The sequence below is a fragment of the Coregonus lavaretus genome (assembly GCF_964263955.1).
Source record: "Coregonus lavaretus genome assembly, contig: HAP1_SCAFFOLD_656, whole genome shotgun sequence".
NCBI classification, from domain to species: Eukaryota; Metazoa; Chordata; class Actinopteri; order Salmoniformes; family Salmonidae; genus Coregonus; species Coregonus lavaretus.
This window is the reverse complement of record NW_028159049.1, coordinates 199842-271930: the sequence shown is the minus strand read 5'-3', so window position 1 is coordinate 271930 and position 72089 is coordinate 199842. Positions and strand designations below refer to the sequence as shown.

Below are 72089 nucleotides of genomic sequence, written 5' to 3'. Positions count from 1 at the left end.
GATGCTGTGTCCGATGTAGAGACAAATGTTGCTTTGCCAAGCACCTAGTAAGGCCGCCTAGTCTGCTGCTGAATGAAAGGGCGATTGTGAAGTCAGTCAGAAGTCAGAGTGTTCGGGTGGAACAGGATAGTCGACACTGGTAGTGGACCAAGTTCTGGGCCGTATTCACAAAGCATTTCAGAGTAGGAGTGCTGATTTAGAATCAGTTTTCTCTTTTAAATCATAATGAATATGATTATATAGCCAGGGGGGACCTGATCCTAGATCAGCACTTCTACTCTGAGATGCTTTGGGAATACGGGCCCTGCTTCTCAAGGTCGGTTTGGCCTACATGTAGGGAGACAGACTGAACCGCAACCTCGGATGGTGTCGCGAAGATCTTTTAAAAAAAGCGTAATTCCTTGCCTCAATCTTTGCGTATGACCGACAAAGTTACTATGGCACAGCAGTACTTATTGACTTTCAGTGCCTGAACAGGAGAAAGATGTGTGGGTGTGACTGGACTATGGAGTGACATTAGTGCCAGTAGAAGTTGAATTGAATTCATGAATGATTTAATCTAGATTCAGTTTTGATTGGCACTAATATCACTCTATACTGGACTGCCTGAAACTTGAAATGAAAGTATATCAGCTGTGCTTTCGCAAGAAAACAGAAATTCTCAAGCGTAACTTTTTATTTCCTTTTTTAAGAATTTCTGAATATTTGGTTTTAATAACAGTTTATGTTGCAAGTATGAAAAATAATATGTCTCAAAGTTATTGTCGTGTGAATGGAGTGAGTTGTCCACAAGTTGCTATTTATTTAAAAGTTTATATAAATACAGAATATTTTTAGTCAATGACTAAATGACTACAACGCTGCTTTGGCAGCTCGATAAATATTTTTTTGTAAAGAGAAACTGCCTTTATTTACAAAGGCCAACGCCCCAACGAACCTGTATACCTATTTTGGGCGAACAAACCTAATGCCCACATGTGTGTCCGTGTTGTCCGGTCTGAATAGCTTTTCCTGTCTTGGTTCCTTCATTGGCTGTTTGCCAAGTCTTCGTCACACGAGGAAGCACCCAGGACTGAAAGGTCACAGAAAGGTCAGCTTTCAGTCAACAAAAAAGTCAACAAAAAAGACAGAAACACTCCAAAAACTCTCCAAAATGTGTGTTGGAGTCATTTCGTGGTGATGTTACATTTCCTATTTGGTTCCGTGTCAGTACCAGGATGTTAGTGATTGATGATGCTGTTCATGCTGTGGCAAAAATGTAAACAAATATTTGTATCTTGATCAAGGAACTGTTGGATTGGGCCCAGGCAACTTTGGTTTTCACTGGATCTTCTACTACATACTAAGTACTTTTGCTGCCATCAAGACTATCTCTCAGTTTACCACAGTTCAAACTTAGCCTATAGAACATATCATGCCCCCAGTTCAAGCATAATAGCACAGGCCCCCCGTGCCCCCTTCTCCAACCACAATGAAGGGTAACTACGATCAGCCATTTTGTTTGTTTGGCTTCAACTCAATTCTTCTCACAACCTAATTTGGTCCCAATTTAGAATCCAATCTGTGATTGTCAACATGATTTGGCAGTCAAACGTGCTAAATGAATGTTTTCACCAGGGCTCATCAACGATCATTAGTGAGTTAATCTATGGCCCAAGTTCATCTTGAACCTTGTAGGATGTATCAATCCTAATAAGTGTCAGTCCTGTCACTCAAACCTGAACTGTTGTGTGTTGTTGCCAGTTTTACAAAGAAGGGCAATTTGGCCTATATAGGGCTCGCCAGCTTGTAGTCCTAAAACCCAGAAGTGAGTTACCTCTGGTTTGTTCAGTCATCCCTATGGGGAAATGAGTGGGGAAAGAATAGGGTTTTGGGATAAACACAGAAAATAAGGACTGAGGTTAACACAGGCTTAGGAGATCTTATACGTTTTGTTCTATGAGATAATATCAGTCCGTTATTATGTCCTTTATGAATTATGAAGACTTTATGGGCTTTATGTCCGTTTTTATTATCACATAAATGCTTCAAAATTAACAAAAAGTGACGTTAGCTGATGAAGATTATCTCATAGAACAAAACGTATAAGATCTTCTAAGCCTGTGTTTACCACAGACCTTATTTTCGGCAATTATCCAAAAACCCTACAAAAATGCCATTCATTTCCCCATAGGCGTTGTCCAACAAACCATGGCGGAGTTAGTGCCTACAAAAAGACGCCATTGCTATTTCTCTGTATTAGCTAGCTAGCTAACAACATATTAGCTGGCTAGATATAGATATGACCCTAACTTTCTTTTACTGGCAGTGCCATTGTCACATTGAAACTAATACTTAATTGACGAATAGTTTGCCCATTGTTCAAATGTACAATTATCATTCTCGAGATGTGAATTGAAATATGTTACTCAATGTAAAAGTCCTATTTTGTTACAAAAATGAAGAAAATGTACATAAATATTTTGTATTGAATTATGTTTAAAACGTATTCTATGTAAATACTGATGTGGTGTGGAAAGATTATGAAGTGGAATTACAGTAGAAGAAGAACAGATAGCTAGTGTTGCTTGTTGCTAGTTGGGCACAGAGTGATTTTAGGTACGTAACCTGTTTCAATGTTTTGGACAGATATAAGGAATGACTCAGAATTGGGTAAAGCTTTTAATATTATTCTTCGCCTTTCAGAGAATATCATGACAGATTGTTGTTCTCTCTGCTGGAATGTATTGTTGAGCAACTGTTGCACAAACTTCTCTGAACTCAACATTTCCCGAAGTTTCTGGGGGAAACTTAAAAGTTTCCTAAAGTTTCTGGGAAAACTTTAATGTTTCTCGAAGTTTCAGGACAAACTTTGTTTCCTAAAGTTTCAGGGGGAAACTCTGTGCCTTAGCTATCTATCTATACTCCTGCCTAGGGGACTCTTAAAACTTTCTGTCCATCTATGAACATAAAATTGTTATGGTCGTTTTTACTTTTCACAAAAAGTGAAAGAAGAGCACCAAGAGTTAGTCGATGTGATTTGATGAATCTGTAACACCAAAAAAGATGTCCGCTGTTGTAAATACCATGCCTTCTTGTCTTTTGCTTTTACATTTTTGTGGATTTTTTTTTTGTTGGTACATTTTTCTCTGACTGCTTTTTGAAATTAAAGAGCTCTCTCTAAATCTTGCCTCATTTTTGTGTGGATTTTTATGCTTAGACACGAAAGCCTTATCTAAGCCTTGTAACACATGTCCTTCTTATTTATGTATGTTTAAGTAGCCATAATTGCATTTTACTATGGAAACAAAGCATGGATTACACCATAATTAAAGTGATAGCACCGTCAAACAGTTAAGTCATTCCCACTGTTGTTTAATGATCACCCTAGCTTCACCCTCATACTGGCCCCGTGTAGCTCAGTTGGTAGAGCATGGCGTTTGCAAGGCCAGGGTTGTGGGTTCGATTCCCACGGGGGGCCAGTATGAAAATGTATGCACTCACTAACTGTAAGTCGCTCTGGATAAGAGCGTCTGCTAAAATTTAAATGTAAGTATTTGTTTAACTACTTGACGTTGCTTCCATGTTTTCCATGACTTAACTGAAGAATCAACCTGCCATCATCAGCTGTTGAGCACCAGATAAATGTACACTATGCACATGGCTATTCTCCTGTTTTCAGCCTATTGACAGAGAGCTGAGAGAGTTGAGGACTTAAAAAATACTGTACCGTATGTCTCAGAGGCAGACTACTGTGTGTAGACATAAAACAAACCACCTCAAACACAACATGCAGTAGCCAGAGATTTGGCTTCCCCTTCCAGAGATAATACATCTAGAAAACAGGGGACCTCACCAATAGTCAAACTATCCTCTGAATGTGCTGTGTTGAGCGATGAATGATGCCACCATCGTTTGTGAAGGTCTGACCAGAGAGAACCACTTGGGGATTCTGTGATCGTCTTCCCATCCTTCGTCTTCAGAACAGAATAGGGGTTCTGTGTGATCCTCCCGGGGCTCCATCATCACACACACAATCATCCCACACATCCTCCCGGGCCTCTATCATCACACACACACACACACTACACACACACACACACACAACACACACATACACACAAGATCACAGGGTGTACTGAGCCTCTGACAGGCCCAGATCAAAAGGACACTATAGACCATCAGATCTCACGACGATCCCACAAGGCTCCGAACACGCCAGCTAATTAGTCCAGGGTGACTGGAAGGAGAGAGTGTGTGTGTGTGTCTGTGTGTCCTTGGTGAGCGTGATATCACATCTGTGTGCATGCATGTGTGTATACGTGCGTCCACCCGTGTGTGTGCTTGCACATGTACGTGTCACATCTGTGAGGAGTGTGTGTTTTAGGGGGGTCCCATCTGTGTGAAGAGTTTCTAACAATGTAAATGAGCCACATCTTGCAGATGAGTTTTATTCACTATCTCTGACATAAAACAAACCCTTAGGTCTCATCCAACACATGCAAAACGTGACAGTGAGACAACAACATTGCTATTACTGTCACGACTTCCGCCGAGGCTGCCCCCCCTCCTGGTTCGGGCAGGCTTCGGCGTTCGTCGTCACCGGAGTACTAGCTACTGCCGATCCTATTCTCATCACTCCACTTGTCATGTCTTGTCAATCACACACACCTGGTGCTCATTCCCCTAATTAGTATGTGTATAAGTGTTCCCTCTGTTCCCCTTGTCTTTGTGAGTGATTGTTTGTTGTGAGAGCGTGTAGCTCGGTTGAGCTACTATTCTTAGTGTTTATGCCAAGGTGGACGCTTTCCCTTGTTAGTTTCGATTTGACGCTTGATTTATGTAAACGGAATAAACTCTGGACTTCGGTATTTTACCTCCTGCGCCTGACTCCTTCCTTCACACCTCATCACAGAATCACTCACCCGCTGAATGGAGTCAGCAGGAGAAGACCGCATGCCTGGAGTTGTGGCAAGGTTCCAGGAGCACTCCTCGATGCTGGCCAGCTTGGGGGAAGCGATGGATCGGGTTCTTCAGGTAATAGAATGCCTGGAGAGGAGAGGACCCGATCTATCGAGACCAGCTGGTCAGCCGGATCCAGCCACCTACACCCCAGCCCATGGAGGGATCCAGATATCCCGGCCACCGGCGTTCGATGGAACTGCAGCACGATGTAAGGGATTTATGCTCCAACTCGAGCTGTATTTCTCCAGCATCAGGCCGGCGCCCCGGGAGCGGGAGAAGGTATCCGTCCTCGTTTAATGCCTTTGTGGGAGAGCCCTGGAGTGGGCCAACGCGGTGTGGAACAAGGGTGGTACCGCTTGGAGGACTACGGGGAGTTTGCTCACCTCTTTCGGGCAGTTTTTGATCAGGCGGGTGAAAGACTGGTTCATCTGAGGCAGGGGACGAGGACCGCTCAGGACTACGCGCTGGAGTTCCGGACGCTGGCAGCGGGGTCCGGGTGGAACAAGCGGGCCCTGATCGACCATTTCCGGTGCCACCTAAGGGAGGATGTCCGACGGTAGCTAGCCTGCCGGGATACCATGCTATCGTTCTCCCAACTCCAACTGGTGGACATGGCCATCCGGCTGGACAATCTGCTAGCAGCCAGAGGATGTCCTGGTAGGGGTCTGCCCGTTCCCACTCCGGACGACTCTGACCCCGAGCAGATGGAGCTGGGGGGAGCCGCCGGTCGAGAGAGCGCAGGAGGACAGCGACAGTGACACACTAATGGCACGAAGGGACAATCCACCTCACGTCGCAGTAAACGTTATTTTGGGTCTGGAGGTGGTAGGCAGGGTACTCACGCATCACCCCAGGTACGAACACCCAAACGTGTTCAGAGCCCTTTGCGGCGCACTGTACTTTATCTATCTCCTTTCCAGATCACTTGGTAGGTTCCCAGTGTAAGGGGCTAGTCGATTCAGGTGCAGCTGGCAATTTTATGGACAGGGCATTTGCACACCGTCAAGGCATTTCATTGGTTCCCTTAACCATTCCACTCCCCATCAGAGCACTAGATAGTCGACCATTAGGGTTCGGGTTGGTGAAGGAAGTTACTGTACCAGTCACCCTGATTACGCAGGAGACACATGTTGAGCAGATCACCTTTAGGATTACTGAGTCTCCTGCTTACCCTGTAGTCTTGGGTATCCTGTGGTTAGCCCTTCACAACCCCAATTTCTCATGGCCGCAGAGGGTTCTTATGGGGTGGTCGCGTGAGTGTCCGGGTAGGTGTCTAGGTGTTTCCGTTGGTGCGACCACGGTGGAAAGTCCAGACGGTACCCCCACCGTCCAGACGGTACCCCCCCCCCCCCCGAATACCATGATCTGGCGCTCACGTTTTTCAAGATGCAAGCGACTAAATTACCACCTCATCGGGAGGGGGATTGCGCGATAAACCTTTGGGTAGACGCTGTACCTCCCAGGAGTCATGTGTATCCCCGGTCGTAGGCTGAAACAGAGGCTATGGAAATATACGTCACCGTGTCCCTGCGCCAGGGGTATATACATCCCTCCACTTCACCTGCCTCCTCGAGTTTCTTCTTTGTGAAGAAGAAAGATGGCGGTTTACGCCCGTGCATTGATTATCGACCACTGAATAATGTGACGGTACGATTTAGTTATCCTCTTCCCCTCATTCCTTCAGTGATTGAGTCAATGCATGGGGCCTGTTTTTTCACCAAATTAGACCTCAGGAGTGCCTACAACCTGGTGCATATTCGGGAAGGGGATGAGTGGAAAACAGCATTCAGCACAACCTCGGGGCATTATGAATACCTGGTGATGCCCTATGGTTTGATGAATGCTCCATCCGTTTTCCAGTCCTTTGTGAATTAGGTGTTTCGGGACATGCTTGGTCGTGGTGTGGTGGTCTACATCGATGACATCCTGGTGTATTCCGCTACGCGCGCCGAGCATGTGTCCCTGGTTCGCAAAGTACTGGTCCGACTGCTGGAAAACGATCTTTATGCCAAGGCAGAGAAGTGTGAGTCTTTCCAGCAGTCAATCTCCTTCCTCGGATATCGCATTACCACCACAGGTGTGGAGATGGAGGGAGACCGCATTGCAGCCGTGCGTAATTGGCCAACTCCAACCATGGTAAAGGAGGTGCAGCGATTCCTTGGCTTTGCCAACTACTATCGAAGGTTTATTCTGGGTTTTGGCAAGGTCGCAGCTCCCATTACCTCCTTGTTGAAGGGTGGGCCGTCCCGGCTCCGCTGGTCTGCTGAGGCTGATTTGGCATTCAATAGATTGCGGGGTCTGTTCACCTCAGCCCCGGTACTGGCTCACCCCGATCCATCACTACCGTTCGTAGTGGAGGTGGATGCGTCCGAGGTAGGGATAGGAGCTGTCTTATCCCAACGCTCGGGCATGCCACCCAAGCTCCACCCCTCTGCCTTCTTTTCTAAGAAGCTCAGCTTGGCAGAGCAGAACTACGGCGTTGGTGATCGGGAGCTGTTGGCTGTTGTCCGAGCTTTGACGGTGTGGAGACATTGGCTTGAAGGGGCGAAACACCCTTTCCTCGTCTGGACAGACCACTGTAACCTGGAGTACATTCGGGCAGCGAGGATGCTGAATCCTCGCCAGGCCAGGTGGGCCCTCTTCTTCACCCGGTTTGATTTCACACTCTCATACATTCCGGGTACGAAGAACGTGAAGGCAGACACATTGTCTCGGCTGTATGACACAGAGGAGAGGCCCAGAGAAAACACCCCCATACTCCCGGCCTCATGCATTGTGGCGCCGGTAGTATGGGCGATGGACGCAGATATAGCGCAGGCATTAAGCACAGATCCATCTCCACAGGCAGTTTCCAGCTGGGCTGCAGTACGTGCCTGCGCTTATCCGTGATCGTCTAATCTACTGGGCACACACGTCACCCTCCTCTGGTCATCCAGGTATCGGTCGTACAATGCGCTGACTGACCGAGATGTACTGGTGGCCTACCTTGGCTAAGGACGTGAGGGTGTATGTTTCCTCCTGCTCAGTGTGCGCCCAGAGTAAGGCACCTAGGCACCTCCCAGCGGGTAAGCTACAACCTTCATCAGTTCCACAACGACCATGGTCTCACCTGAGTATAGATTTTCTCACTGATCTTCCCCCCTCCCAAGGTAACACCTGGTCATTGTGGACCGCTTTTCAAAGGTCCTGCCACCTCCTTCCTCTGCCCGGTCTCCCCACGGCCCTACAAACTGCGGAGGCTCTGTTTACTCACGTCTTCCGGCACTACGGGGTACCAGAGGATATAGTGTCCGACCGAGGTCCCCAGTTCACGTCTAGAGTCTGGAAGGCGTTCATGGAACTTCTGGGCGTCTCGGTCAGCCTGACCTCTGGATTCCACCCCGAGAGTAATGGGCAGGTGGAGAGGGTGAATCAAGATGTGGGTAGGTTCCTGCGGACCTACTGTCAGGACCGGCCGGGGGAGTGGTCGGTGTTCCTGCCACGGGCAGAATATGCTCAGAACTCTCTCCGCCACTCCTCCACTAACCTAACACCCTTCCAATGTGTTTTAGGTTACCAACCAGTCCTGGCACCGTGGCACCAGAGCCAGACCGAGGCGGTGGATGACACGGTGCCTCCAGCGCACTGTGCGTCGTCAGAAGGCCAACGCTGACCGCCACCGCAGGGAGGCCCTGGTGTTTGTACCGGGGGATCGGATCTGGCTCTCGACCCGGAATCTGCCCCTCCGCCTGCCCTGCCGGAAGCTGAGCCCGCGGTTTGTGGGGCCGTTTAAAGTCCTGAGGAGAATAAACGAAGTGACATACAGGTTGTTACTCCCCACTGATTTCCGTATGAACCCCTCGTTTCATGTGTCTCTCCTCAGGCCGGTAGTAGCTGGTCCGCTCCAGGAGTCTGAGGTGCGGGAGGTTCCTCCACCTCCTATGGACATTGAGGGGGCCCCGGCGTACTCGGTCCGTTCCATCCTGGATTCGAGGCGTCGGGTGGGGGGCCTTCAGTATCTCTTGGAGTGGGAGGGGTACGGTCCGGAGGAACGGTGCTGGGTCCCAAGGCGGGACATCCTTGATCCCTCCCTGTTGAGGGATTTCCACCGTCGCCATCCGACTCGACCTGCTCCGCGTCCTCCTGGCCGTCCCCGAGGCCGGGGTTGGCGCACTGCTGGAGCCGCACGTCGGGGGGGGGGGGCTTCGGCGTTCATCGTCACTGGAGTACTAGCTACTGCCGATCCCATTCTCATCACTCCCCTTGTCATGTCTTGTCAATCACACACACCTGGTGCTCATTCCCCTAATTAGTATGTGTATAAGTGTTCCCTCTGTTCCCCTTGTCTTTTGTGAGTGATTGTTTGTTGTGAGAGTGTGTAGCTCGGTTGAGCTACTATTCTTAGTGTTTATGCCAAGGTGGATGTTTTCCTTTGTTAGTTTCGTTTTGACGCTTGGAGCGTTTGATTTATGTAAACAGAATAAACTCTGGACTTCGGTATTTTACCTCCTGCGCCTGACTCCTTCCTTCACACCTCGTCACAATTACTGTCTCTCCTGAGGCACATCACATTGTGACATCAAACGTTTTAAAGGTGTTCTAATAAAGTTCAGAGATCCAAACAGAATGTTAACCGTATCACACATGAAACAACTGAGGAGCTAATGACACAAGCAGCGTATCCCTCCAGGTATTGGGCCTAGCACATAAACATGCAATTTGTCCCGCTTTTGTGCTTAATGTTATTTTTTTCTGATTTTTACTGTTATTGTGGGTAAAAATCTAATATGTTTGAAGATGTTTTCATCTTTAACATGGCATTTGGCATAGGAGCAGGGGTGAAAGTAAGGCGGTATGGTCCGGTATGGCTGGGGGTACGCCGTAGGGGAGACCGGGGATGGTTGTAAAAATCTTGCATGTTTTGTCAATTTCTCAGATATTGTTTGAGCTACTACATTCAAAATGTGATAGGAACAACTTCCATCTGTCTGCTACAAATTGGTATAGGTATTATCTCTCTAAATCAAACAGACAAGGTGTGACTTTGTCTCAAATACAAGGAGTGAAATGTTAGAATTTACCCCACCTCCCGGGTCAGTTAGAAAAAATGCTTAAATCATGACATGCAGCTAGACATTGAAAACCTTTATTGAGAACATGAGAACAACATTGCCATGTTTAACATTTTGTGTTGCAGAAATAATAAAGTGGTAGTACAAATCATAAAATGTTTATTATTATTACCCTCTATTAACTGGCCCTTCTCAACTAACAACAACATCTGAACTAAACAACTGAATGTGTGTGTGTGTGTGTGTGTGTGTGTGTGTGTGTGTGTGTGTGTGTGTGTGTGTGTGTGTGTGTGTGTGTTAATTTGAGAGAGATAGAGCGGTGGTGTGTGTGTGTGAATGTTGGACATGTTCACTCAATCAAAGTCACAGTTGTGACAGTGGTATGGTAGTCCTGGGGTACAGACTTGGTGGGCCCCTAATTTGCATTCCCAGCATTGCACCCAGACCTCATTAGGCTTGTTACAACTAACCCTGACACTTGCAGCCATTAGCTAGCTTCAATTTTAGCTACATGTTTACATTTTAGAATTGCTAACTTACATCAAATATGTCTACACAAACTGGTTATCAACCTGAAATAAGTTTGGTGAATCTAACTACAAAGCAGGTGATGCCATCACAAAAACTTTCTTTCCTCAAAATCTGTTTTTTATCTATCAATAAAATCTGCAGAGTTTATCACAGGGTCTTGCTTCTTCAAATGATAATTGAGGACTAAACTGAGCAGGTGCGCAGTGAGTCACATGATTTGAGCTTGTTCCTGATTGGAGATATTGAGTGTTACAACTATCCGTGTTACAACCATCCACAGTCACCCCTACCTGTAAAACGTCAGCCTATCACAATTAATACAACATGACCAAAACATTATAGTCTATTATACCATTTTTTAACATTACTGCATGTCAGCCGCATGAAAAATGAGCGAATTGACTGGAAACCGGGTGGAATACGCTCCAAATTGTGTTGTGATTTGAGGAGAACACTTACACTTTGTCAAAGCGGAGTTGAGTGGCCGAGACGTTCGAAGACAAGTGAGAGATGAGTGGCTGAGGCCGAGGCGCTTGTGGACAACAGTGGATGCATCAATTCAGTGTAGGCCTAATGACAATCGCAGAATGTCATTACAATACATGCAGGTGTTTTGTAACAGATGTCTCTTTCCATTCATCAAATTGCGGGTGCACAGTGCACAGTTGGGGTTTAGATGCTGAAATTATTTTGTGAGAGGACGAATGTGCGCGGGTAGCCTACAGGAGCGCTTGTTGTTGATTGTTTGACAGTCAGATGAAAACATAATGACTGGTTATGTTTATGCCACATTAAAAGGCATAAGCGGCTTGTCCATAAGGATAGGGGAAGCTATGCTTTCCCTAAAGTAAATGGAATTAAATTGCTAAAATTATATAGCCTAATTAGCTTGCGCCTGTATATACACCAGAAAGCATGATTTGGCTCATCTCATTGATCAACAAGAGAAAAACATAGTTGAGGGTGCATTCAAAATAACACCCTATTCCCTATATAGTGCACTACTTTTGTTCCCTATAACCTGATGCCGTTGCTATGATCTGCTATGACAGATCATCTCATTGATCAAGCAGACAAAAATAAATGTGTACTTGTGTCTGAAATTGCACCCTATACCCTACATAGTGCACTACTTTTGACCAGAGCCATAATATGGGTTCTGGTCAAAAGTAGTGCACTACATAGGGAACAGGGCGGCATTTTTGGATGAAGTCGGCTCATCTCAGAGAAAAATATATTTGATAGGCTAACATCTTGTTCTCTTCTGCCTGGTATAGCTATGGGACTGAGGCGCTAAGCTAGCTAGCTTCTAGCTGTTAGCCTTGTGGGAATTAACGAAGGATGGTGAGGTGGTGTTACATTAAGAGGTGTCGGAAGAAGTCGCTGATGAACAGAACAGGACGCTATCTCAATAACAACGCAACACCATTAGGGATAGGGAGGTGGAAGGCCATTGGTGGGATTGATCTGCGAGCGTGAGGAGATGGGAGAGCATCAGTGCATCCGTCTCGTTACACCTGCTGGAACAAGGTGTGTGAGTGGTAGCTGGGAGCCAGAGGCAGAAAAGCCTTTTTACTTTCACAAAGCACATGTACATGAGACAGCTGGGGATGTAAGCTGTCAAGGTTGGGAGAATTCACCAGAGTAAAAAGATGTCCCTTAGATTTCTGCTATAAAGGGTTCTCACATTCATAAAGTATACATTAAAAGAAAATATATAGGCCTACAGAATGTACAGAAACGTAAACATTAAATGGGGGCTGCAAAAATCTCTTCTATCCACTCCCTAATTCATATTGTTTGTATATCATTGTTTCAATAAGCTTGACTGAAGGTATATCATGCAATAAGCTTGACTGAAAGCTACACTGTAAGCATCAACTTCTGAACTGTTCAGCTTTAGTTGTAAGAAATGTGTGTTTCCTGGCTTGACATCTAGTTAGGTCAGAAAAATTCCCCCAACCTGTCCTGCCCTACAGTAGGGAAAGTAAATACATGCTTCCCCTTCTACACTAAATACATGCTTCCCCTTCTAAACTTCAGTTATATGAAAGTTTGAGGCGTGACCCTCCAGTTGGTTCAGCAAAAGCAACCAGCCCATATCAGGCCTTTCCTGTAGGAGAAACTGAATGCTGTAACTAAGCCAGCAAGGCCAGACAGGTCAGTTAAGCCCTGTTCACACTGCAGGTCTTAATGCTAAAATCTGTTTTGTTTTTCAAATCCGTTTTGGACTACTGACTGTCCAAACAGCAAGTTACAAGTGACCAAATCGGATTTGTGTGTGTTCAGACAGCAGACATTTGCTGACATGGCTACGCTAGTTGTCATAGTAACAACGGGTGTGTGTGCAGTGGTGTAAGGCTGATTGTTGGTGGTGGTGCTTGTGCTTCCTATCACTCAGAAGTTATGTAGCAAGCTAAGGTGACAACAATGCCTGCCATGGACGTTTCCCAGTTGCTTCGAATGTTCAAAATCATAGTGTAAGAACACTTCTAAAGCCTCAAAGGATAATATGATCCAACTTTCAAAATGAGTCCTAGCTAGGTAGCTGTTTAGCTTTCTAGCACATTCACTAATTTGTTTGTAAACAATTAACAAGCTAGTTAGCTACCACATGTTCTTGTCAAACTGTCAACAGAGTAGCTAGCAAGCAATAAGATATGCCAAATAACAGTCTAAAAACCACTTGAGGCCAAATAAATCAGATTAGACCATTCAGACACAAGTCACATGGCCAGGAATCTGATGTATATCTGACACCTTCGTAGGTGGTTTGAAATGTGGCTTGAAATATCCGATTCCATGTGCTTTTTGGCTGTTCAGACTGCAGGAAAAAGAACAGATTCAAATCATATATGCAAATAAATAGGATTTGAGTCACTTCAAACTGCCAATGTGAACACAGCTCTAGTGTATTCAACACAAGTCAAAGCTCTCTGTGATGGACACTGATTCACACACACGCATGCCTGCATCATCACAACGGAACGGCGGCTTGAAGAGAGAGAGGGCAGCCGATGCTATCCAACACTTCGATATCAATACCCTCAGAAATGTCACAGTCCGTATACATTTTCTGTCGCAGGGTGCAGTCGAACCAGAGAGAGAGAGCGAGAGAGAGCTAGAGAGAGAGCAAGAGAGAGAGAGAGAGAGAGAGAGAGAGATACTTACTGTATATCTCTCCCCAGTCCCAGGATCATTAACTGGGTTAAAAGCAGGAGGTGTGTACAGTGCAGTAACAGTAGCTGCTATTGGCTTACGTTAGCACACACACACACACACACACACACACACCTGCAGGCACCAACAGATTTATCATTCTGACTGAACAGATTATATTCCATAAAATGGAGTCAAGCGCTATCTCCGCTCTGGTCTGAGCATGGAGGGTTTTACTTGGATGGAATATAAATGTTTATACAAATGGCACCCTATTCCCTATGTAGTGCATTACCTTTGACCAGGGCACAAGGCTGTGGTCAAAAGTAGTGCACTATGTAGAGAATAAGGACAGATGTGGGGCAGGACATTCCTGTTTTAGATTATGCTGTAGTCCTGTGATCTATATATAATGTAAGCTCTTAAATAGTGATGGTAAAGGGAGATATTAGTATAGGCCTATTCAAAGACAGTACAGTATGAAGCTAAAACTGCTTCTCCAAAATAAATCCCTGATCACCAAGATATCCAAGATGGCGTAGTAGTGCAGTTCTGTTTTTGTCGTGTGTCTGTAAATAGCCTGTAAATACCCTGTTTTTTTTGTATTTTTCGTACATATTTTCCTATCAGACTTTTCATCCTTCTACAAAATATACTTTCCTGCAACCCGCCTCACTCAATGTGGAACGGATTCTATTATTGACTTACCTTTATCTAGAATCTCCAGTTGAAACTAGCTAGCCAGCTAACTAGCTACTTGCTATTAGCCACAGTTGCTATTTCACCCAGAACATTGGATTTTCTGCCGGAATAATTTAATCACTGGACATTAATCACCGGATCGCAACTAGCTAGCCGCAACCGAATGGATGTTGCTGTTTGGCTAATCACCACTGCCCCCGATGCAAGCACCAGTTAGCCTCGAGCTAGCCTAGAGTCAGGCTCATATCCCGGCTATCTACCTCTAGGTCTACCGGACGGGAGTAGCCAGCTATCTACCTCTAGGTCTACCGGACGGGAGTAGCCAGCTAACTAGCTACTTGCTATCAGCTACCGTTAGCGGTTTTTCACCATTGTCCGTGGCCTGCACCACCTACCAGCCAGCTCTAGTCTGGACTATTATTCGGCCAGTCTGCACTGTCTGCACAGCGCGTTATCGACCCAGAACATATCAGTTTTTCTGCCGGAATCACTGAATCACTGGACCTTTAACTCCGGATTCATCGCTACCAGCTAGCTGCTACAAAATGGACGTTGAGGTCTGGCTAATCATCCTGAGCTAGGCCCATCTCCCATCTCCCGGCTATCTACCTCTCTGTCAACCGGACGGGACCACCTAGTGTTGACACGGAGCCCCGCCGATCCAACACGACTGGTCTGCCGACGAAATAGTCTGATGTGGTTTCAACAGGCTTCCCGTTGCGACGACCACGAAGATCCATCTGCCAGCCCCGGCCCGCTAGCACACGCAAACTACAACTGTGCTCCCTGCTAGCTGTGCGGAAGCACCAATTTGAACTGCTCTCGGACTCACATATTGCTGTTCACTGGACCTTATGATCACTCAGCTGCACAGCTGATGCCTGCTGGACTGTTCCTTTACACGGTACCCTGTCCTGTTTATTCTGTTTAGTCTTAGCCCAAACGTTATCGCTATTTCCAGTTGTGTCTTAGCTCTCTCTAATAACACCTGTGACTGCTTTATGCCTCTCTCCCATGTCAATTATGCCTTGCCTATTGCTGTCTGGGTTAGTTCTTATTATACAATTTCACTGTAGAACCCCAAGTCCCTCTCAAACTGCCTCATATAGTTCCTTTGTTCCACCCCCCATACACGCCGAGACCGGCTCAATCGATGCCTCCAATGACGCTATCTCTTTCATTGTTACCCAACGCTTAGGGTTACCTGAACTGTACTCATATCCTTCCATATCCTTTTCTGTACATAATGCCCTGAATCTTTTCTACAACGCCCGGAGAACTGCCCCCTTTATTCTATGTACCCAACGCACTAGAAGACCAGTTCTTAAAGCCTTTAGTCGTATCCTTATTCTAGTCCTCATCTGTTCCTCTGGTGATGTAGAGGCTAACCCAGGCCCTGCAGCCCCCAGTATCACTCCTACTCCCCAGGAGCTATCATTTGTTGACTTCTGTAACCGTAAAAGTCTTGGTTTTCTGCACATAAATATCAGAAGCCTCCTTCCTAAGTTTGAGTTATTCACTGCGTTAGCACACTCCGCCAACCCTGATGTTCTAGCAGTGTCTGAATCCTGGCTTAGGAAGGCCACCAAAAATTCTGAAATTTCCATCCCCAACTATAACATTTTCCGTCTAGATAGAACTGCCAAAGGGGGTGGAGTTGCAATCTACTGTAGAGATAGCCTGCAGAGCTCCATCATACTATCCAGGTCTGTGCCCAAACAGTTTGAGCTTCTACTTCTAAAAATCCACCTTTCCAGAAATAAATCTCTCACTGTTGCCGCTTGCTACAGACCCCCCTCAGCCCCCAGCTGTGCCCTGGACACCATATGTGAATTGATTGCCCCCCATCTATCCTCAGAGTTCGTACTGCTTGGTGACCTAAATTGGGATATGCTTAACACCCCGGCCATCCTACAATCTAAACTAGATGCCCTCAATCTCACACAAATTATCAACGAACCTACCAGGTACAACCCTAAATCCGTAAACATGGGTACCCTCATAGATATCATCCTGACTAACTTACCCTCTAAATACACCTCCGCTGTCTTCAACCAGGATCTCAGCGATCACTGCCTTATTGCCTGCGTCCGTAACGGGTCCGCGGTCAAACGACCACCCCTCATCACTGTCAAACGCTCCCAAAAACACTTCAGCGAGCAGGCCTTCCTAATTGACCTGGCCCAGGTATCCTGGATGGATATAGATCTCATTCCGTCAGTAGAGGATGCCTGGTTGTTCTTTAAAAGTAATTTCCTCTCAATCTTAAATAGACATGCCCCATTCAAAAAATACAGAACTAAGAACAGATATAGCCCCTGGTTCTCCTCAGACTTGACTGCCCTTGACCAGCACAAAAACATCCTGTGGCGTACTGCATTAGCATCAAATAGCCCCCGCGATATGCAACTTTTCAGGGAAGTTAGGAACCAATATACACAAGCAGTTAGGAAAGCAAAGGCTAACTTTTTCAAACAGAAATTTGCATCCTGTAGCACTAACTCCAAAAAGTTTTGGGACACTGTAAAGTCCATGGAAAATAAGAGCACTTCCTCCCAGCTGCCCACTGCACTGAGGCTAGGAAACACTATCACCACCGATAAATCTACAATAATCGAGAATTTCAACAAGCATTTTGCTACGGCTGGCCATGCTTTCCACCTGGCTACCACTACCCCGGCCACCAGCTCTGCACCCTCCGCTGCAACTTGCCCATGCCCCCCCCGCTTCTCCTTCACACAAATCCAGACAGCTGATGTTCTAAAAGAGCTGCAAAATCTGGACCCCTACAAATCATCTGGGCTAGACAATCTGGACCCTTTCTTTCTAAAACTAGCCGCCGAAATTGTCGCAACCCCTATTACTAGCCTGTTCAACCTCTCTTTCGTAACGTCTGAGATCCCCAGAGATTGGAAAGCTGCCGCGGTCATCCCCCTCTTCAAAGGGGGTGACACTCTAGATCCAAACTGTTACAGAGCCATATCCATCCTGCCCTGCCTTTCAAAAGTTTTTGAAAGCCAAGTCAACAAACAGATCACCGACCATTTCGAATCCCACCGTACCTTCTCCGCTATGCAATCCGGTTTCCGAGCTGGTCATGGGTGCACTTCAGCCACGCTCAAGGTCCTAAACGATATTATAACCGCGATCGATAATAGACAGTACTGTGCAGCCGTTTTCATTGACCTGGCCAAGGCTTTCGACTCTGTATTCTTATTGGCAGACTAAATAGCCTTGGTTTCTCAAATGACTGCCTCGCCTGGTTCACCAACTACTTCTCAGATAGAGTTCAATGTGTCAAATCGGAGGGCCTGTTGTCTGGACCTATGGCAGTCTCTATGGGGGTGCCACAGGGTTCAATTCTTGGGCCGACTCTTTTCTCTGTGTATATCAATGACGTCGCTCTTGCTGCTGGTGACTCTCAGATCCACCTCTACGCAGACGACACCATTTTGTATACATCTGGCCCTTCATTGGACACTGTGTTAACAAACCTCCAAACGAGCTTCAATTCCATACAACACTCCTTCAGTAGCCTCCAACTGCTCTTAAACACTAGTAAAACTAAATGCATGCTCTTCAACCGAACGCTGCTTGCACCCGCCCACCCGACTAGAATCACTACTCTCGACGGGTCTGACCTAGAGTATGTGGACAACTACAAATATCTAGGTGTCTGGTTAGACTGTAAACTCTCCTTCCAGACTCACATTAAGAATCTCCAATCCAAAGTTAAATCTAGAATCGGTTTCCTATTTCGCAACAAAGCCTCCTTCACTCATGCTGCCAAACATGCCCTCGTAAAACTGACTATCCTACCGATCCTTGACTTCGGCGATGTCATTTACAAAATAGCCTCCAACACTCTACTCAGCAAATTGGATGTAGTCTATCACAGTGCCATCCGTTTTGTCTCCAAAGCCCCATATAATACCCACCACTGTGACCTGTACGCTCTTGTTGGCTGGTCCTCACTACATATTCGTCGCCAAACCCACTGGCTCCAGGCCATCTATAAATCACTGCTAGGCAAATCCCCGCCTTATCTTAGCTCATTGGTCACCATAGCAACACCCACCCGTAGTCTGCGCTCCAGCGGGTATATCTCACTGGTCATCCCCAAAGCCAACACCTCCTTTGGCCGCAATTCCTTCCAGTTCTCTGCTGCCAATGACTGGAACAAATTGCAAAAATCTCTGAAGCTGGAGACACTTATCTCCCTCACTAACTTTAAGCATCAGTTGTCAGAGCACCTTACCGATCACTGCACCTGTACACAGCCCATCTGAAATTAGCCCACCCAACTACCTCATCCCTATATTGTTATCTATTTTGCTCTTTTGCACCCCAGTATCTCTATTTGCACATCATCTCTTGCACATCTATCATTCCAGTGTTAATACTAATTGTAATTATTTTGCACTATAGCCTATTTTATTGCCTTACCTCCATAACTTGCTAAATTTGCACACTGTATATTATATGTATTTCTGTTGTATTTTTGACTTTGTTTTGTTTTACCCCATATGTAACTCTGTGTTTGTTTTTATCGCACTGCTATGCTTTATCTTGGCCAGGTCGCAGTTGTAAATGAGAACTTGTTCTCAACTGGTTTACCTGGTTAAATAAAGGTGAAATAAATAAATAAATAAATAAATAAAAATCACACTTGTAGTTGACGTAATGGCGGCGTTAGCTAGCTAAGCTCATGCGTAGAAACACATCATCGGTTCTAACAGTCGTCTCGCGCCGAACTGTGCATGTGCAGGCCGTCAAATCAAAGGCACTCCTTCGATTTAAAGTTATTTTTGATGAATATTAAAACGTCAGTTTATCACTTTCACGAGGTTGGAGTAATAACATGTTAAACTACTTAAGACATTGGCTCCAATCTAGATTGTGCATTTAGATTTCGAGAAAATGAACAACTAAGGAAGAATTGTTCACTTACATTTTACATTTTAGTCATTTTAGCAGACGCTCTTATCCAGAGCGACTTACAGTTAGTGAGTGCATACATTTTCATACTGGCCCCCCGTGGGAAACGAACCCACAACCCTGGCGTTGCAAGAGCCATGCTCTACCAACTGACTTCTCAAACCTCAAACCCCGGCCTGGTCTGCTTTGATGCTGGCAATGACTACTCTCTGTCTAAGCAAAGTTAAGGCTAGGTAAGGTTGATTTTAGACATTTGCATTGTGTAGCCTTGGCCAACTGATTTAGTGAGAGAGAGTCGGAGACAAGGAGACAGCTCCCACCAGAACTCTAAAACAACAGCATGTCTTCCTGATGGATGGTATGGCCAGTCTGACCAGCCATGCGAGCAGCCCATTCCCCCTGAACAACCCTTCACAGCATACAGGCAGAGAGGATGGAGGGAGAAGAGAGAGAGAACAATCCTTCCCAGCTCTGTAGGATCCATATCAGCACACAGAGAGACAGAGATGAGAGGGGGATGGAGAGAGAGGAGAGGATGTGATGAGAGAAGGGGGGGGGGGGGGGGGGGGGGGGCAGTGAAGGATGGGATGGAGATGAGGAGCGGGATGAGGGGATGATATGGAGGAGGGGATGAGAGAGAGAGAGAGAGAGAGAGAGAGTGAGAGAGAGAGAGAGAGAGAGATGAGAATTTAAAAGGGCAGTTAGCAGACTTTCTCAATTATTTATTAGGGAATCAATAGAACAACATCATGGCAGCGACAGGAGAAAAGAAAGAGAGAGGATACAGGGCGTATGTCCTGGGAGGTGAAGTTTCCTGCTACTACATGTTATGCTGCATTTTGACTTTGATGACAAGGACTGCACTATCCATCCACATGCCCTTGCATGGATTTTAGTGCCCGTTCCAGCTATGCAATATTAGTTTAAGAATCTTTGATTAAAGAGTAAAACTGTACTAAATCATCCCATCAATAATATATAATTGCTGAGGCATTTCAATTTTCATCAGCTTCTTCATTGCAACAATGAAAGGGGAGAGTGACGTAAGGAAATCTTTCAATCTTACCTTACAATACCTTGAGGTAAAATAAGGTAATGCACCCACCACACTTTCACACAACTCATCCTCTAGATATAAGCTTCAAAACATCCCAAAACCTCATTGTTTTACGTCAGATAGAACCTCATTGTCTTACGTCAGATAGAACCTTATTGTCTTACGTCAGTAAGAACCTCATTGTCTTACGTCAGATAGAACCTCATTGTCTTACGTCAGATAGAACCTTATTGTCTTACGTCAGATAGAACCTTATTGTCTTACGTCAGTAAGAACCTCATTGTCTTACGTCAGATAGAACCTCATTGTCTTACGTCAGTAAGAACCTCATTGTCTTATGTCAGATAGAACCTCATTGTCTTACGTCAGTAAGAACCTCATTGTCTTACGTCAGATAGAACCTCATTGTCTTACGTCAGATAGAACCTCATTGTCTTATGTCAGATAGAACCTAATTGTCTTACGTCAGATAGAAGCATAGCATTACTCTGGGCTCTAATCAATCCGTATCGCGGAAATTCAGCGTTACAGCGTGATTGAAATTTAAATTCAACATTCCCGCGTTAGTAGAGACTGCACTCATGTCAGCTCAATCGGAAATTACCTTTACATTTCTTCAGTGATACAGATTGAACATAGCCCTCTGTCTGCACTGGTCGGTCAAGGGAATAGCGTCATGCAGGAGTTACGCCACTAGTCTGAAGACAAAACTCCTGATTTATCAAATACTTTCATTTCATTTTTCAGCGCCCACTTCCCCAACTTTTCCTCAAATTCTGTTAAAGAGTGTTATGTCCTAAACCTAAACACCTGAGTCACCAACTATATAAGCGAGCTATGGTTTTGTATGTATTCTCCTGTCCCAGTCTCTGTCCCCCTGTCCTTTCTGGACTGTAAGTCCTAGTCAGTGTGATAGCGGTGGCTGGCTGGTAGACAGTGGCTGGATGGTGGAACTCTTAAATGTCATGAAGATTGATGGCGTTGGAGTACAAAGTGTGGTGACATTACTGCCTTTGCTGTGCTTGTTCTTAATTCAGCCCTGTCGGCTTAGCGGTGACATTTCAGTGAGAGGAGTGTGTTTATGTGGCACCCTATTCCCTATGTAGTGCACTATTTTGGACCAAGGCCCCCACAGGGCTCTAGTCAAAAGTAGTCCACTTTATAGGGACTAGGGTGCCATTTGGGACGGTGCCATTTGGGACGCAGCCTGTGGCTGAAATGTCACTGAAGGATTTATTACATTGGAACTAGTGGTGCTTGGAGTGGAGGGAGTAATGGAGGAGAAGAGGTGATGTGAGCAACCAGGTAGAGAGAGAGAAGGCTTAAAGGCTTTCATCATCAGTCGTCCGTTCTCTGAAATAATGTATTTCTTTTCTTTTATGTTCCTTTCTTTTTCTTCACTTCATTGGGTTTCGCTGTCATCACTTCTTATCTGTTCTGTTTGGGGAAATTCTACTGTCTGTTCCCTTTCCTTTTCACTTGTCTTGTTTTCTGTTCTCTCCTCTTCTAGTATTCTATTCATGTCTTTCCTCCTCTGCTTTCTTTCTGTGGCACATCATCTCTAATCTCTCCAATTGTGTGCTTTATCGGCAGCATTTCAGCTGGCCCCAACACATTGATGTTATCAGTGGAATATACCATGATCCCATCTTAAATACATCTCTCGCTCCCACAAACCTGTGAATTACCAACAGACAAATCCAAAACTCACATTTACCCAATTTTCCCCTCTTATTAAATCATGCTTATAACATTCTGGGGAGCAAATAATATGATTCAAAATATAATTGTCTGAGAATGAGGGAAAATGTGACAACACGAGGTCTGGGGCAGCCAACAGTGCGGGAGAGTTAGGGGTGTGTGTGAGTGAGTGAGTGAGTGAGTTTGTGTGTGTGTGTGTGTGTGTGCAATGTTTTTTTTCATACACCACTCCAGCTCCAATGTCATGACATAAAGTGTACCCCATAACTCTATGTAGGGACTTCCTACTCCCTCCTTGACAGGAAGTGACATCTCAAGGGCTTTGTATTTGTTTTTTAAAACTCATGAAAAATGTCCTCTGATTCCGGAACATACATTATGTGGCCCGTATACAGGAGACAACAGGAAAAAACAACCTCCTCCCTGTCCTTACTGTGTATACACATCATATGTCACTTGAGGCTGCGTGTCATCTGGGCCCATCTAGTACATCAACAATCATCCAGGGAGTGACTGTGTTCTAGAATGTACCGGTTGTATATCATTCCACATACCCTGAGTCGCTATTCACGTCATAAACAAGTAGTCCCCTGATCAACGGCCACCTTGGGGGGGAAAAAACTGCCGTTAGCCATCTGCGCCTATTTCTTCTAAACAAAAACACTTTTGGGAGTTATCATACCCTTACAATGTTGTTTTTATTATTGCTTGAACAGTCGCTAAGATTATATTTGATTGTGATCTTCGCAAAATACCTATTTTGGATGCAATAGTTCTTAGCTAGAATGCTAACGCTCATTGACATAGGCTGTAGCAAAGTTAGCCAAAGGGCATTTTACTGATGAAGTTGAAGTGTTTTTTAAGTATAATGCAATTGATTGGTGATGATGACACAAACATTATATTAAGCAGGACATTCATACACGCTTTACAATCCAATCCAATCATAATCCAAAATGAGTGTGAAATGCATGTAATTGGGGGCTATTTTTGCTGGTGGTGTATGAGAACTCCCTCATGTTTTCAGCCTTTCAAGTGAAAGAGAATAGAGGGAAAGTGAGAAAAATAATTCAGTCAAACATTGTAACACATGACATTGTCATGAAGTTGTTCTTACACCACAGAAAAATGAGTTATAGAGCTAGACCATAGACTGCCTAAAACAACACAAAACACATTTCAATGTGTTTAAATGAATGACTCCCACCACACTGACTCCTAGTGTGACCCTCCCTCCCAATAATATCTACTTATGACGTTTACACTCCTTCACTGATTCCCACAAATCATAAAGCATTGGATTAGTGGTCTTTTCTAGGGACTTTTCTTTTACCAGTCACTTCCTTTCAAATCGGTGAAGGGAAGTGAACAAGTGCACACTTTAGGAGGAAGGAGAGATAATGGGGAGATAGCCCAGCCCAGGAGAGGAGAGGAGAGAGAGGGGCGACAGGACAGGGCTTAACCTGACATTGAGATGGGGACATTCAGCGGACCCTAATGATGGACTGATAAGTCTCTATTCCCAGGGCCACCATATTCTCTCAGTAGCCCTACCTGTCTCTCTGGCAGGTTCTCCTCCACAGTCCTCACCCTACACACGGACTGTGATGCCCAGCCCAGACAGCCCTGTAGAGAGGGCTGAGGTGGGTGACAGAGAGGGATGGGGACATTCAGTGGGGCCCACTTAGTGCATACTGGCATATTCTCTCCTCCACACCCTCTGAGCCCCACAATCCTAGCCCAGACAGCCTCGTAGACAGGAGATAGGTGGGTGACAGAGAGGGGTGGGGACATTCAGCGGGGCCTGCTAGGTAATGAAGGACTGATAAGTCTCTATTCCCAGGGCCAGGGTTAATTGCTCCACAGTAGATAAAGGTAATAAATTATCAGGGGGGGTAATGGCAGGAGGCTCTGCTGTGTCCTGTTCCACATTCATCATGGCTTAACAGTTAACACACACAGGAACAGGACAGACCTGACTGGGCCACACAGAGACAGGAACAGACCTGGCTGGGCCACATAGAGACAGGAACAGACCTGGCTGGGCCACACAGAGACAGGAACAGACCTGGCTGGGCCACACAGAGACAGGAACAGACCTGACTGGGCCACACAGAGACAGGAACAGACCTGGCTGGGCCACACAGAGACAGGAACAGACCTTGCTGGGCCACACAGAGACAGGAACAGACCTGGCTGGGCCACACAGAGACAGACGCTGGCAGGTGCTTCATTCCGGTAGGGTTGGTAAAGAGGTGGGATGGGGCTAGATCCCTTACACTCGGGGTAGTATTCTTGAATGTAGGATTTACGCATGTTTTAACATGACAAAGCTCTTTTCAGTCACTTCATGTTAACAATACAATACAATTTGAGTACACAGAACATTCAATCTCAAAGAGCATTTCTCTCTCTGTCCCTCCATAGAGACAAAGAGACAAATGCCTGCCTAGTCTCAATACTGAAGGGAACCAGGGTTGCCATTCACACTGTTGGATCGATGCAGTCCGGGTCTAATCACTACCAGCCAAATGAGTGATGCCATTGGCAACAACATCTGGCAACCCTGGCTGGGGGACTCTGTATGGCGTTCCATTGCAGAATGGAGGATTCTTATAAAAGCCCACGATCAATCGGGCATATGGCTGGCCAGCTCGCCCAACTCTCCTGCAGACAGGACCCAAGCCAGACTTCTTCTTTCCCAGCCCATGGCACACCAACACACTCACACATATACAAATGCACACACATATACAAACACACACACTCATGCACGCACAAACACACACAAACAAACACACACACACACAGACACACACAAATTGACATATCTGCAGCATGGCAGCTAGTCGTGTAATAAACTGTTCCTTGTAAATATTATTTAAGAGTATGAAATAGGCAAATGAATGTAGCCCTCTGTCTCTGTCCGATCAGCCAAGATTCAGTTGGATGTTGACAGCATGGCTGAACAGAGTGGACATTTAGGAGGCAGGTTTTATATATGTATCCATAGAGGTCAGAGAGGGGATCCTTGCATTTGGACGTAAGCTTTATTTATTGGGAGTCGGTGAGCAAGACGTGTGAATAAGAGGGTTACACGGGAGGGTGAATGACAACAACCCTTGGCCGTTGCCAACTCTATGTGAAACAGTACACAGTTCTATCTTCCCAAGCTTAAAGGGGAAATCCAAAAACGTTTTAGCCTCATAGCACCATACTGCTATGTTACTGGAGGTATGGTGCTGGAGACAATGAATATGAGGTTGAAAAGTGGTGGATTTCCCCTTTAAGATGAAGTGACTGCAAATAGGAGAGACATGGAATAGATACAGACTTATCTTCCAAGCAGTATGAGGACTTTCCTGTTGACTGTTCTTCATTTGAAGTAACAGTGCTGTTGTAACTATCCATCGTCTTACAGTAAGCTTGGACGATAAAGCTGTATGCTGTTTCACATAGAGTGAAAGAGTGAAGTCAGAGTTGAATCATAGCATGCTCATGTATATGCAAGAGCTCTGTTTATCTTTCTTCTACTCCCTCCCTCTCTTTCTCTTTCTCCCTTGACATCCCCCCAAGCTGCTGTGTACAGCTGTGTGAGTCCTATAGAGGACACCACCCAAGGGAGTGTGTGCTTGTGTGTTTGTGTTTGTGTGTGTGTGTGTGTGTGTGTGTGTGCTTGCGTGCGTGCGTGTGTGTGTGTGCTTGTGTGCATGTGTGTGTGTGTGTGTGTGTGTGTGTCTGTCTGTCTGTGTGTGTGTGTGTGTGTGTGTGTGTGTGTGTGTGTGTGCGTGTGTGTGTGCGTGCGTGCGTGCGTGCGTGCGTGTGTGTCGGATTGCGTGTCTTCCTCTGAGTGTTATCCTATGTGTGTGGGTATCCATCCACAACAGCGCTATGTAAGCCACCTATCTAAATCCACTGTCACCAAGATAAACTTCCCTGTTAGCGCTGATGCTAACACCTCCACGCAGCACCTGCAAAATAAAATGTAATATCTGTAATATCCCGGACCAGGTGGGAAGTTCCTAAAAATACATGGTGTGCGTCCCAAATGGCACCCTATTCCCTATGTAGTGTAATACCTTTGACCAGGGCCCATATAATGATAAGGCCGTGGTGCACTACGTAGGGAATAGGGTGCCATTTGGGATGAAGTCATGGAGAAGTCAGGGGCTACAGGGATCAGGAAGAGACAGACTCCTGCTGCTATACTGATAACAAAATAAACAAATAGTTCTAGTCAAATATCCTGCCTCGGCACTCGTATCCCTCCACCTTCTGCGCTCATGTCCCTCCTCCCCAAAATGCAGCTTCACTCCATGTGGGCGACGAATGGGAATCATTTTTAGACACGCAGCTCCACCAACTGAAATGCTAATATTGACTTATGCATGTATACACTGAGTGTACAAAACATTAGGAACACGAGCTCTTTCCATGACATAGACTGACCAGGTGAATCCAGGTGAACGCTATGATCCCTTATTGATGTAACTTGTTAAATCCACTTCAATCAGTGTAGATGAAGGGGAGGAGACAGGTTAAAGAAGGTTTTTTAAGCCTTGAGACAATTGAAACATGGATTGTGTAGGTGTGCCATTCAGATGGTGAATGGGCAAGACAAAATATTTAAGTGTCTTTGAACGGGGTATGCTAGTAGGTGCCAGGTGTACCAGTTTGTGTCAAGAACTGCAAAGCTGCTGGGTTTTTCACTATCAACAGTTTTGCATGTATCAAGAATGGTCCACCACCCAAAGGACATCCAGCCAATTTGACACAACTGTGGGAAGCATTGGAGTCAACATGTGCCAGCATCCCTGTGGAACGCTTTTGTCACCTTGTAGAGTCCATGCCCGAAGAATTGAGGCTGTTCTGAGGGCAAAAGGGGATGCAACTCAATGTTAGGAAGGTGTTCCTAATGTTTTGTACACTCAGTGTATATGTACAGTGCCTTCAGAAAGTATTCCCACCCTTTGCCTTTTCCTACATACAGTGGGGGAAAAAAGTATTTAGTCAGCAACCAATTGTGCAAGTTCTCCCACTTAAAAAGATGAGAGAGGCCTGTAATTTTCATCATAGGTACACGTCAACTATGACAGACAAATTGAGGAAAAAAAATCCAGAAAATCACATTGTAGGATTTTTAATTAATTTATTTGCAAATTATGGTGGAAAATAAGTATTTGGTCACCTACAAACAAGCAAGATTTCTGGCTCTCACAGACCTGTAACTTCTTCTTTAAGAGGCTCCTCTGTCTTCCACTCGTTACCTGTATTAATGGCACCTGTTCGAACTTGTTATCAGTATAAAAGACACCTGTCCACAACCTCAAACAGTCACACTCCAAACTCCACTATGGCCAAGACCAAAGAGCTGTCAAAGGACACCAGAAACAAAATTGTAGACCTGCACCAGGCTGGGAAGACTGAATCTGCAATAGGTAAGCAGCTTGGTTTGAAGAAATCAACTGTGGGAGCAATTATTAGGAAATGGAAGACATACAAGACCACTGATAATCTCCCTCGATCTGGGGCTCCACGCAAGATCTCACCCCGTGGGGTCAAAATGATCACAAGAACGGTGAGCAAAAATCCCAGAACCACACGGGGGGACCTAGTGAATGACCTGCAGAGAGCTGGGACCAAAGTAACAAAGCCTACCATCAGTAACACACTACGCCGCCAGGGACTCAAATCCTGCAGAGCCAGACGTGTCCCCCTGCTTAAGCCAGTACATGTCCAGGCCCGTCTGAAGTTTGCTAGAGTGCATTTGGATGATCCAGAAGAGGATTGGGAGAATGTCATATGGTCAGATGAAACCAAAATAGAACTTTTGGGTTAAAACTCAACTCGTCGTGTTTGGAGGACAAAGAATGCTGAGTTGCATCCAAAGAACACCATACCTACTGTGAAGCATGGGGTTGGAAACATCATGCTTTGGGGCTGTTTTTTTGCAAAGGGACCAGGACGACTGATCCGTGTAAAGGAAAGAATGAATGGGGCCATGTATCGTGAGATTTTGAGTGAAAACCTCCTTCCATCAGCAAGGACATTGAAGATGAAACGTGGCTGGGTCTTTCAGCATGACAATGATCCCAAACACACCGCCCGGGCAACGAAGGAGTGGCTTCGTAAGAAGCATTTGAAGGTCCTGGAGTGGCCTAGCCAGTGTTTAATGTGATTTTTGAATGACTACTTCATCTCTGTACCCCACACATACAATTATCTGTAAGGTCCCTCAGTCAAGCAGTGAATTTCAAACACAGATTCAACCACAAAGACCAGGGAGGTTTTCCCAATGCCTCGCAAAGATTGGTATATGGGTAAAAAAAAAGAAGAAAAGCAGACATTGAATATCCTTTTCAGCATGGTCAAGTTATTAATTACACTTTGCATGGTGTATCAATACATACAGTCACTACAAAGATACAGGCATCCATCCTTCCTGTAACCGCTCAGGGATTTCACCATGAGGCCAATGGTGACTTTAAAACAGTTAATGGCTGTGAAAGGAGAAAGGAGAAAATTGAAGATGGACCAACAACATTGTAGTTACTCCACAATACTAACCTAATTGACAGAGTGAAAAGAACGAAGCCTCTACAGAATAAAAATATTCCAAAACATGCATCCTGTTTGCAACAAGGCACTAAAGCAATACTGCAAAAAATGTGGCAAAGCAATTAACTTTTTGTCCTGAATACCAAGTGTTATGTTTGGGGAAAATCCAAAACAACACATTACTGAGTACCACTCTCCATATTTTCAAGCATAGTGGTGGCTGCATCATGTTATGGGTATGCTTGTAATCGTTAAGGACAAGGGAGTTTTTCAGGATAAAAAAGAAACGGAATGGAGCTAAGCACAGGCAAAATCCTAGAGGAAAACCTGGTTCAGTCACCTTTCCACCAGACACTGGGAGATTAATTCACCCTTCAACAGGACAATAACCTAAAACACAAGGCCAAATCTACACTGGAGTTGCTTGCCAAGAAGACAGTGAATGTTCCTGAGTGGCTGAGTTACAGTTTTGACTTAAATTTACTTGGAAATGTATGTCAAGACCTGAAAATGGTTGTCTAGCAATGATCAACAACAAATTTGACAGAGCTTGAAGAAGTTAGAAAATAATAATGGGCAAATGCTGCACAGTCCATGTGTGGAAAGCTCTTAGAGACTAACCCAGAAAGATTTTCAATACATTTGCAAACATGTTTTCATCTTTGTCTATTTAATCCATTTTGAATTCAGGCTGTAACACAACAACATGTGGAATAAGTCAAGGGGTATGAATGCTTTCTGAAGGCACTGTATATGCATGTATACATAGGCTATGTACACAGGAGGACACCCATGGATATATATTTACATTATGCATCTAGACATGCGTACATATGAATACAAACACATTCAAACATACATAACCCCCCCCCCCCCAACACACACGCATGCACTGTTGATACAGTCCCAAAATGTTTTGCATGTCAGCAGTCAAGTTTTCAAGATATTGGACTTTCAAGAAGCAGTGTCACCGGCCACATCATCGTCGTTTTTTAATGTGGAGTTTCCCTTTAAAATTGACTTCCTTGTCCGAAAACACTACAATGGGAATCAGGTTACGGACGCTCCATCTCTCTCCTCCTGTCATTGCCTCCCTCAGGGCACCTGGCTGGCAGGCAGGCAGACAGACAGACAGACAGACAGACAGACAGACAGACAGACAGACAGACAGACAGAGTCAACAGCAACAGCTAGCTAACAAACAGAGAGGACGGTGGTTGTTTGCTTAAGCAAAGAGTAGCTCAGGGATCATTGTCTGTTACAGACATGGAATGCTTTAGCCTCCTTGAGGAGCACCACATCCACCTTCCTGGGGCTTCTCTCTCTCCTCATTAGAGAGAAAGAAACGGGGGATGATGTGCGATAGAGCAGGATGAGAGGCGGAATTAGATTCTCTGACATCTTCCTTAATTGAGCCGTCTCCTTTGAGGCCGGCCCTGGCCTGCCAAGTTTTAATTTGCCACTAATCAAATCAATATGATGCCTTTCTGCCTGATGATCTGCCCTATGACCAACCAGAGGAGAGGAGAAAGGGCATGGATTGTGGGGGTTCTATCTGAATCATAGCAGCCAATGACCTATGACCTCCAAATGGTGCCTTTCTGACAGACAACCAACTGCAAAAGAGGAGAGGGGGCATCTCGATTCTGTATAAATTCTGTATAAATCATACCAGCCTACGACCTTTCAACTATATTGGGGCCGTATTGCATAAGATGAAGGAAGACAAAAGTCTGACAACCAACCGGAGAGAGGAAAGGTGCATCTTGATTGGATCGCATGCGTCTGTATGAATCACAGCAGCCTGTAACCTCTGACCTATGAACCCTGGAGCGACTCGTAAGGGAAAGGACGCTAAAGGGGCCCACTGTATGTAATGGAGGTGAGTGTAATGCAGTGAGAGCTATAGACGGTGGCAGGCAGACAGAATCCCTCCGGATGACAGTTGAATGTCAGTTTCAGAGTTACAGTCTCGTAACGTGAGGAAAGAGGAAATGGGTCAGGTGGATGCAATTACGCCAAGTGTTTTTGGGCTAAATATATCTTATCGCACACAAGTTTCCATTTGCTTATCGAAAAAAATAAATTATGAGAGCTGAGTACTTTGGATATGACTGAATTTTGGACAGTATCTACACACACACTTGCATACAGATGCACACACCTCCATCCTCTCTTGTACATCAGGCCCACAGACAGATGAACTGAGCAATATTTGTTCGCTACATGACCTAGCTAGGTTAAGTGTCTGCCTGGCAAGGAGACAGGACATTGAGACATCCATGGGAGGGAGGAGGGGAGGGAGAGAGGCTGGAGAGGGCAATGCTGCTAAAGTGCTGGAGGAGAGGAGGGAGGCTGTCAACAACACTGACCCCCACGAGGTGGTGCAGCTGGGGTTATCTACATGACGTCTCTCATGACGCCTGAGGCCCCCCTCTCCTCTCCTCTCCTCTCCTGCAGCTGCTGCCCTCTCCTCTCCTCTCTTCTCCTCTCCTGTCCTGTCCTGTCCTGTCCTCTCCTGCAGCTGCTGCCCTCTCCTCTCCTCCAGCTGCTCGCACCACATTGGCCTCCAGTCCAGAGCACACTGATTCTCTCCTCTCTTCATCACTCTCCTCATCATCAACACACTCCCAGTTCCATACTAACAACTCACTCACTCCATCAATAACTTCCCTTTCCTTCCAGTTCTGCACGCAAACAGCAGACTAGAGAGTGATGTGAATGTTTAAAGATACTGTAGATCTGTATTGAAAGTTTCAATATTATAATCTAACTCCTTGCGATTCACCTTGGAGAGTTAGGCATCATCAATGTTTTATATTTTCCTCATCAACTGTGAAAATAAGCCCAGGGCTGAATCTCTTCTCAAACAGAAAGCCTAAGGCGAGAGAGGCCCTGACAATGGGTTGTTATGATGAGCCTTCTCTTGATGGACACCCCGCCACAGCGTCACTGTTGAGCAGCATGTAACAGTTAATCAGATTTAAGTAATTTAATCAAGTGGCAATGGAGTGATTTTAACACATTTTAAAATATGTGAATCGTGTGAATTGGTTTGTTTATGAGTTTCTTAATGTTTTAACACTGTATTAATTAACGAGTTTACTGCAGCACAGTACAGTACCTCTCATCTCAAGTAGGTAGCATTATAAACAGCTACTCTAATGCAAGGTGGTATATTATGTAGTGACACAGGACTTAATTTATGAACGGAATCGTTTCCCTCCACCTCTTGGCCTCCCCATTAATACATGGGCATTAACAGACTTTATAAATACCCTGTTAATTAATTGTTGTTTAACATGCTGCAGGGTGGCCATGGTAGCTTTTTACTGGGCCGAGACCCTGTATGTGTCCCAAATGGTACACTATTTCCTATAGGTCTCTGGTCAAAGGTAGTGCACTATATAGGGAATAGCGTGACATTTGGGATGTAGACACTGGATGTTCACTGGTGGCAGCGGTGGGATCCGATTCCCAAAATGTCACGATCGTTTAAAGATTGGTCGAACCAAGGCGCAGCGTGATAAGCGTACATGTTTATTACAACTAATAAACACACGACAAAACAACAAACAAACGATACGTGAAGTCTTAAGGTACACACAACAAACCTATACGGAACAAGATCCCACAACTAACAGGTGCCAAAAGGCTGCCTAAGTATGGTCCCCAATCAGAGACAACGAGCGACAGCTGCCTCTGATTGGGAACCACCCCGGCCAACATAGAAATAGACATACCAGATACTACACCATAGAAACAACACAACACGGAATATACACACCCTGACTCAACAAATAAACGTCCCCTGAGTCAGGGCGTGACAGTATCCCCACCAAAGGTGCGGACTCCGACCGCGCCACATAAACATAACAGGGTAGGGGCCAGGAGGGCGTGACCACCACTTTCTCTCCACCTCCCTGTTGCGCCCCTGGTCTGGTCTGGACCTCGGCGCGCTGCTTCCCCTCTCCTTCCTCCCACGAAGTACCAAGCCCTGTCTGGACCCTGGTGTGGGAGACCCCGAACCTGGAGAGGGGCTGACGTCTGGGTCTGGACTGGAACCGCTGACTGGAGCTGGACCCGACGACGGTGGATCGAACTGCACAGGCTCCGGACTGGAACCGCTGACCGGAGCTGGACTGGGCACCGGTGGAGCGGATTGCTCTGGCTCCGGAGTGGAGCAGCTAACCGGAGCTGGATCAGGCAATTGGTGGAGCAGACTGCTCTGGCTCCGGAGTGGAGCAGCTGATGGGACAGGCACGGGCCGTGCCGGACTGGACACACGCACCAATGGCTTGGTGCGAGGAGCAGGAACAGGCCGGACCGGGCTGGCGACGCGCACCACTGTCTTGGTGCGAGGGACAGGAACAGGCCAGACCGGGCTGGCGACGCGCACCACTGACTTGGTGCGAGTGACAGGAACAGGCCGGACCGGGCTGGAGACGTGCACCACTGGCTTGGTGCGAGGGACAGGAACAGGCCGGGCCGGACTGGGAACACGCACCACTGGCTTGGTGCGGGGAGCAGGAACGGGCCGGGCCGGACTGGGAACACGCACCACTGGCTTAGTGCGGGGAGCAGGAACGGGCCGGGCCAGACTGGGAACACGCACCACTGGCTTGGTGCGGGGAGCAGGAACGGGCCGTACCGGACTGTGGAGGCGGACTGGAGGTCTGGAGCGGAGAGTTGACACAACCCGTCCTGGCTGGATGCCTACTTCCACACAATATGTGTGAGGCATTAGCACAGGACGTACGGGGCTGTGCACGCGTACTGGCGATACAGTACGTAGCACCGGCGCAGGATATACGGGACCGAGGAGGCGTACTGGAGACCACGAGCGTTGAGCCGGCACACCCCGTCCTGGCTGAATGTCCATCTTCGCACGACATGTGCGTCGTGCTAGCACAGGACGTACAGGACTGTGCCGGAACACTCGCTGCACAGTACGTAGCTCCGCATAACACGGAGCCTGCCCAGTCACACGCTTCCTTGTATGAGTACGGGGAGTTGGCTCTGCTCTAACACTAGGCTCCGCCAACCACCCTTTTAGCCCCCCCAAAAAAAAATATTGGGGCTGTCTCTCGGGCTTCCTCCTCGGCCGGCACCTTCTGCGTTGCCGCTGCTCCTCTCTATAGCGCGCCTCCACTGTCTCCTCCCAAGGACGGCGATCCATTCCGGCCTGAATCTCCTCCCAAGTCCAGGATCCCTTCCCGTCCAGGATCTCCTCCCAGGTCCAGGCTGTCTGCTCCTGGACACGCTGCTTGGTCCTCATTTGGTGGGATCTTCTGTCAAAATCGTTTAAAGACACGACACACGACAAAACAACAAACAAACGATACGTGAAGTCTTAAGGTACACACAACAAACCTATACGGAACAAGATCCCACAACTAACAGGTGCCAAAAGGCTGCCTAAGTATGGTCCCCAATCAGAGACAACGAGCGACAGCTGCCTCTGATTGGGAACCACCCCGGCCAATATAGAAATAGACATACCAGATACTACACCATAGAACAACACAACACGGAATATACACACCCTGACTCAACAAATAAACGTCCCCTGAGTCAGGGCGTGACACAAAAGCCCCCTTCCAGATCATCAAGCCCTGGAAAGATAATGCCCTTGAGGACAGGACAGAACAGTTGGCCTGCATTCACATCCATAAATTCACACCTTTTCTAACTATCTCATTCATCATATACCACACACTCTCTCTCGGCAGCGTCCCAAACCCCACATCTCTCTCCCACCTTCCCCACCGCAAATGCAGCAGACAGAGAGAGAGAGAGTTATTGGGGAAAGTGTACAAACAGTGGAATGACCGTATGATGACGCGAGACCTCCATTTCACCTTGGAATGTATGAATCGCTTGGCTGAGGGAACAATATTGTATGTACAATAGATAGATACATTTTATGTCTGCATCCCAAATGGCAGCCTATTCCCCATGGGCTCTGGTCAAAAGAAGTGTGTTATATAGAGAATAGTGTGCCATTTGGCAAACAGCCTATATCTCCACACTTCTCCTAACGGGTTCTCTGGTCACCATATGCTTGAATTTATTCAGGTCTTCAGAGAGATAGCCTAGAGAAGCAGACGGTGCCATATTGGGTGGTCAAATAATTCACTTTCTGTGTGTCTGAGGATTACGGGGGAGTCCAAAGGCAATGCATAATACATTATGTTATGTACCAAATGGCACCGTATTTACTACATAGCGCACTACTTTTGACCAGAGCCCTATAGGGCCTGGTTAAAAGAAGTGCACTATATAGGGGATAGGGTGCCATTTGGGATTAAATTTAAAGCAACACCTGGAGAGGGAATGTAAGACACAAACAGGACAAGGTACAAAACACAGGTTTGGCTTCAAGGTGCAGTTTGAGATACATATGATGATTTCATTGCATAAATTAAATGTCTCTTTTTTCTCCCTGATCTCTTGTTCCTTCCTCTCCCTCTCTCTCTCTCTGACTGCAAATTGATTTATCGACAAAAGACAATAGCAGACGGTCTGAATAAAGTAAAATGTATTTCATTTAAACCGAATTTCAAGTCATTTCAACCTATTCCACCATTTCAATATTCATTATGTTATCTCTGAAATCCATCTTAATTAGTCTTTGCAATACGTCTGGCAGCTGGCTCATAGAATATACTGAAAGAAAGGTCCATCCTAGCGTTTAGCGAAAACAAGACAAGAAAGGATAATCGGCGATGTCTCACCACTGCCCTCAAGTGGCCACTATGTGTATTGCAGCATAGGGAAACTGACAAGGACAAGGAGTGGTGGAAGAAGAGCGTCACTAGAATAGACTGATTCACTACCCATTTATCATATGATAAGACCGCTCTCTACTTTCCATAGTCATGAGATAGAGAGTTGGACTGGAGACAACATGAATCCCAATTTCATACCCTCTGAATGCAACAACAAACTAGATATTGTATATGAATATATTACCATGAATTTGCATATGTAGAATATTTGAATACATTGAATATGTGAATAACCTTCATAACTCTTCCTCAACCTGTACACAAACTCGACTGACTTTGCCCCTGTTTAACGTTGCCACGGTAATACAAGATGACAGACATCTGTATGTGTTAAAGTGAATGTTTTTCTCTCTAATGCCTCCAGGTTAAAATAAATCTGCAGGATTTAATACCACCTGCTATAGTGTGCCATTCCCACCATTGTATTACAATGCACAAGCAGGTGTTAGTCCCCCCTGCGATGATGACATCTACAGGTACTTTGGTATATTGTCAGAGGAATAAGAATTAAGGCGTGGTTTAGAATATTTTTTTTTCTATTGCTGTGAATTTGTGAATTTTTATTAGGATCGCAATTAGCTAACGCCGTAACGTTAGCTAATCTTCCTGGGGTCCAACACCAATTAATAAGACATTACAAACAATTACAAATTAAGACTTTACAAACATTTAACAAGTAGACAATACAGACAATTGAAAATACCTGACAGGTAACACATTTAACAATCAGTTGATGCTTTCTATTTCCTGTCCAGTCATATGGTCTATCGCATTAGATGTTCTTTTAGTTTTTTCTTGAAGGTGGATTTACTTTTTGCCTGAGAAATATGGATTGGTAAAGAGTTCTATTCAGCTATGGCTCTATATAAAACTGTAGATTTAAGGCGATTTGTCCTTGTCTTGGGTTGTCTTAGTTGCACTGAATTTACCTGTCTGGTGGTGCAGTAGACCATTTTTCATAGATGATAATGCTTTGAGACTACTATGAACTGTTTTATGATAACCATGTTTGTTGAGAATGTGGAAGTATCTTACTGTTATTTCTGGTTAACTTACTTTAATAAATAATACCATATAGAATACCATAGAGAACTCCCAAAATACTTTTTAGAACTCTCAAACTTTCATATCCATATTCATATCCATACAGAACAGATATCACAAACCCAGGCACGGAAACATCTCAGTGCTGAGTCTCTTTTATACATAGATAAAGAAGGCCAAGATAGCAGACTTTTTGTTTCAGTATTAATGTATTCCATTTGTTGCTAGTATGAGTGCAAATCCCTCTAGAAGCATTCTTATGGGTTCTGCGAAAACCACTCCCAGTGACATATGGTGCTGTGTGTGTCTGCCGTCAGGGGTTGCCAACCCCTGGCACCCAAACCCAGCATGTGGTTGCAGGGGCGTCATGCACCCCAAAAATCTGAAGGGTCACAAAGTACATGAGGATGGCTGGGGGGTGGTCCGGAGGGGGTTTGTGGCCTCGTCCATAAGTTTGAGAATGTTGCATTTTTCAAACACCTGAAACAGCTTTTTGCTGCAATCTAGAGCCATAATCATTATGCTTAATTCTATGTAAAAACATGTATATTTTTCTGCATATATAAGCATACCTCTTGAGCTGTCTGTATCCTCCTGACTAGTGGTTATTTGTCAAATAAACTAAATATGCATATCTGCTCAAATCTGGGTAAAAGATTGAAAGGAATTTGAGTCATACAGTGCATTCCAAAAGTATTCAGACCCCTTGACTTTTTCCACATTTTGTTATGTTACAGCCTTATTTGAAAAATGATTACATCATTTTTCCCCCCTCATCAATCTACACACAATACTCCATAATGACTAAGAAAAAACTGCTTTTTAGAAATGTTCAAAAAAAAAGAATAAAAAAAAAAAAAAAAAAGGAAATATCACATTTACATAGGTATTCAGACCCTTCTCATTACTTTGTTGAAGCACCTTTGGCAGAGATTACAGCCTCGAGTCTTCTTGGGTATGACGCTACAAGCTTGGAACACCTGTATTTGGGGAGTTTCTCCTATTCTTCTCTGCAGATCCTCTCCAGATCTGTCAGATTGGATGGGGAGCATTGCTGTACAGCTATCTTCAGGTCTATCCAGAGATATTAGATCGGGTTGAAGTCCGGGCTCTGGATATTCAGAGACTTGTCCCGAAGCCACTCCTGCGTTGTCTTGGCTGTGTTCTTATGGTCGTTGTCCTGTTGGAAGTCTGAGGTCCTGAGCGCTCTGGAGCAGGTTTTTCATCAAGGATCTCTCTGTACTTTGCTCCATTAATCTTTCCCTTGATCCTGACTAGTCTCCCAGTCACTGCCGCTGAAAAACATCCCCACAGCATGATGCTGCCACCACCATGCTTCACCGTAGGGATGGTATTGGCCAGGTGATGAGCGGTGCCTGGTATCCTCCAGACGTGACGCTTGGCATTCAGGCCAAAGAGTTCAATGTTGGTTTCATCAGACCAAATAATCTTGTTTCTCATGGTCTGAGAGTGCTTTAGGTGCTTTTTGACAAACTCCCCCGATTGCTCAATTTGGCTGGGCGGCCAGCTCTAGGAAGTGTCTTGGTGGTTCCAAACTTCTTCCATTTAAGAATGATGGAGGCCACTGTGTTCTTGGGGACCTTCAATGCTGCAGAAATGTTTTGGTACCCGTCCCCAGATTGTAATACTTTGCTTAGTGAAACTCACAGTCATCCAATCCACGCGTAGTGTGGTCAACTAGATGATAATATCAGCACCGTTTTGATTGGGACAGCGCCATTGCGCTGCTTTTAGACAAGCTTGGGGACTCCTCTTGATAAATCAAGAGATTTTTGTTTTCACTGAATCTCCGTTTGGATATTGGTTAGGCTACAATTAGGCTGGGGAAATGTTAGCTAAGTTAAGGTGAGCTGCTCATAATCATATTGTATTTGGCACATTTATTAGAACATTTAGTCATGTTATGTATTTTAACAAGTGGATTATTTTGCTCTTTACTCGCAGTCGCTTAGTAGCCTAGGCATACTCCCGACCAAAAGCCTGTGACTTCACTGACTAGTCTGATAATCAATCAATGTCATTTTGTTTCACAGAATCTCCATCTGTATAGGCTATTTGGTTAACTGGTTTCTGGCTGGGTAAATAAGTGGAGGTGGTATAGAGCTCATCTATTTGTTTGCTCATCTATCACTGATCAGAAACATTTAGCATGTTACATACATACATTAGCAATAATTAGCAATAAGGGAGCCTAAATAATGGCCCTCTGTAGCTCAGTTGGTAGAGCATGGCGTTTATAACGCCAGGGTTGTGGGTTCGATTCCCACAGGCGGCCAGTATGAAAATGTATGCATTCATTAACTGTAAGTCGCTCTGGATAAGAGCGTCTGCTAAATGACAAAAATGTAAACTAATGTAAATCAAGAGTAGGCCTATTATTTTGCTCGATAGGCAACTCCAAAAGCCTGCAGAGGTTGGGAAATATGAACACGAGACTCACATGCTCTTGAAAATAGGATTGCTATTATTTTCTATTGGTATCATGACAAATATATGACCATACGCAGAGGGACTAAACACCTCCCTCTGCAACTGGATCCTGGACTTCCTGACAGGCCGCCCCCAGGTGGTAATGGTAGGCAACAACACATCTGCCACACTGGTCCTCAACACGGGGGCCCCTCAGGGGTGTGTGCTTAGTCCCCTCCTGTACTCCCTGTTCACCCACGACTGCGTGGCCAAGCATGACTCCAACACCATCATTAAGTTTGCTGACGACACAACGGTGGTAGGCCTGATTACCGACAACGATGAGACAGCCTATAGGGAGGAGGTCAGAGACCTGGAAGTGTGGTGCAAGGACAACAACCTCTCCCTCAACGTGAACAAGACAAAGGAGATTATCGTGGACGACAGGAAAAGGAGGGCCGAACACACTCCCATTCACATCGACGGGGCTGTAGTGGAGCGGGTTGAGAGTTTAGTTCCTTGGTGTCCACATCACCAACACACTATCATGGTCCAAACACACCAAGACAGTCGTGAAGAGGGCACGACAACACCTTTTCCCCCTCAGGAGACTGAAAAGATTTGGCATGGGTCCCCAGATCCTCATAAGGTTATACAGCTGCACCATCGAGAGCATCCTGACCGGTTGCATCACCGCCTGGTATGGCAACTGCTCGGCATCCGACTGAAAGGCGCTACAGAGGGTAGTGCGTACGGCCCAGTACATCACTGGGGCCAAGCTTCCTGTCATCCAGGACCTATATACTAGGCGGTGTCAGAGGAAGGCCCAAAAAATTGTAAAAGACTCCGGTCACCCAAGTCATAGACTGCATTGTTGGTTAAGGGCTTGTAAGTAAGCAATTCATGGTAATGTCTACAACTGTTGTATTCGGCGCATGTGAAAAATATAATGTGATTTCATCCCTAACAAAGTGGAGTGAAGGGAGAAAATAGATAAAATGTGGATCAAAAAAGCTTGGGCTCTGTTTCAAAAGATAATTTATATGACAGCGGTTCCACATCATCCCGTCACACAAGTCGTGTGGGAAAAATATGTGTATTTTATTCTGTTATATTCCATGATATTCTTAATACACTCGATACTTTGATAAAGCCAGTAAGATAATGACTGTCTTTAGTTGGTTGATATTTAGTGTGAGCAATAGGAGAATGGAACCTGCATTCCTCCTCCAGGATGACCCTGAACTTCTCATTGTGGCCTTATCATGAACATGCACCCTGCTAAGTGGTGTAAAATACCCCATCTCTTCTCTCTTTTTATCTCTCACTCTGAGCTTGGACACCCATGTCCCAGTCCTCCCTGGGCTTCAAAGCAAAACAGCAACAAAGACTTTGGTTGTCCTCTTTACACGGCCAGCACATAGTGCTGTGAACCCATGAGGGAGCAAGACGGTCTCTGTGCACTTAGTCCATATAACATTGTCATAGCATAGTGCACTGTGTGCTGCTACCTAGCACTGGGGCGCAGATGCATTAGCTGTACCTTTCTACACCAAGTCTGGTGTAGGCTGCTAGGTTCACAACAAGCAGGCTCTGGGGTAGGAGAGGATGGGATGTCTGTGTCCCATCGGTGAGGTGCAGTGGACAGCGACAGATATCCCACATCATGTAGTGGGAAAGTGCTGCTTTTAGTTGTAAAAATAGCCACCTAGGACCAAGCCACCAGATGATGCAGACAAATACGTTGTCAAAGATTTGTCCGTTAAGCAAATAAAGAACTCATTTTATGGGTGCCTTTGCAGGAGACTGGATCTAGGACTTTTTGTTGAGTTCCACTTTCAATGAATCCAACATAAGTTACAGCAACCTGATTACAGTACAGCAACATCATCCATTCCCACTGGGGAACAGCCTACCAAACCATCCATGAATAGGATCACTCAATATTTCATGGAATGGCAGCATCATGGGGCAACACACCATCTGCAGAGGGCATGAGGGACTTCCATTGTCTAGGACTTTTTGTTGAGTTCCACTTTCAATGAATCCAACATAAGTTACAGCAACCTGATTACAGTACAGCAACATCATCCATTCCCACTGGGGAACAGCCTACCAAACCATCCATGAATAGGATCACTCAATATTTCATGGAATGGCAGCATCATGGGGCAACACACCATCTGCAGAGGACATGAGGGACTTCCGTTGGAGCTGACTGTAAATATGAGCAGGCCCACGAAGAAATATCAATTTTATTTCCTTGACTCTTTGGCATGCCATGAATTCTTCCTGATATGACCAGACCAGGAAATCCTCAGCTGAGTTACAGCATATATAACCAAGGCCCCATATACAAGTGATTCAGCCTTACTTGATGCTAGTGGATAAATGCTGGACCGAAAGTCTACTTTGTATTACAAAATAAGCCTGTTTCTTGAAATTGTAGCTTAAAATGCTCTAGAAGATGTAGAAAGCTGCTAACTGCCTGCTCACACTAAGTAATTACTACAGTGCCCGAGGGCAAGAGAGAGGGAAGGTTTTAGACTTAATTGAGTGTGAATCCAGTAATTCATTACCCACATCTGGGGCAGCTAATGGGGAGGTCAACCCTCCAGACGCATTTTCATAATTCATCCAAATAATTGTGTAGACCATAACTGAATCCTAGGAACACTGGCTCAAATTGCATCTACACAGCCTAACTGCAAGATTGATAACAGACATCTGAATACTGTTCTCTGAATACTACACTGAACAAAAATATAAACGCAACATGTAAAGTGTTGGTCCCATGTTTCATGAGGTGAAATAAAAGATTCCAGAAATGTTCCATATGCACAAAAAGCTTATTTCTCCCAAATGTTGTTCACAAATTTGTTTACATCCCTGTTAGTGAGCATTTCTCCTTCGCCAAGATAACCCATCCACCTGACAGGTGTGGCATATCAAGAAGCTGATTAAACAGCATGATCATTACACAGGTGCATCTTGTGCTGGGGACAATAAAAGGCCACTATAATATGTGCAGTTTTGTCACACAACACAATGCCACAAATGTATCAAGTTGAGGGAGCTTGCAATTGGCACAATGACTGCAGGAATGTCCACCAGAGCAGTTGCCAGAGAATGTAATGTTCATTTCTCTACCATAAGCTGCCTCCATTTTAGAAGTACATCCAACTGGCCTCACAACTACAGACATAAGTGTTGTATGAGCGAATGGCTCGCTGATGTCAATGTTGTGAACAGTGCCCCATGGTGGCAGTGGGGTTATGGTATGGGCAGGCATAAACTCTGGACAACGAACACAATTGCATTTTATATCGATGGCAAGTTGAATGCAGATACCGTGATGAGATCCTGAGGCCCATTGTTGTGCCATTCATCCTCCGCCATCACCTCATGTTTCAGAAATAATGCACAGCCCCATGTCGCAAGGATTTGACCAAGAGATGGATCTGTATTCCCAGTCATGTGAAATCTATAGATTAGGGCATTTATTTCAACTGACTGATTTCCTTATATGAACTATAACTCAGTAAAACCTTTCAAATATTAACATTTATATTTTTGTTCAGTAAAAATGTGACTCGTCATTCTCATTGTACCAATACAAAAAAGCTTTTGACTGTAGCAATCAAATAAGACAATACAAAGTCCAGTCCACTGGATTTGGTGTTTTATTTTGCAGTTCTTTACATTTTAGAAAAAGAATCCAAGAATTTTCCCCCCTGTGTGTTTTCGTCTGGCTTCTTCGTGGTCCATGATGCCAGCTGAGGTGGTCAGCACAATGTATCTGAGGAGACAGACACAAGGTGTGTAAGACATGAGTATATAAACATTCACAACAGGCAGAATGAAATCAATTCATGACAGGCAGTCGGGAAATTCTGAAAAACTAAAGTACATTAACATTTATAGACTAAGACCATGAAATGCCAGGAAAACAGTTAAGACAAAACCAGTTGTGCCCCTTCTAAAGCAACAACCGTCGGCTCAATTGATGCCATCCAACACTTAGGCAGGCATTTCCTAACCTCATCCTTCAAACACCTGCTCTAAGCTAATTGCAGCCCATCGTTACCTTATCAAGACAACTGAAAACTAAGGGAACAGAATTTTTAAGGTACTGTATTGCTCTCCACTCCTGAACCAGGACTACTTTCACACAATAATTATGTAACCTCCATTTATATTGTATGGAGGCCATTATGATCCTAAACATCCACCAATGCATTTCCACTCAAGCAATGTTAGCAATGCATGTGGATGAAGCCTATCATAACACAAGAAATGCATCATGGCGGTAAAACTATTCCTGATCGTGACAATCCGAATCACATTCAATCTTTACTTTTAGAGGCATTCTCTTAGTAAAGCTAGATGCAACAGACGTTATGAAGTCATACAGGGTTCACATATATTGACAGATGGAATTTCATGACTTTCCACCAAATTTCCATGACCAACAATTGGCAGCATCTACGTACGTATAAAAGTGAGCGTAATGTGGTATCGACACCATGGAAGGCTGCTTTCTGATCACATGTACCATTTCCTGTTGTTGAGCAAGGCATTTAACCCCCCCCCCAAAGTAGAATATCTGTTAGGCAACTGTATAAAACATGTGGTCAACCGTCAGTCTGGAGAGCCACTGGGTGTGCAGGCTTTTGATCAAGCCCTGCAAAAACACAGAGCCAGTTTATCAAGGTTCGGTTGAGCAGCTCATTACTAAAATAGGGTTTGTTAAGAGGGGGACTGGAATAAAAGCCTGCACATCCATTAGCTCTCCTGGAGGATGGTTGACCACCCTTTATGGAAAACACTGCAACAACCACCAAATAAGTTTTATACTTTTTAGAAAATATTTGCTCATTCAATATATCAAATGGCTATGTAGGCTACAAATCTATTTATTCAGCCGTATCAAGCCCACTAATTTTCTTCAGGAAATGTAGCTTTTTGAGTTCAGCCATGTATCTTAGCTACCTTAGAAGTGTTTACTTTGCAGGCTGTCTAGCATCTATTGAGTTTCAATGTCCCATTCATTGGATGCCCAAATCAACTGGAAGTATATACAAAACACGTTTTGAAGCCATGTAATCCAAGAGGTCACATCCGTTTCTTCCTAAAATTAATGTTAACGATTCACAAATAATTTTGATTCACATGATTTGATTCAACACAACTGAATCGAATCCCATATAATACAATGGCAAAGTGAATAATTTGTTTCATAAAAAATAAATAATTTAAATTAATCATATGAATTGTTAAAAAGTTATTCAACTTTGTATGGCCTTATTAGCAAGTGTGGAAAGTTTTTGGGACATGACAAAAACATTAATACTTGCTATCATTTGCTAAACCGTTAGAGGGTACAAGATATGTTTGGAATTGGCTACCTAGTCTGTTCTCTATCATATTTTATAGACTAGGCCTACCTGCTGCTACAATGTCCAACGGTCTCTCTCCTTGAGCAATGGCCCACACTTCTCACATGCAGGTGACGCTCGCAAACACGTTTTTTTTTTTACACAGACACGCTTAATTAAGTGTAATTCCGATCCTGTCTGATATGTTGATTTTTATTTGATTTATAAAATATTCACACTGTTCCTAAACAAATTAAATTAACAGAAATCAAATTCAAACTTTTCAGAAACTTTTTGGATTGAATCATTTCCCAGAACTTTTCCAGGCCTGGAAAACACAATTTTAAAATTCCATGACCGTACGAACTCTGATCATTTTGCCAAAATTCAGTCCATCTTCAGCGCAAACCATATAAGTGTACTAAGTCACACCAACCAGGGTCCAACAACTCCCCCCCCCTCCCCGACCAGCTGGCCAAATCTACTGGCCCAAACAGATTTTCTACTAGCCCGGATATGGGGTAGTTTATAAATGCATAGGCTGACATGCTTTCACTCTATTTAGCTAGTAATAGGCTACATTTGGTTATGATGGTAGATATTAAAAGATGTGTAATATAATGTAGCAATGCAAGACATTCGATTCTTTAAAATTGCATTGTATTATAGTACATTTAGTTTCTAAAGTATATAAATTGAAGATTATTATTTCCTCAAAATAGGACGTTGGCCATTAAGACGAGGGCTTTTCAAAAGAGACATCTGGCTACAGTAGGCTATTCAAGACGAAGGGCGGCAGGTAGCTTAGTGGTTAAGAGCATTGTGCCAGTAACCGAAAGGTCGCTGGTTCTAATCCCCGAGCCGACTAGGTGAAAAATCTGTCGATGTAACCCTAATTGCTCCTGTAAGTCGCTCTGGATAAGAGCGTCTGCTAAATGACTAAAATGTAAAAATGAATGCTAGGTGTCTTTTTGTAGCTTTCTTTTCGCAGACTAACAGTAGCCACTAGCCAGCCTATTGCAATTTTGTCAGTATTGAAGGTTTACTTTTGTAAATCACTTTCCCTAAAAAGAAATAAGCGCAGCGAGTAGATTGATGAACGCTCACTTTTTACTCTGGACAGCTCGCGTGTGCCATGTGAACGCATCAACTCATATACGGCTGAGTTCGAGAAGTTGCGAGTTGAATGAACCGCCAATTATATTTCTCAAATACAAATAAAAATAACATGACTTTTCCGCTTGTAGCCTTGAAAGGTTTTCTATGGCAGACTATGACACAGGTAAATGTAAATGTCAAACATGGAATGCCAAAATGCATCGACTATAGATGGGTTAGCTGACAACGTGGAGAAAACGATGCACATGTTTCAATGGGGCAGAAGTCCAGGTGTTGTTATGGATGGCCAGATAGCTAGCAACAATGGCAAGAAAATTCCATGTGGGGAATCGTAAGTGACTCGTTTCAGCTAGTTCTTGATATCATGTCTTGTTTTGAAGTGTTTTGACTGATTTCATGTCATTGCTAATGGCTCAAATTTGCTAGCTAGCCAACCACTGTAACAATGTATTTGAGACACAACAAGTGCTTATTGTTTCGAATTTATGTTTTCAATAAACATTTAAGACAAAATACAGTACAGTTGCGGACAAGTCATTGTGACACACCCCTTGGATTCATCAGTCCACACATCCCATCGATCAATAAATCTGCGACCGTGCCCTCACCACATCCACCATTGGACTTAAGTAAAACCGAGGGCGATTTCTTGTCCATATTGTCAGAGCAGACTCAAGCATTCAACCATATTCACCCCCTTTCCCACATGCAGGTCAAATTGTGTTCAAGAGACTGCAGCAATCATATTTCCATGGTTACATTCAGTAGAAAGTGGGAGCAGACAGAGGACACTCAGTCCCAGGGATCAGAGTTGCCCATCCCTGACTTAAGTTTTGATAAGGGTTTTAGTCCCCGTCGCCCAGGCTGCCCTCATCTTTTCAAAGAAAGTGCACTTCAATGACTGTTCCAATCTCCAACCCAGCGAGCTCCCAGTGTCTTTAAATACTAGACTAGTGCTGCATTTGCTTGCTCTCGATATTAATCGGAAGCTGAACATTCCGGCATGGAAATAAAGGGCGATTAGTTTATTTGCTGTGACTCCCAAATAAATGTTCAGAGCTTTCAAGTCAGTGAAACCCGGGGCACAATTTTATACACCCCAACGGAGCACATTAACACGACATCAGGGATGCATTCATAAGTGAAACACCGTAGCAAAACTTTTTGCAATGTGCCACTAATGAATACATGTCAGTTCACAACGTTCCACTGCACAATCAGTGATACGGCCACTACAACACTCATACCACCATTAGGGTGCTGCTGGTTCATTCTCACCCGAACTGTCTTGAGGGCAGGAGGTTGTTCTGCCACTTCTCCAGATCCTTCAACTGGAGGTCAAAACGAGGGCTGATCACACCACACTGATATGAGCAAACAAAAGAAAGGTTAGCAGTGCAATTATGCAGTTAGGTTGATCATGCCACAATGCAGAATATGAGCAGGGGGGAAAAAACATGTCAAAGAAGATGAGCAAAACAGAAGGGTCAGTGTCTACTATCAATCTACCACAATACAAAAGATGAGTAAAATGAAGCACAAAATATGAGTAAAATGAAGCAGAATGGCACTCAAATTGTCTGATTGTAGTCCTTGTGATGCAGTATATTGAACATTTACCTTGTTCAGCCTGCCAGTGAGATTGACGACAATTTTCCCAGCTCTGTGGTCGTCGATGATCTCAAACTCACCAATGTAACCTGGGGAAACAAGGGAGGCAGGGAATCAAGACCAAGCAGACACACAGCATTGTCAACAAGATGTTACAGGGCTCGAACTCAGATCCCTCAACCAGGGGTAAGCAATTCCCCTCCTGGAGGGAAGCGGGTTATGCAGATGTCTGCACATTATTTTGCCCTCCCACTTGACTGGTCCTATACCACTTACAAAACAGAAGATACATTTCCGCAACTCACCGTGCTTCATCATGACGGTCAGGAAACGTACAATGACCTTAGAACACGGCCGGATCAGAACCTGGCGTTTCCCACGTTTCTCAGCATTGTTGATGCTTTTGAGCGCATCCGCAAGAACGTTCATGCGCACCATGATGCCTGTCGATCAGAAATTGAAAAAATAAAAAAATAAAAGTGAAGGAGTAGTAAGGCAGCCAACTAATGCACAGCTTGCTAGTTACTAGTAAACATTCAGTCTGATAGTGGTTTGTTCTCCTAATAACATGCTGTGAAACTGGCAAGATAACGTTAGCTGCCTATTCTAGCTAGATATTTTACTAACAGTAAGTTACAACTGACTGACTTAACAAATAAGTCAGCCAACAGATTGATTGTAAGCTAGCTCAAATGTAGGTAGATGGACATCATTGAGTATGAGATTACTATTTCATTATCGACTTACCTATGACATTGCCTAGCAAATTATTGCCCAACTAGCTAGCTAACGTTACGTGGTTACTTTGCTGAAGAAAATAGAAGGCTACCTACTAAGGTAGCAACCTCTAGACACATTATGCTATGTTAGCTATCCAAATTACCTGGTTAAAGCTAACCGCCTACATTTCACTGGCCAAGACGTAACACTTGAATGGCTAACGCTAGCGCCAACAATTTCAAAACTGGGACAAACGTTGGGTTCTTTGATAACAAATTAGAAGAGGTTTGCACGGCCATGCAGATACATTTAAGCACCACCATCGTGACTGTCTACCACGCATGGAAGTCTTCATGTACGGGCCAAGCTGGCTAGCAGAGTTGGTTAGTTAGCCAACCAAACTGTACTATTCAACATTTATACCACATCTTGACAATAAAGCACATTTGTCGACTAATTAAGAACACACCGAAAGGAGACTAGCAGTATTAATTGTCGGGTTTTATTCATATGCTCGAACTCTAGCTACCGATACAACACACCAGTAAACCGGACAGTGATGGAGACTTTACAAATCACAAGGCAAAACACCAACATCTCACACCATATCGACACAATAACCGTTTCATGACATTAGTACATTATTCAACGTGTATATAATTTCATAAATTGTGTTTTAGACGCCTGGATGGGTTAGATTTGGGAAAGATTGACAATGAGATTTTAGAGGGGCCCCTTACCGGTTCTGCAATATGGCGGAAAGAGGAAGTAGCAAGAACTAGCGATGCATTATGGGCACAAATCTAAGATTTCTTACGACTAGCTCATGCGATCACCAGCTGAAAAACACTGGGTTGATGAAAACTTGATAGAAAATAAGTTTGATAATTAAAAATATATATATATTATATTTATTCAGACAGTGATTTCGATGCAAATGCATCCTTATTTTATATATTATATTTATTCAAACAGTGATTCTGATGCAAATGCATCCTTATTTTACAGTCTCGTGATTTTATTTACCCTTTAGTCTAATGCAAACACACTTCCAAGTTGATAAAACAGAAGCATTCAATTCATATTGCTGATTCAAAAGCATTCAATTCATATTGCTGGTTATATTTGTGCAAGAAACAGAGATGTCTAAATTACAGACAAATCTACCAAGATCTTTCAATTGTGTCGGTAAGAAAATGTAAATGTCCAAAACATATTACAACCTTTCTAAAACATCTCTGGTGTCTCTCTTTCATATTTACAGTGGTAGTTGGGAATCTGTAATACTTTTCAAACTATAGTGTCTTTTGTGGGGCTTTGGTTTACATCTATATCGCCAACTGGTGGTTGGAGTGTGGGAAATAAATACAGCATGATGTTTTACCAGTAGGCCTTCCGAGTAGACTACGCTTTACTGAAACCTGCTGGTGGAGATTCTTCTTTTAATCTCAGAGCTTCTGAATTTGAGGTCGAATTTAAAATAATAATGATTTATTAACAGGGGGTTCAATCAAAGAGAAAGTAACAAATCTCACTCTGAATAGGTTTTCAAGGATAATCCAAACTTGTATTTATTGTTCTGTATTCAATTCAACATACATCCAATATATAATGCATGTTAAATTATAGTACTGTTTACATGGTAAATAATTTCATTATTTTCTCTACTATTCAATACTTAATTACTTACAATTTAAAACAGTAGCAAATCAAACAATTCTGTTTTAATTACCATACAATAGATATAATCACATTAAATGAATCTTTAATGTTGTAAATGATGTAGATATTACAGTACATGACACAGTAGCTGAGTAGTATCAACTACAGCATTTTTGAAGAGGAAACATCACTTAAAAGGGTCCATGGGAAGATACATTAGGTTCAAACACACTTCACGGTAAACTCAAAGAAAGAAGAGATGGTCACGACCTTCTCTTGATTATATACAATATTATAAAGTATGACGATTACTCTCCATTTGGGCCACTTTTGCAAGATCAAACATCCCTTACTTCACATGCATATCAAATATATATCTAAAAAGTCAACGTTGTTATAGCAGCAGCAGTAGAAATGTGGGCAATATAAACCATAGGCTGTGTGTGTGTGTGTGTGTGTGTGTAGAACACATACAATAAAAGTTAGAGAATGGTCTTGGCAATGCAAGTGTCCTTGCAAGACAGTCCTTGATTCTTTGACCGTGTTTGAGCTTGGACATGGATCTAATATCTCTTTCCAGTCAACCATCTACAGTAAAATGTACATTTCCTCTGAATACTGTACCAGTCCTATGTTGGCAAGATGATAAAATGTGCCAATCGCTTATTCAAAAATCCTCAAAAGCAGTACGTTTCACTTCACAAAATGTTGTTGAAGTTTTGTATAGTACATGTAGTTGGGTGAAAGTGTGTTGCAGGTTTGGTGTCTGACTGGTTAGCTACAGGTACCCGGCACTCCTCGTTCTCCTTGAATGTGAATGTGAGACACAACCCAGGGAATCACTACCCTCCCCTCTTTAACTGTCCAGGAGAGGGACCCTGGAGGCAAACTGTAACGTTACAGACAGACATACTGTAAGCCCAGTGACATACCCACCGTTCAAGACGGCATGGTAACAGTGGAGCACAATGGAATGGCTGAGCGGCACAAGAGAAGTAACCAGATTCTGTACCTTTTATGGTTACGTCATAACTCATAATAAATTCCCCTTTACTAAGCCAGAGAATGGGCTTCTATACATCTTATCTTAGCCACCGCTACTGATCATGCTAGTTATAGAGCTACTGTCCCTCCTGAGGTCCAGGCCTAGTTTCTGGAGGTCCAGGCCCATGCCCACTAACATCTGGAGCAGCGTGAGCTCCTGCTGGGTGGCCTGGTCCACCAGGGCTGGGCAGGTGGGGTTGCACTGGGGCCAGTGGCAGGTGTCGATCAGGTGGAAGGGACAGCCCTTCAGGGGGGTCTTGCTGTTACGGTTGGCCTCTTGGAAACTCTTATCCCAGCACTGCAGAGCCCGGGGCAGGGAGGTGCCTTTGACTTGAAACGTCATCCAGTTACTAATATAAAGAATGAGGGAGAGAAGGAGAGAGGGGGAGGGAGAGAGAGAGAGAAAGAGGGGGAGGGAGATAGAAAGAGGGCAGGAGAGAGAGAGAGAGAGGGGGGGGGAGGGAGGGAATGGGGAGATGATAGAAGTAGGTAAATGTGAGAGAGTGTTGTGCCACTTGAGCCCTATATCTTCTCACAAGCTTAGCAGTTTGCCTTGGCAGGCTGTGTCTCAATTGGTTCCCCAGCTGTGCCCTCCATGTGTCCAGCCTCCAACACCACCACCATAACCACCATAATCATAGCCCTGCATTAGATTACAAAACTGTGAAAATATGATCCACCTACCTCACACTAGTATGATTAGGCAACCAGCTCCTCCCCAACAACCCTGAGCTAATCACTCCTCCCACCTCTAACCCTGCCCTTTACCAGAGCATAGGCTCCACCTTCTGCCCTGTCAATGACCCTATGTCCAGCTGGAGAGGTGTGTGTGTTAAGTGTGTGTGATTTTATGAGTGTGTGTGTTCCCTTTTAAGTATGTATGTGTTTGCTTGCTTACAGGGGTGCGTTTGTTTGTGCACGTTTGTGGGTGGGTGCGTGGGTGGGTGCGTGTGTGTGTGTACGTGTGTGTGTAAGGGGTGCTGGGGGGTTAGTGAAAGTGTGAAATGGCATTCAGTGACACGCAGAATGCGGCTTGATGAACGAGCTACACAAAAAGAGTAGCATGAGCTCACTGGGTAGAGAGGGGTCAAGGTAGGGGTGAGGGGTAGAGGGGATATATGATGTGCTTTTCAGGGCCCCCAGGGAGTCAGATGTCCTTACCTTTTAGTGATCAATGTGTGGGACAGGCAGGAGGGTGCGAACACAGCCCTACAACACACACCACAGTATAACGTCAGCACTGAGCAGAGTGATATCTTTGATAGTGTTGGGAACATGTGGAGAATATTGCTGTTGTTTCATTGTTGCAAATCTTCCATTTCAGCTGATCAATTGTATACACTGACTGTACAAAACATTAAGGACACCTGCTCTTTCCGTGACATAGACTGACCAGGTGAATCCAGGTGAAAGCTATGATCCCTTATTGATGTCACTTGTTAAATCCACTTCAATCAGTGTAGATGAAGGGGAGGAGACAGGTTAAATAATGATTTTTTAAGCCTTGAGACAATTGAAACATGGATTGTGTATGTGTGCCATTCAGAGGGTGAATGGGTAACAGTTTCGTGTGTATCAAGAATGGTCCACCATCCAACTTGACACAACTTTGGGAAGCACTGGAGTCAACATGGGCCAGCATCCCTGTGGAACGCTGTCGACACCTTGTAGAGTTCATGCCCTGACGAATTGAGGCTGTTCTGAGGGCAAGAGGGGGGGTGTTCTTAATGTTTTCATCCTGAAATTTAGGTTTTGTGAATTCTTGGCCTATATGTCAATCTCTACCACATCCACAGTCACTACCGTCGCTTCAGGTGGACACTTACGTGACATCTTTGAGTGAGTTCTTGATATCCTTTCCCAGGTTCTGCATGTAGGTCCACTGCTGTTCTGACAGGGTCTGACCCCCCAGGTAGATATTCTCCACTCTCAGCTGCTCCTCATCAAACAGCCACTGCACCACAAACAGAGGGGCTATGACACACACACACACACACACACACACACACACACACACACACACACACACACAGGAGGGAAAGTCACAATATGAGATCAGAGTTAGGGTGTTGCTTGTACCTATAAATGTTTTATTGAGTAACATGAGGGACGTAACATTTATTGGGATCTTGATGGGTAACATGATGGACATAAAGTTTACTAACATTCTGATTCATGACCCTTCAGCTGGATAGATAAAAGATGATGGTAGGTAGTAAAGACACTCACAGGTCAGGGAGGAGTAGAGTTTGTGGCCGAAGAAGCACTGCCACTCCTCTCCTCTCTTGCACTGCTGCCGACACTTGTCTGGGACCAGCCCGTTCCACAGCCTAAGAAAACAGCGATTGGAGAAAAATGGCTTCCAGTGTGCATTGAACATAGACAGGGCAACTGTTATATGCTAAAATTATTGGTGAACTTCAAGCCAATGGAAATAAAGCGTGATGAGTGTGATGAGACGCAATGCTTTGTTCAGGGCATCTGTCATTATAAGGTCATAGAGACATGAATGTCCAATTGAATAAGCTGAAGGTAGAGAGACAGATGTGCTTTACTTGAGTCCTCTCTTGATGGCGTCTACAGGTGAGCAGGAGACACTGTCTGGGCAGTCAGGAACCCTCTGCTGTTTACTCTCCAGAAACCAGCCTGAATCCACCAGGCCTCGAACCTGGGCCTCTGCCCCCAGTTGCTCCAGCTGACTGGACACCCTCTCAATGTTCAGTAGCACTCCCGTCCCTCCAGCACTGCAGGGGAGCAAAGAAACTGGGTAAAAAGTCTGTGTCTGTGACCGTTTCTCCGCATTGGCACACTGCCTATTGGAGCCAAAATGGCCGACATGTCAGCTAACCACAATAATGAATTAGCTATGCTGTCACAATCAGACTTAACTGTGTGTTCTTGTTTTAGCCCTCAGGGTGTCCCACCAACCATGTTGCTAACCTGGGAAGAATCCCCAGAACTGTGTCCTCCTTTATGGGAGAGGCCCCTAATAGACATTATGTCATTGTCCCACACTCTACGGCCAATACAGGACAGCAGGGCTCGTAAACATCTTTATGGTAGACAACAGTTACAGGATGTCCTAAAATAGACTCACTCCGTCAATGTGTGTGTGTATGTGTGTGTGTGTATATGTGTGTGTGTGTGGAGGTGGGTAGTGGAGACAGATAAGGGGGCTGGATTGGGAGCAGACCCAAAGCAGGGGAGATGGGACTCACCTCGTGCCAGCCAGCATGACAACCTTGGCCTGTTTGATGCCTTTAGGGACTAGGTCTTTGACGACCTCACGGATGATCAGTGAACCCATGAAGGTATACTCAACTGGAGGGAAACATAGATATACAATCAATAGAACAAAGCACTGTATTGAAATTGCTTTGGTGTTGAGGAAAATAATGAGGATTTGCTGGTGGTGAGAGGACCTACTGGCATCTTTCTCCTTCTCTTTTCCCTGGCCTCTCTTCTCCTTGGTGGCTGTGGGCCCTGTGCCACTCCACACGTCGCTGGAGCAGTACGGGATGAATCTGCAGAAGAGGAGATACACAGCTGGGTCAGAGCCAGACACACACACACACACACACACACACACACACACACACACACACACACACACACACACACACACACACACACACACACACACACGTATTCATGTACATATGTAATAGGATTCATGGGATCTACAAGAGAGGTTCATCCCTCATCGTGAAGCATGTCATGTTTGATATTCATCAACTCAGCCTGCAGTTGGCTTCTTCAATCACACAGATCCTGGGAACTTTAGTTCTGGCCCTTACCAACTTTGGCTAATATTCTAACTTGCAGATATAGCAGTACAGTATGTAGGACAACATGTACCGGTAACATACAACAACCAGCGTGTAAACAAGCATACTTACACAATATTAGTGTTATACCAATGAGGGTTTTCTTCCGCCTGGGCTGACAATATCCCACTTCCTGTAAAGCAACCAATGGAAAGTCAAGCAGAGACAGTGGTGTCCTCTCAATGGACATACGGTAGGACACAACACTGATGTCACATGACAATCAACAACCCATGACACAATGTATATTGGGAATGAGACCAAATATGCACGCCCATGTAAAACATGTATGATGAATGATGAGGATGCATTCTAAAACAGGAGGACCCCTACCTACCTTTGCGTGTTTGGGGCCAGTCGGATGAGGTCATGAGTCGTGGGATATTTTTATACCTGGTATCGCAGGAGTCTTTGTTGTAGCAGCACCAACCGCCTAAAAATAAGACACTAATATTAGCTTCTCACATCCGGTCTCAGAAGCTCAGAAAGGGAGACCCCCTTGTTAGCCCATTTCGGAGGCCTGAGAGGAATGGGGGGTGGGAGGAATGGGAGAGGGAGGGTAACTGAGGCATCCACCTGCAGCTCCATCTGCTAGCCTCTGGCCAGGCTCCCTAACTGAGGGAGTGTCTGTGGGGTCTGATGCACATGTATGGCAATGGACTGTTGAATAGAAACGGCAGGGAAATAACTTGGTAAACTATTATGTAACTGCTTACTAAAATCCCACCTGGGGTCCATTAATGGTTGAGTTATAATCTTAACCATAGCTATGCTTATATGCAAATCTAAAATGTAAGTCAAGTCTTTTGGAGCAATACCACCTGCTGAGAAAATAAAATAATTAACAAACCTGTGGCATTTGTGACCTAATCAGATACTTGCCATATAAAAAAGTGGACATATTGGTACTTGTTGACCTGTATCCAACAGAAAAGTACCTATGATGTAGGACATGTATGTTGTGACATTTCAACCTGCTGAATTCAACCTGCTGAAATGTTTGTTCTTAGAGGATGTGACACATCCGGTTCTAGGTCTCAGAATACACGTGATGTCACAACGCAATCCTCATAAATATCCCATAGTGACGGAGGGGCGAATGCCGGAGGAGGCGTCCAATCAGAGTGACAGGGAAAAGGGAAAGGAGATGACCACTGGTCCAGATGCCGATGAGGGCGTCACGCAAACATGCCATGTGCTGACCTCTCAAGATCAAATTAACCAGTTGAGTTTAAAATACACACCTTCCAGAAATATCAGCCATCGCTTACTCCCTTTGAACTCCTTTAGGTAAAACCTGTGGACCACAAATAAACATGGTTGAAGGGCTGTGAATGTGTGAAACCTAGAGAACACTGCTATATAGGGTCATGTGTTGGCCGATCCTCCAACCATAATCACTCATCATTGTAACTCCTTATCAAAAAATTATGCTAAGTACCATAAAGTATGTGACAATTCATGAATTATTGTATTTCTTCAAAGTCCAACCCCAAACTCTAATTCAAAGTCCTTTGATAGTATTAAAAGCCATTTACCACTTGCTGTCACCAACTTATATAGCTGATAGCTGTGGATTATATTACTACTGTATCTAATATCAAAACACATTACAGTGTAATAACAGCTGTAATAGCACTGATGAATTCAAAAACATGAACTGAATCGTTTTTAGTGCCAGCAGTTATTTCAGTATTTTCATAGCACTATATGATTCGTTATCACATCCATTTTCGCTGAAATTGATAGATTGTATTCAGGACATAAGACAATTTCTATAGCTTTTTTCTTATCTAAACAGCCATCATTTCCTCCATAACAAGTGTTCCAGAGCATCTTACCCTGCCACTGTTCCATCGTTGCACGTGACCTGAGTGTTCTTGAGGACATGCAGCTTCATATCATCTGAAGCCTTGTTGTTCTGTGAAGCTGATTGCTGGGCTGCCGCCCGACCTCCAGAGTTACCCTCCCTGCCCGACTCCACTGGACCAGGATGGGGCTCATCTTCTGGGGCCGACTGGGCTGCCTCGGCCCCCTGGTTCTGGTTCTTCTTAGATGACTTGCCACTAGGTTTGGCATTGCGGTTGTTCTGGCAACAAATCCCTCCTATCAGCAGCAGGAAAACCACATGGCCCAGGATCTTCATAGTCAGCCTATGAGGAGAGCACAAAGCATGCTACATGAAACACTCAATTTATAGACACTGAAACACACCATCCTTACTCAATGGTATAGGCAAGAGATGCAATTTAGTTTCGAGTAATTGGGCACCAGCATTGCAAAATGAATGAAGGTTAATGATATGTTAGACAAATTGACTTCAAATACCAAACATCCTTTCCAAAAATTAAAAGAGATGTCCAATCATTAAAGCAATGATCAATAACAATCAGAATCCATTAAATTCCACAAAAAATCAACATACCCCTTTCAGTATCCAGTCCTGAAAAAGGTAACGTGTGATGAAGGATCCTTGGGTAAAACGGAGCAGCAGTACTACTGAGGAGACAGGAGAGGAGAGACGAGAGGCTGTAGGTGAACGGATGCCGGTGTTGAGGACGGCTTGGCCAGTTTTTGGTGAAGGCTCTGGGTTGGAGGTGCACTTTATAGTACCACCATATGGATCCTATTTCCCAGCATTCCCTTTGAGCTGCCGCCAGGTTCTATGTGACGACACGCTGGGGGTGTTGGATGGTTAGTGGCGAGGAGAAAAGATAACACACGCTCTCCGGAACATATTTCAAGCACCCCCACCCACTACCGACTCACACCCACACAACCACCCACACATCCACCCACCTGACCAAGTCCCACAACAAGAAAAAACTATACCTCCCCCAAACCCTCCTCTCCTCTCCCCTCTCCCCTCTGTTCGCCTGTGCTTTGATTTAAACACCTAGATGGCTGGCATATCTGTAGCATAATCCTTTTGTGTGCTATGTACCCCGCAGGTCAGTAGAGCACAAACCTTAAACACACTCCGACAAGACGGCATAACCCCTGTATGTTGACCTCATGTTGAAAAATCCAGAGGACACACACACAAAGGTATAGAGTGGTTGATACTTTGGGTGGCAAAAGCACGTGGTGGCTGTCTTGTTGAGCGAAGGGTTTCCAGCTTAATGATATAAATTAGATAGAAGCTCTAAATGAATATTTATCAAGCTGCACTTTACCCTTTGTCATTTTCAATTTGGCCAACTGAAAGAAGATGTGTTGGTAAACAAATGACAGCAATAGCAGTTATGCGAAGTGGACTGTAGCTAAGTATATGTATTTTACTTTGCTTTCATAAAACTGCTGAATCAATACACTTCATTAAACATTTAGACTTTATAAGAACAAGACAATAACGTGTTAAATGAAGGCTATTAATGTTAATAATATATAGACATTTGATAAATATATTGATTAAAAGTTTACACTGTGCAATAGAATTTGCTATGTATATATTTTACTTTTAGTCAAATTCATCATTTTATGACAGAGAATTAAAATGCAAAGCCTCTAGCTAAAGCCATCCAAAAAGCATTGCGTGCATAACACTGCCATCAAAACCTTTTTCAAATCGTGAAGGGTTATTCATCTCAAAACATTGTCTGGCTTGAAAGACTCTAAATGCTTGAAATATAACTGTCTAGAGTATAAATCATTGTTGATGTTATTACTGCACCTGCTGGGGTAGCCTATATTGTGTGTGACTTGAATAGGACAAGTGACAGTTAGAAAATGACTCATATGAATGATAAAGACCCCCAAATAACCTCTATTACAACAAATATAAGGATGACCGTCACGAAATTGAGAGATAAAACAATTGAGGGTTGGGGATTATTTTACAGACCATATTTTATCTGGCTCTGTATTTACATATAGATAACATATGGGAAAGTTATAGCATTATTGTTAACTAATAATAATAACACTTTCTTTCTTTGGGATTCTTTAAAGCAAGAAACATTATGTATAATTTGGTAGTTACCTAATCTGTTTACAAAAGCACCACTGTGACTGCAATATCTTCCTATATAGTTTCCAGGCAAATAATTGTTGAAAAGATAAAGCATTACCAATAAAATCCCGAACTCCCCTTTACATCCTATGCAATATATTCTCTAGTCATATATTACAAATCACAGCATATGCACAGTACAGAAGTAAGTCCAAGTTCTACACAATGTGGTGGTAGTTGACCGGCTGCGAGCTGCTTTACCTTTCGCTGTGCTCCCATGGGGGCCAGGTTGGGCTGGGGGCTCCTGGACAGGACAGAAGGTTTGCCTCTGAGGGAAGAGGCAGGGTATTTGAAACCGATCTCACGTCCCCCTGGGATAGCTGTGGGGTGACGTACTGATCAGTACAGAAGGAGATCACGAGCCAGGCCTCTAAAATTCTCATCAATGAAATGCACACCATCCTGACGTGTCAATCAAGTCCCTTAATGAGGCCCTGGGACTGGGAGAGACAGCAGAGAGGCTGGGGTTAAGGGATTGGGATAGGGGCTGGGGATTTTGGGACTGGTGCTGGGGACTTGGAGAGAGGCATTGGATAGTTACATAGGATACTTGATACAAAAGCACTGTTCGCAGCACTAGGCAGCCTAGACCACTAGCGTTTCGACTACCTACAAAACACTCACTATCCCTTTAACTGAGCGCCGGGTACCTTCATCTAAACGGCTAAGGGTTGTGCTGTGTTTGCACATTATACACCCAACAGTTACAGCAGTCAGTAATCCAGGTGTATCTACAACACAGAAATTATATCCAGAAATGTTGGTGTGTCTCGTAAACAATGTTATGTATTAAATCAGACATTTATAGTTAGTTTCATTGCTTTGGCATGTTCTATTAAAGGTATTTTTTATCTCCTTCTTTGATTCACATTCTCACTTCTCAATAGAAAGCTTCTTCTAAAGCAACTTTTTTTACTTTCAAGTTCTGCCAGAGGGAACATACGTGAAAATATGTCTGCAAGAATGTATGTGTCGAAACACAATAAAATGAAATCTAATGACACTGCTATTCTGAATTTGATCTACCGAGCTGAACAATTTCTTCATTCCTTCGGTCGTCTTGAAAGCATGCACACAACCATCTGTCTTCCCAGAAATCAATGCAACAATCTGTTTAACAGATACCTCAAATAGCTGAGAAACGAAAGACAAAACGTGCTGTAAATCTCTCACCTTTTCGCCAGAACGTCTCGAGCAGAGCGCTTGAGATGGCATTGCTGCTATTTTGTTTTCTTTGATATGGGATTAGACGAATTATAATTTTTTACGGACGTACGGGCTTCAGATCAATAGCGAAAGCACATTCAATGTTCTCGGCTCCCCAGGTTGGTTTCAACTCTCTGAACCAGCTAGAGGTCAGGGGCCAAGCCTCTCCAAACCACAGTGAGAACATGACACACACACACTCATCTCCGAGGTCCATTACCTACTCCATTACCTACTGCACTTTACTTGTAAAGAAAAACATTTAGCATAACCTCACACAGAATGTGCCAAGGCCGTAAAGACCTGCTGAACTGAACACTAGCAGGGTTAGTAGCTTGACCCCTGAGCACATAAGATGCATACTTTCTCCCTGTGTTGTTTTTTTCTCACGTAGCCTATGCATCTTCAAGGTCAGGCTATAGACAGCTAAAGCTCGGGTGGTCCAGGACACTTTGTCTGCCTGTGTGTCATCACCTGTATCAGTGAGCTGATGGCGAGCTAGAATATCGGTCGGCAGAGAGCATCAAAGAAATGACATACACCACAACACAGAAAAGGTTATGACCCACTGGTAACAACTTCAAAATCAAGCACACGGGCAGTAAATGCCCACCATATGCTGGCCACGTGGGTGTCCACCGGTCAACGAATACCATGTGTGAACAGTATTCAAAGCAGCTTGAAGTCAACTTGTAAGAGGACAGAAGCTCTGTGGGTGTGGATCCAGGCCGCAGTGACATACAAACCACACAGGAGCTTAAGTTGGCAATCTGCTGCCACATCACCCTGATATCAGGGTTGTCACCAGCGTTGTAGGGCATCGGTGAGGGGAGAGGGCCCGTGACTGATGAGCCAGGAGAGTGGCATGTTTACGAGCTGCGTGAAAGCCGGGCTCAGCGGAGAGCAATGAGAAACAGCATTGGCAGGACTCACCCTTCAACCAGCCCAGTCGACAGAAAGGACTTTACTGGTATTGGTGCAAAGTGTGAAACGGCCACTAAAGACAACTAGCAGGTGGAGTGGGCAACGCTCTCGGCTAGAGCCAGGTGTTTAGAGGCCTTGCGTTGCAACCTTCTGCAAACTGTCAACCAGTCAGCGTGATGGATGGAGGGGACCGATAGCAGTGAGAACGGGGTCGGCTTCAGGAGCAGATGATGTAACGGCCGTAGACACGGTGGCATGACATCGGCCCGTAGGTATGGTGTGTCCGCGAGAGGCTATGGAGGGGTGCATCTGATGTTCCCTCCTCTCAGCCCCTCATTAATTGGGTCAAGAACCGAGCCCTGTGGCACGCCTAATACCAAAAAACACCACATTAACCAAATAAATCGTACTTGCAAACTTACTAGCTGAGTATTGCTAAGTCCATGAACAGCCTCCCATTGCCCATGTCATTGCCGTCTTGCCAGGGGGGCCTGGGGACATGTTTCGGTGAATAGCTTGAAGAGTCGTTGGGGCTTATGACACAGAGGAGCAGCAACGTGGCCTTGGAGTCATGCTTGAGCGGCCGAGCACCCAGCCTGTCACTGTGCTGATGTATGTGCCCGCAGGGTCACGCTACGCTCAGAGGCAGGCAGGCAGCAGGGCCCTGGCCCTCACATAAGCCTCTCCAGCTGATCCACAACACAGTGTGCCAACTGCCAACACAGCTGCACAGCCCTGGCTGATGAGGACAAGCACACATAATGATTACTACCACCAATGAATAAGAGCTCTATCGGAGTCTTGGGAGTTAATGTTAATGTCCTGAATCTATAGAAGTAGATTCATGTTAATGGTAAACCTTCTGGTTTCAACCATATTCTCAACTATTGTTTGATGATGATTGATAATAATAGTTCAAAGTCTATGTTCACCACTAATAATCCTCACAGTGAAAGGTAAGCCCACTAGTAACTGATCTTAGAAATTATATATTGACAAATATGCAATGATGTCACACTATAAAAAGAACCCTAAGCCAGGGTTGGGGTCAAAATAGATTTGACCCTAGTACTGACCCCAGCATCCATCCACTATGACTATGTGACCCTGCTAAACACTTCATATGCAACTTTTAACCCATATACAGAACATGACCTTGGCTGGATTTCTCTGGAGCTGGTGGGTGGCGGTCTTGCTCATGTTGGGGCGGCCGTAAATCAGGGATTCATGCTGAGGTGATGTCAGTCCTTTGCATCATGGGTTGTGGCTTGCCACTGTGTGGACACGTGGACACAGCTTTTCCAGAGCCACGCTTTCACAGGGGGAGGGAGGGGACCCACCAGCCTGACGATTAACTGGAAACAGAAGTCAGTGTATGTATCTTTCAAAAAACATGTTATTCCCGCTCATCTACTTTCACTCCCACGTCCAGCTAAAATAGGTAGTATAGATAAACGTTTTTTTTTACTTTGACAACCAAATGTGTATACAGAATTGGCCACTGGCCAGCACCATTGTGTTGAGCCCTGCACTGGGTTAGTTCAAGCTAATGGCCACTCACTTCTCAGAAGCTCTCATAAAGGTTGCCGGCATGGATGCTGTGACAAACAAGAACAGAATTCTAACATACAAACACAGCGTAGGAATTCTGCTTGAATTTATGGTAACGTGACAGCTAGCATCTGCGCTAGTGGGCTCTGATAATAAAGGAGGGACTATCCCACTAGGCTGACTGATGTTGTGATACAAACCAAAACAAAATATGATTGGCTAGTTGCACTTGCTTTAATCTATCAATGCAACTGTTACAAGTTCTGTTAAATATGTTTTATTTTAAAGGTCAATCAGTCTTTTGAAAATAATCGTGAATTATTTTTTTAGGCCAGTAAAACCCCCGTTACAGTACCAAGCACTTGCACCTGGTTTTGCAATGTTTAAAACAGATAAAACCCAATGACTTTCCACAGAATACGGTGTCACAATTAACCAGAAAAATGTACACAAAGAAGACAGATAGGAAGTGCTACCTTTTAGTTAACATCAGAAGGATAGGTTTGTTCAGCATAAAAGTAAAAGGCCAAAAAGTATCAACATACAGCATTATGGGAGAGTTAGAGATGTTATTTTGTTTCAAAGAATCTCAAAGAAACAAAATGTTTACTTATTAGTAAGGTAAATAGCAGGCTGGAAAATGCCATTCACCTCACAACTTCCTCTATACTTTAGGAGCGTAAGACAGTCCATGGGGAAGCCTCTTGAATCCACAAATAAATGAACGGTGTCTTAACCTAACGAGTGGCTTCTTCATATCAACAGACTCCGATTATGTTCCAATATCCATTCTTAGTAGTATGATAGTGTGGATTTCAGAACTGAGCTCTATTGTGATCCTGCTGAGAGAATGGCACCGTATGATCAATGTCAGTCAGATTCTATCCCAAGGCAGGTGATGGACAACCCTGTAGATCTAGGCCAAGAAACAATATGCTCTGCATCCGAAAGCTTTTATGACTTATATGGATTTATATTGTCCACGTGCTCAAAATTTACGGCCTTGATTATTCACGGTCTCATTCGGGAGTTTTATTGCTATTTTCAAATTCTTGTTGCTGATTTCTCGGTCGATATATCAGCAGATTCCTTCTGAGGTGAATCTAGGTGAAGAAGCCGAACAATTCAACCACAGGTCTCCTGATTGCCATGTTTGGATCCTAAAAATAGCTTCATAACATTATGTAAAATGTCAATCAAGCATATTACTCAGCATAATAAAAAAAGATACATTTCTGCTCGAGCCGTAGACTCGTAACGAAATCCTACTGCTTATCGAGGATCGAATATCGTTGCTAATTTAGAAAACGGGTGCTAATTTAGACGTTGGGTTTTATAGTTAACTGTTATTAACACCTGCATCATGACCGAGTCATCACTCATGTTTTTATTTAACAGCAAGTTTGTCACCCAATGTTGTGCCAAAAATGCAGTTGTGCACTTGTTGCTATTTTTAAAGACTTGCATCTTGGCTATAAAGCTGTCAACACTATTAATCTGCAACAGAAATAATCGGTGACGATCAAACTTTAGTCGCAAAGAGTCCCCCCCTCCCAAATGGGTCATGTATCTTATTGATAGACCCCACTGTCTCATGCAGCTTATCTATAGGTGGTAACATCCTGTTTCAATAAATAGTATGCACCATACTGTGACAAAGTGGTGAAAATGTCATGTCATAATAACCTAAATATCTTCTTTAATTTTGAAACTAGTAGCCTGGCATGAATGTACAGTATGTAGACATGGGAAGAGTTAGGGACCATAATAGCAGGACATGCATTCTCTATAGGACTCAGTCACATTGTCGCTTATTGGAACGATTTCATTCCACAACATCAGGTAGCCTAGGCTTGCTAAATATACTATTATCACTATTCCAATGATATTCAACTCCTAATTGTTGCACAAAAACATGAAGCCATGTGCGAAGCTGCAAAGTCATAAACACACACACTGAACAAAAATATAAAACGCAACATGCAACAATTTCTAAGATTTTACTGAGTTACAGTTCAGATAAGGAAATCAGTCAGTTGAAATAAATTCATTAGGCCTTAATCTATGGATTTCACATGACTGGGAATAAAGATATGCATCTGTTGGTCATACTTTCAAAAAAAAAGTAGGGGCGTGGATCAGAAAACCAGTCAGTATCTGGTGTGACCACCATTTGCCTCATGCAGTGCCACACATCTCCTTCGCATAGAGTCGATCAGGCTGTTGATTGTGGCCTGTGGAATGTTGTCCCACTCCTCTTCAATGGTTGTGCGAAGTTGCTGGATATTGGTGGGAACTGGAACACGCTGTCGTACACGTCGATCCAGAGCATCCCAAACATGCTCAATGGGTGACATGTCTGGTGAGTATGCAGGCCACGGAAGAACTGCGACATTTTCAGCTTCCAGGAATTGTGTACAGATCCTTGCAACATGGGGCCGTGCATTATCATGCTGAAACATGAGGTGATGGCGGCGGATGAATGGCACGACAATGGGCCTCAGGATCTCTGTGCATTCAAATTGCCATTGATAAAATGCATTTGTGTTCTTTGTCCGTAGCTTATGCCTGTCCATACCATAACCCCACCGCCACCATGGGGCGCTCTGTTCACAACGTTGACATCAGCAAACCGCTCAACCACACGACGCCATACACACTGTCCACCATCTGCCCGGTACAGTTGAAATCAGGATTCATCCATGAAGAGCACACTTCTCCAGTGTGCCAGTGACCATCGAAGGTGAGCATTTGCCCACTGTCGGTTACGACGCCGAACTGCAGTCAGGTCAAGACCCTGGTGAGAACGATGAGCATGCAGATGAGCTTCCCTGAGACGGTTTCTGACAGCTTGGGCAGAAATTATTTGGTTGTGCAAACCCAGTTTCATCAGCTGTCCGGATGGCTGGTCTCAGACGATCCCGCAGGTGAAGAAGTTGTGTTTATAGTGTATTTTAGTTCAGTGTATATTAGTAGCTAATTAGCAATTTGCTTGCCAGATATCCAACAATAGAATATAAGCCTATTAGCAGCGATTGCCAAATGCACGGCTTGCAGAGATGCTTTGTTTGTGCATCCCTCAGATTCAAATTTATAGACGGTTTTGCAACAAGAGCTAAAGCGGGAACTTTATGATTGATGATGGGTAGCCTATACACTACCAGTCAAACGTTTTAGAACACCTACTCATTCAAGGGTTTGTCTTTATTTGTACTATTTTCTACATTGTAGAATAATAGTGAAGACATCAAAACTATGAAATAACACATATGGAATCATGTAGTAACCAAAACAGTGTTAAACAAATCAAAATATATTTTATATTTGAGATTCTTCAAATAGCCACCCTTTGCCTTGATGAAAACTTTGCACACTCTTGGAATTCTCTCAACCAGCTTCATGAGGTAGTCACCTGGAATGCATTTCAATTAACAGGTGTGCCTTCTTAAAAGTTAATTTGTGGAATTTCTTTCCTTCTTAATACATTTGAGCCAATCAGTCATGTTGTTACAAGGTAGGGGGGTATACAGAAGATAGCCCTATTTGGTAAAAAAACTAGTCCATATTATGGCAAGAACAGCTCAAATAAGCAAAGACAAATGACAGTCCATCATTACTTTAAGACATGAAGGTCAGTCAATACGGAAAATTTCAAGAACTTTGAACGTTTCTTAAAGTGCAGTCGCAAAAACCATCAAGCGCTATGATGAAACTGGCTCTCATGAGGACCGCCACAGGAAAGGAAGACCCAGAGTTACCTCTGCTGCAGAGGATAAGTTCATTAGAGTTACCAGCCTCAGAAATTGCAGCCCAAATAAATGCAGACACATCTCAACATCAACTGTTCAGAGGAGACTGTAGGCCTTCATGGTCGAATTGCTGCAAAGAAACCACTACTAAAGGACATCAATAAGAAGAAGAGACTTGCTTGGGCCAAGAAACGAGCAATGGACATTAGACCGGTGGAAATGTGTCCTTTGGTCTGGAGTCCAAATTTGAGATTTTTGGTTCCAACCGCCGTGTCTTTGTGAGACACGGTGTGGTTGAACGGAAGATCTCCGCATGTGTATTTCTCAGGGGAAAAGCATGGAGGAGGAGGTGTTATGGTGTGGGGGTGCTTTGCTGGTGACACTGTCCGTGATTTATTTAGAATTCAAGGCACACTTAACCAGCATGGCTACCACAGCATTCTGCAGCGATACGCCATCCCATCTGGTTTGCGCTTAGTGGGACTATCATTTGTTTTTCAACAGGACAATGACCCAACACACCTCCAGGCTGTGTAAGGGCTATTTTACCAAGAAGGAGAGTGATGGAGTGCTACATCAGATGACCTGGCCTCCACAATCTCCCGACCTCAACCAAATTGAGATGGTTTGGGATGAATCGGACCGCAGAGTGAAGGAAAAGCAGCCAAAAAGTGCTCAGCATATGTGGGAACTCCTTCAAGACTGTTAGAAAAGCATTCCAGGTGAAGCTGGTTTAGAGAATGCCAAGAGTGTGCGAAGCAGTCATCAAGGCAAAGGGTAGCTATTTGAATAACACTTTTTTGGTTACTAAATGATTCCATATGTGTTATTTCATAGTTTTGATGTCTTCACTATTATTCTACAATGTAGAAAACAGTAAAAATAAAGAAAAACCCTTGAATGAGTAGGTGTTCTAAAACTTTTGACCGGTAGTGTAAGTCAGCGTTTATTAATAATGAAAGAGACTCACTGGCGGTTCAGATAGATACACTTGTATCTTTATGCTGTGATATCAGAAGGTATTAAAACGTACATGAGAACATAGTACCAAGGAAGAGGGGAGGGGATATGGGACTAGGTCACAGAGCAAACCAATCCATGTCAGTCTGTGTATCCCATCATCCCCCCAAAAAGACTTCACCTACATACATGCGCCTCTCGGTTTGTGTCGTCATGTCATCATAAGTCATCGCGGACTGCTAATAGTACGCTGGGTGGATGGGTAAAGTTTAAACGAAGTGTTTCCCGGTATAGGACTCGTAATACGTTTGGGTAGTTTTGTCCATCTTGGGGTGTGTGCCAGCCGGCCTGCTCGGTGCATTACATGAGGGGGGCCTATTTTTAAGGCAGAGGGCACACAACGAGCAGAGTTACAGCACGTTAACCTTTAGGGTCAGGTCTGATATGTAAACCCACCCCATCTAAAAAAAACTCCTCTGAACTCATGCTGGGGGAAATAACTCCCTGTCTGAGAACCTGCGGCCTGGCCCCTGTGAGAAATGACTCCTCAGTGGGGCATTCCTGGGCCGTGGCTGGGCCGGCAGGGGCAGAAAACAGCTGGGGTACAGGTGACGACACACACACTGACACACACACATACAAACAATACCTTGTGAAGTTTAAAGGGAGATTACACTTCCAAATTAAAGTTTGTCGGATGTTTTCAGATATCTAAAGTAGTCTCATGTCAAGATGAAAACACGTCCCTCGACATTGGGGCAGAAGACACTTCAGCGGGCCATTCATGGACTGTGGCTGGGCCGGCAGGGGCAGAAAACAGTTCAGTGGGCTGTTCATGGGCCATTCATGGGTCATCGCTGGGCCGGCAGGGGCAGAAAACAGTTCAGTGGGCCATTCATGGGCCATGGCTGGCCCGGCAGGGACAGAAAACAGTTCAAAACAGTTCAAAACACATATGTGGGCTGTAGCTCGGCTTCCAGAGGCACCCTCGTACAAAAGGCACAGAGCCAGTGTGGGATCAGTGCTGTCGAATAATAATATACGTCAGAATGATATCACACTGTTCCTTTTGACCTTCTTTGTTGCACAAACAACAACAATGCAGCTACTTTGTATTCTCTCTTAGCAACTTTGCATTCTATCGCACACATTGCACGTGAAATGGAGGTCGATATGTCTCTCTGTGCCAACTGATGTGTACTATACACTGCATCTGAAGTGGCTAGGGCAGATCTCAGGCACTAGGTCAGTACAGAACATCCTATAAGGACACTTCAATCCCTATAGTCAATACAGGGGTCTCTAGGGAGTAAACTGAACCATCTGAACACTTTTCTCTGCAGCGCTGAACGGCATAGATTAGCTAGACCCCCCTGCCAGCACCCATCAGTTGTCAATCCTTCTTTCACTGTGATGACATGTACTGGAACAGCTGTGTAAGAGGCTTAACCATTCATCTGGACTGACAAGCTATTGTTCATCTTGATTGATGAACCATAATGTGTGAAAGAGGATAGTTTGTTGAAGGGTATGGTGATGGCGTGAGAATGCCTATATCGATATGACCTCGTTAGAACTATGTTGGATATTTAACTTTCGGAGAATAACAAAGGGGGGGGGGGGGGGGGTTGCAGTGGAAAGGTGATTAATCATTCAAACAATTAAACCTAACAGATAGGTAATTACAGTATGTAGTACATTACTTAGTATCAATGATGTTACAAAACTACTAGATAAGGACAGTAGGTTCCAGCTCTGTCAGTGATGACCACAATACCTTACTATAGCAGGATAACACACTATCCCCATCACTTAGACCAGAGCAGAGGGTAGAATTACACCAACTTTCCCACCAATATCACTTTGACAACTTGCTCTAGGATGTCAACTCAGACAGGTTTCAACTGTCAAGCAGCATTGAGCTGATAGCTATATGGTTTTGCTGCTAGTGATAGCATTGAAGTAAATTACAACAACTGGGTTACAATTGGACAAAAACCACATCTTTTTTATGGGAGTCCTTTTTTGGAAAAACGCACCGACTACTACATTGTACAAAGTAGCCAGGTTCACTTTACTAATACAATGTACATATCAATTTACATCACTTAAATCATTCTATTTTTTAGATAACCATCTTTGAGAAACTGAATTCATTATTACTTTAGACGCGCTGAGATACGTATATTGCGGCTGTGCAGCCAAGTTGTATTGCACTCTTCAAAAGCTTGTATCCGGGTAGCTAAAACAAAAGAAAAAAAAAACACAAGAAAACCTATATCAGAATAGTTCAAAGTATATGACGTTTGACAGTAAACAGTGAAGGAATGTATACCACAGTGTTCCCAAGCCGCATGCAATCTTTCCCACCATGACCCAGAGTGGGAGGTAATGAGATGGAATCAATTCCTTGTTTTTATGGAACAAATTTAAAGGAAAACCCATAATGATCTAGAGACAATAAACCACAACATAAAAAGACCGAGAAACACTGAGACATTATTATGCAACAACATCAACATAACAACACAATAACAGCATCATTGACCTGTAATGATATAATGCTTGTTTGATTTTTGCTCTTGAAGCGCTTTGAGAAAAGCTATGAAAAGCGCTAAGAAATGTAATAAATTATCATAACAACAGAAGCTTAACCAAATGATTAAATAGAGTACAACCTAAAGATCAAAGTGGGAAAGAGGGCTTACAGATTCAGCATCGTGCTCCAGTCCTGTATCATGATGCTCCATCTCATCATCTCGGAATTCCTTTATTAACTGTATGGAAAATAAATGGCCACATTCACTTCTCAGAAACAAAGACAACAAACACTCAAGACAATGTACAGTATGCATTAGTAAAATATAGGAGTAGGGTTTTTCCTGACCAGGAAAGTAAGAGGGTCGTCTTTAGCTACTATAGCCACAGAGTCATAAACCCCGCCCATTTCTACAATATATCTTCTTAAAATCTGATTTTAAACCTTACCCTAACCTTAACCACACTGCTAACCTTATGCCTAACCCTAACCTTAAATAAAAAAGCCTCAATTGTAACTTTGTGGCTGCGGAACCTGACTTTGTGGCTGTGGAATTTGACTTTGTGGCTATAGAAGCTAGTGTAAACCAAATAAGAGCCCTAGGTGGGGCCCAGAGTTTTTCTTGATAGAGCCCAGAGTTGTTCCTGGTCAGGAAAAACACCAGGGCCTACGGTATGAGGGATGGTTCATTATCTTACTTTTAACAGCTCTACATATCTGTCTGGGTCCTCCTCCATGAGGGCTCTGATCTGGCTGTTGTAGTGCTCTGAGATGCTCTCCTCCACGGCCACAGTACAGGCCATGGCGCCTTCTTTACCCAGCAGAGCGGTGCCCGCCCCTGTGGGGACACACAGAACAGAATATTGTCTGTCCCCCGAGAGCCATATGTATCATACTGCTGTAGGGGATTATTGTCTCATTGCAACAGAAGTCACAGACAGAGTATACATTACAATGGCACTTTTAAAGTACTTACCTACAGATCTGTTTTAATTCATTACATCTTAGCTATTTATTTTAGAATCTAATATATTTATCCCTTCCCTTTGTTTATATGGCAGGCATATGAGACAACTGTTGACTGTATGGGGTGAAGCCTTGTTCCTTACCTAGTAAAAAGCCTGCAACGTTCCAGAGGGGTAACAGTAATGTTGGGCGAACTCTGTTTTCTGCAAGGATCTCATTGAATTTGGCAAGATGCTTCTTCTCTTGATCCCACATTTCCTTGAAACAGGGTGAAAATGAATATAATTGAGGATGATGGAATGTCAACATATTGTTTTTGAGGGTCACCAAGCACTGACAACATGATTACATCCATTTTCTTTAATTATTGTCAAAAAGTTAACTTAGGGGAAACTGGAATTGTAGCCTATAGTGACTCATCAAAAAAAAAAAAAAAGTAGTTTGGCTATTGTCAACTGCAAGAATTAAAGAAAAGTAACTACATCTGTGCATGTGTCATGCAGACTACCAATACCTGAATAAGCGGTCCTGTCTGCGACCTTCCCAACACTGCCATCTGGCCGGCGTAGATGCGGTTGGCACCGTATTCTCCTGCGTGGTCCACCCGCAACATACTGTCCAGCATAGACTTCTCTGCTTCGTCGCGCGGGGGCGGGATCACACTGTATGCCCGAGAACTGAGCTGTACTGGTAGTGCTTTAAACAGGACGAAAAAACTTATCAAAATATGTAGCTAGCTTACTTTGCAGTCGAACATGTCACCTGCCATACCGTAATTTTTTTGTTGTAGAACAACATAGCTAGCTATAACGACTGAAGTGTCCCACCCCTTACAAAAGCACCATGTCAACAAAAGGTAAAATTTCCAGCTAGTTAGCTAGCTAGCTAATAACCAGATCTAGCTACAAAACTCACTTGAGCTGCTAGGAGGATGCAAACAAGACAGAAACTGACCCCTGACAAATTATATATGACTAGCTAAGACATTCGTAGGTCAGCATTCATGTATGAACACTTGAGCAGACTTGTTTTTAGCATTGTAGCTAGCTAAACAGCATTGAGTGCCTACCTCTGTGCTGCAAACAACATTGCCGTATCCTCAAAGGACTGAAAACATGCGTCCAGTCATGCAATGCAATATGTGCAAAAACGGCTCGTTGCATTGTTAAATGAATAGTTATTTGGCTCTATTATTCTGTAACTAACATGTGTTACATATGCAGGTTGTCATTGAAATTTGCTTGCCAGTGGAGATGGCGCTGTCAAATGACGTCTACTACTTCTTCGTCTATGGTCTAATGGCGGTCCACAAACAAACGTTTATAAGGTGCATGCCGCCACCTACTGTGCTGGAGTTTGTGGTCAATCACGATTTGCATTAGCTCTACATTGTTAGATACACTGAGTATACCAAACATTAAGAACACCTGCTGTTTCCATGACACAGACTGACCAGGTGAAAGCTATGATCCCTTATTCATGTCACGTGTGTAGATGAAGGGGGGAGACAGGTTAAATAACGATTTCTAAGCCTTGAGACATGGATTGTGTACATGTGCCATTCAGAGGGTGAATGGGCAAGACAAAAGATTGAAGTGCCTTTGAACGGGGTATGGTAGTAGGCGCCAGGCGCACCGGTTTGTCTCAAGAACTACTTAGTAGATCACTATTAGATTTGCCAGAAGATAAACTACTAAATACAGACAGAATCTGAGTATAATACAATTCTGACAGGTTGAACATCCTCCACTGCATTGGAGGGCAGCTACTATCGCCAATATTCCAACAGAGTATACAGACAGTTAATCTGTTAGTCTTCTACATACTGTATCTGCACATCAAAATCAGGAAAGTAAATGCCTCCTCCTGTGCGACCACTATCTGGATCCTTGGAGCCATCTGTGAAATGCGGTAA

General features: G+C 44.2%; 3 protein-coding genes across 5 annotated transcripts; all 3 read right to left on the bottom strand.

Moving 5' to 3' along the window:
• Positions 1 to 42571: 42571 nt before the first annotated feature.
• On the bottom strand, positions 42572 to 48499 carry LOC311123320 (small ribosomal subunit protein uS8). The gene is made up of 4 exons (XM_084197581.1): positions 47320 to 48499; positions 47024 to 47103; positions 46682 to 46767; positions 42572 to 42705 (listed from the first exon to the last, which is right to left on the bottom strand). Exons 1-4 carry the CDS (start codon positions 47450 to 47452, stop codon positions 42612 to 42614), a joined length of 393 nt encoding a protein of 130 aa, XP_084053707.1. The 5' UTR covers positions 47453 to 48499; the 3' UTR covers positions 42572 to 42611.
• Positions 48500 to 49373: 874 nt separating this feature from the next.
• LOC311123313 (carboxylesterase notum2-like) lies at positions 49374 to 61356 on the bottom strand. Of its 2 annotated transcripts, XM_084197573.1 has the most exons (14): positions 60832 to 61356; positions 58481 to 58599; positions 56693 to 56766; positions 56109 to 56420; positions 55512 to 55564; positions 54605 to 54700; positions 54340 to 54400; positions 53867 to 53964; positions 53659 to 53761; positions 52996 to 53184; positions 52670 to 52770; positions 52267 to 52414; positions 51602 to 51649; positions 49374 to 50790 (listed from the first exon to the last, which is right to left on the bottom strand). In XM_084197573.1, the coding sequence occupies exons 4-14, from the start codon at positions 56411 to 56413 to the stop codon at positions 50484 to 50486; spliced, it is 1509 nt and encodes a 502-aa protein (XP_084053699.1). In that variant the 5' UTR covers positions 56414 to 56420; positions 56693 to 56766; positions 58481 to 58599; positions 60832 to 61356; the 3' UTR covers positions 49374 to 50483. The 2 variants fall into 2 exon arrangements, with proteins under 2 accessions (XP_084053699.1, XP_084053700.1); XM_084197574.1 differs by lacking the exon at positions 60832 to 61356 and having other exon boundaries at positions 56693 to 56763; positions 58481 to 58650.
• Positions 61357 to 61483: 127 nt separating this feature from the next.
• LOC311123311 (5-demethoxyubiquinone hydroxylase, mitochondrial-like) lies at positions 61484 to 71425 on the bottom strand. Of its 2 annotated transcripts, none has more exons than XM_084197570.1 (7): positions 71244 to 71425; positions 70689 to 70870; positions 70318 to 70432; positions 69907 to 70046; positions 69378 to 69446; positions 68833 to 68911; positions 61484 to 61764 (listed from the first exon to the last, which is right to left on the bottom strand). In XM_084197570.1, exons 1-6 carry the CDS (start codon positions 71335 to 71337, stop codon positions 68834 to 68836), a joined length of 678 nt encoding a protein of 225 aa, XP_084053696.1. In that variant the 5' UTR covers positions 71338 to 71425; the 3' UTR covers positions 61484 to 61764; position 68833. The 2 variants fall into 2 exon arrangements, with proteins under 2 accessions (XP_084053696.1, XP_084053697.1); XM_084197571.1 differs by lacking the exon at positions 61484 to 61764 and adding an exon at positions 66690 to 67693.
• Positions 71426 to 72089: the final 664 nt, after the last annotated feature.

Coding starts and splice junctions, on each gene's coding strand:
- LOC311123320 (XM_084197581.1), bottom strand. CDS start 47,452: ATGGTGCGCATGAACGTTCTTGCGGATGCGCTCAAAAGCATCAACAAT. Junction 46,768..47,023: donor TCACTGGCAGGCTGAACAAG/GTAAATGTTCAA, acceptor TGCTCATATCAG/TGTGGTGTGATCAGCCCTCG. Junction 42,706..46,681: donor CTGCCCTCAAGACAGTTCGG/GTGAGAATGAAC, acceptor CTGTCTCCTCAG/ATACATTGTGCTGACCACCT.
- LOC311123313 (XM_084197573.1), bottom strand. CDS start 56,413: ATGAAGATCCTGGGCCATGTGGTTTTCCTGCTGCTGATAGGAGGGATT. Junction 54,701..55,511: donor ATGGCTGATATTTCTGGAAG/GTGTGTATTTTA, acceptor TCTTATTTTTAG/GCGGTTGGTGCTGCTACAAC. Junction 53,965..54,339: donor TGGTATAACACTAATATTGT/GTAAGTATGCTT, acceptor CCTCTTCTGCAG/ATTCATCCCGTACTGCTCCA.
- LOC311123311 (XM_084197570.1), bottom strand. CDS start 71,337: ATGCAACGAGCCGTTTTTGCACATATTGCATTGCATGACTGGACGCAT. Junction 70,871..71,243: donor ATGTTGTTTGCAGCACAGAG/GTAGGCACTCAA, acceptor TCCTGTTTAAAG/CACTACCAGTACAGCTCAGT. Junction 70,433..70,688: donor AGACAGGACCGCTTATTCAG/GTATTGGTAGTC, acceptor CCCTGTTTCAAG/GAAATGTGGGATCAAGAGAA.